This window comes from Diospyros lotus, chromosome 14 (assembly GCF_014633365.1).
Source record: "Diospyros lotus cultivar Yz01 chromosome 14, ASM1463336v1, whole genome shotgun sequence".
NCBI lineage: Eukaryota > Viridiplantae > Streptophyta > Magnoliopsida > Ericales > Ebenaceae > Diospyros > Diospyros lotus.
Genome location: NC_068351.1, coordinates 25614682 through 25686770, shown reverse-complemented (window position 1 = coordinate 25686770; position 72089 = coordinate 25614682). Strand labels below are relative to the sequence as shown.

The 72089-nt window shown below is 42.6% G+C and overlaps 2 protein-coding genes across 3 annotated transcripts; both read left to right on the top strand.

Moving 5' to 3' along the window:
- The first annotated feature begins 33351 nt into the window (after window positions 1-33351).
- LOC127790728 (casein kinase 1-like protein HD16) lies at window positions 33352-42338 on the top strand. 2 transcript variants are annotated; one of them, XM_052320360.1, is made up of 17 exons: window positions 33352-33519; window positions 33661-34133; window positions 38023-38151; window positions 38242-38315; window positions 38408-38477; window positions 38638-38693; window positions 38815-38886; window positions 39417-39511; window positions 39647-39713; window positions 39821-39950; window positions 40078-40296; window positions 40425-40567; window positions 40884-41058; window positions 41220-41310; window positions 41400-41557; window positions 41645-41833; window positions 41943-42338. In XM_052320360.1, exons 2-17 carry the CDS (start codon window positions 33729-33731, stop codon window positions 42000-42002), a joined length of 2133 nt encoding a protein of 710 aa, XP_052176320.1. In that variant the 5' UTR covers window positions 33352-33519; window positions 33661-33728; the 3' UTR covers window positions 42003-42338. The 2 variants fall into 2 exon arrangements, with proteins under 2 accessions (XP_052176320.1, XP_052176321.1); XM_052320361.1 differs by having other exon boundaries at window positions 33352-33540.
- Window positions 42339-47759: 5421 nt separating this feature from the next.
- LOC127790965 (uncharacterized) lies at window positions 47760-48386 on the top strand. Its single transcript, XM_052320701.1, has one exon. The coding sequence runs from the start codon at window positions 47760-47762 to the stop codon at window positions 48384-48386; it is 627 nt and encodes a 208-aa protein (XP_052176661.1).
- The last annotated feature ends 23703 nt before the right edge of the window (window positions 48387-72089 follow it).

Here is a 72089-nt window from a genome sequence, read left to right as displayed (position 1 = left end):
GTAAAGAGATACATAAAAGTTTATGCAACCTACTTACAATGCAATGCAAGGCCACCTCCACATGGGGCCATCCCTTACCTTATTCTTGAACCTCCCTATCTTTATTTCAAGAGAGCTTCCAACACCATTTTCTCCCACCTAAAATGGCATTTTAACTTGTCACTCACTTTGCATACAAGAATACTAAATAGAGAAGAGAAGAATGGAACATACCTTGATTTGATCTTCATTTCTTCTCCATTCTTTCATTTTCTCCCTTTCTTCTTCTTGGAAGATAACTCTTCCTTCCTCTCATTTTCTTTCTCTCTTTGAAATGGCAAAACTTGAGACAAGGGCTTACTTTCCCTTTAAATACTACTCTTGTCTTGAAATCTCAATTTCAAGACTTGATCTTAGCCCTTGATTTCCATTTGCTTTTTGAAAGAAAATCCCAACCACACAAGAAAGCACAATCCATGTGCTTTGGTCTTGATTACTCTCATCCATTGGATTTTATTCACTTTTCAAGAGAAGATCTCAACCTTCAATTAAAAGCACAATCCAAGTGCTTTTGAAAGATTTAATCTCAACCACTCATCTCTTAATATTTGGCAACCCATGCCATTTCTTCTCTTTGAATCCCCACCTTTGGATTCATTCTATTTCTCAAGAATGCATCTAAGCCCTTAGATCACTTGCATTTTTCATTTATTTCTCATTTACTTAAATGAGACTATTTTCATAACCATCACACTTGAGAGACATAATTAATTTCTTTCTCATTTAATTTAATGGGACAATTTTCCACCATCACATGAGAGACCACTTCAAAGACATGAATCCCTCATTTTCCATTTAAATAAATCCCACCATTTTCCAAGCATTAATGGGTGACTATTTTCCCATTTTCCATTCCATTTATTTAATTCACCATAATTTCAAACATTAATGGTGACTATTTTCCCTTTTCATTTAGATTTTCTTTAATCCAACACCATAATGTCTCTCATTAAATGCTTGAAAGACCAATTATCTTTTCTTTTTGCATTTAATTAAATCTCCCATTTATACTTGAACCACAAAATGCGAAGTGTCACAACATGACACTAACCTTGGCTTCCAAGTTTAATCTCATCTCTCCAAGTGGCATTACCACATTAATTCACAACTTAGGGAAAATATAATTATTCTCCTCAAATAATTTATTATCCACCATTTTTCTTATTTTCAAAATTAAATTTCTTTTATGGAATTAAATTCCAAATTTCCCAAATACTCTTTGTTAATTTATTAATCCCATATATCTCACATAAATACCAAATTGGGATTTTTATTCACTTACACACCTAATTCCACATATGAATTATTTTTAATTTATCAAAATACCCTTTATTGGATTTCTCTATCCAAATTACCAAAATACCCCTCTCATAGGGCACCCTCAATCTCAAGGATCCAACACCTTCTCAAGGGTATTTTTTTGGAATTTTCTCACTTTCTTTCTCATTCTTTTAACACCTATAACACCGGGTGTTACATTCCTCCCCCCTTAAAAGAATTTCGTCCTCGAAATTCGCTTTACCATTATCTCCTACCCAAGACAATCATATTCTCAGGCTACTTGCCAATTCTTCTGCTCGAGAATCCCATAGCCTATCCATTCTTCACATTTACCTCGGGTTACACCTACCTCAAGGCTTCACTTTAGGCTTTCGATCTTCCAACTCTCGAGGACATTCAACAACCGAACACCGCTTTGGCCTCTTGCCAAATTGCACAACTGGTTGCTGATCACGCTTATCGCAACGCTATCCATTTCTTGATGGATTTTCGCTACCTCGAGCGTCACTTTGCAGTCCACTTCCATTTTTCCCATCAGTCAAAACCACATACGCTAACTTGCATCATCGATCAGTCTACCACGATTTTACGCCGATCACACACGGCAACGTTTCTCACTGCCAATCACACATGGCCACGATTTTATGCTGGTCCAACCAGCAACGTCTTAACACTGATCATTCACCGCAATGTCACATTCTAGTGCCCATTAGACACTCGGACACCCATTCCACCATGGCATACTGCCATTAATCACACGCCTGCATAGCTTGAATTAATCCTCATGGTAACCTCTCATTACCGATCAACTTACCATGCTAGCACTACCTGGGAAGCACCCATTTGGCCCACCTTGCCAACTTCGACCATTTCATACATGGTCTTCTACCTTGACCAGCCAACCCTCATTTATCGGTACGATTACGCAAAATTGACTTACCTAACACCGTGCCAGGCTATCACACATTTCAACCCTGTGTACTCCCCGAGTTCACATTGAGCTTGGCGACGTATACACCATTTCAATCTCACCTCGAGCCTAAGCATGCTGGGGCCACAACCTTCTCCCAACCAGGAGTTCTTAGCATTAAGCACACAACGATACTTACTAGCCGATATCACATGCTAGTAGGGTCTCATACCCATACCAGGGAACTCTTCATTGAGCAACCCCTCTTTAATTCTTCACCCCATTTCAACTTTTACAATCATGTTCCCATGCTAGGCCTTACCTTGGCTCTTTACCCTACCACGAGTCCAGGATCCTACCATTGCGCTTAGGGTTGTGGAACCTTTAATTAGCCCTCGTCATCACCCATGATGCGTGGCACAAGTGATTGGCTTATTACCATCTGCACAATCACTTATGCATCGCACCTGTAGGATGATTCATGCCTTTAGTCCACACCACAACAAGCCATCATGGTTACACCCCCACTCTTGTAGCGGTCTTTTGGCCAAATTTTCTCGCCCAGCTTCACTTTCATTGGGACCCTTTAAATCTCACCATTTCTCAATAAAGCCTCTTACTCTTGAGGCATGAACTTTCAGCCATCCTACATTGGGTTCATTCTCAACCGCAATAGACACCAGATTTAAACCATGCATAATGGTTCCTCTTGTCCTCCTCGGTAAGGACAACACCATGACAGCAACGAATTTCTCCCCCACGGTCGTTGCATCTCAAAATTCACAGATACCAGCCTTCATGGCCATTCACACTCGGCTTCAAGGTCTTACCATGCACAATGGTTACCTTTGACCTTCCTGACAACTTCTTTTCCCTAACCGCGACGATGACACCACCATGTCATCTCAAAAGACTTGCTGCTCTTTGAATCTCACTGGTCACCACAACCAGCACGACCCCACTCTTAGGTCGCCTTCCTCACATCACCTTTTATACATATAGCATCTAGCTAAATCCCTGAGAGACTCTGGCTTCTCCTGGATTTCTTATACACTTTGCTACAGCTAGCTCACACCTCTCAGTGAGCAACCACATGGCTCTAACACCACAACAGCTTCACTAGCCGATTTCTTTTCACAACCATTAACCTTAGACACGAGGTTAATTTTCATCAATTGCGCACACTCCAAGGCATCCTTTCAACTGCATCACTCACAGCCATTAGGTGATTTCATCACCTCAACACCACTACTGGAGACCAATCTCGTCCCATAAGCTCTTCCTTCGAGCTCTTTTTACCCATTGGCGATATTTTAAATTTGCCATCATCTTCCATCTAATCAACTCGCTTAGCTCTAGCCGGATCGCCCGGCTCATAACCAACACCACCCGACTCCAGGCACTACTCTTGCAATCATCGACTATCGCTTCGACTTAAACTCCATTCACTGGAAATCACCCCTGCCACTTATGTGGAATTCACACTTCCACTAGATGCCGTAGGACTCACCTTCCTACTCAGGCACTTGCCATTACGCTGGCTTTTCCTCGGGTGATCTTTCCTGATAGAGTTGTAGCGCCTTAGGAAGTTCATCTCGCACCGTTGCCTCATGCTCAACCTCACTTGGGAGAACATCTCTACTTCTACCCTGATCACATTTCAACACTACTATTGATAGCTCTCATTCCAAAGCCACACTCCTCTGAGTGGCACATTTCTGCCATGACCAATCATCTTTTATCACCTTGCATCTCTTTCTCACAATTTGCCTGGTCTAACCACCAGGACCCGCTGAACCTTTATACTAAAGGCATGCACGGTACCAACAAGGCTTTACCTCACTGCCCTCGACCCTCATGCTCCATTATTGCCATCAAGTGCTACCACCTGACAATTTCTTGTGTGTCATTAACTGGAAACCCTTCCAGTGCCACATGAGGACACTTCCTCATTTCGCATCGACACAACCAAGACTAACACCAGACTGTGCCATTGCGCACCTTCACGAATTTCAAACCGTGCCTTAGCCACATGTTTAGTCTACCACAACTCACATCACTGGATTAGAGATCGCTTTATTTGAAACCTCCACATACTTCAATTTCCCCATCACATGGTTGGCTTCCACCTCATAAGTCTTGCCCTCCACAGCACTTACGTATCATTCTCGAGCCGTTTACCGACTCCACCAATCAATCCCATCTTCATGCATTACTACAAGATCACACTGGGTCCATCATCCCGATTTACCAGATCACTTCGATCAAATTTAACCACAACTATTTTAGCATCCTTTAGCAAGGAGCATCGCCACACCTCTTGTTATCACACCACAAGATATCACTCCCTCGATTCACAAACTTTCTTGCTGCCTTGACACCAGCAGCACTACCACCATACCTCAACCCTTTCAGAATTTTAGGTCTGGCTCAAGCATAACCTACAGCATACCCCAGGTCTTCGGTGTCTAATCGTCTCCACCACAGACAGGTTACTCCACGTGGAGGGCTGCAGTCTCTCCTGTGGACTAACCGTCTGCATCCAGTGGTCCCTAGCATTAGACCCGTCACTGATAGGCGTCAACCGTAGCATTATTCCCACGCTAGACCCGTTTCTTTTCCCCGGGTTTCTTTCTCAAACATCTCATAGATCTTCAGTCCCTGACCATTTGCATAGTCACTGTGTTGCCCTGTGCTTTAGGCGCGCCAACACCTGGTCACCATCATCGTGTCACTCCTATACACTGGCCCAACACTGATTCCCCATCGTGTTGCCTTGTGCTTCAGAGAGTCAACACCCAATCACATGTCACTCCCATACATTGGCCCAACACTGGTTCCCTACCGTGTTGCCCTGTGCTTCAGAGAGTTAACACCAAATCATTTTTACTGTGTTGTCCCTTACACTGGCCCAACAACAGTTTCCTACAGCATGGTTCAGGTCCCACTCTGATCTGCTTTGCACCCTGTATCATGACTTTCACCTTCCAGTCACACCTCTGCTATCGAACTCGGCATGACTACCTCGCCACGCTCGCAGCCACTATTCCTACCAGGCGTCCTACTTGACAACAAATCTATAGGATCACTACCGCGTTCCACGATTCCTCCTTAGGACTACTCTAGGGTTCCTATCCCTAACAGGAGATTCTCGGTCTCACCTGACCAAATCTCCCTAGGTGCTGCTCCAGTTCTTCGGCATCTGACCATCACCTGTAGTTCACTATATTGCTCAGACTCATAAGCCACTTGCCCTTAACGCGAGCTAACTCATTAGTCCTCTGCCACACAGTCCATAGTGTCAGATCCGTCACATTGAGCCTTGCACCCATCACATCGAAGCTACTTAAAGCTCTCCGACCCCGATGGTTCCACCACCATCTTACCAAAGCCATCTTACTTGGTTATCCTTGCCTTGATAACCCCAAGCTCAAACCATAAACCTTGCTCCTCTGGACTCTACATCTCTTACCGCTTAAGAGACTCTCAAACCATTTCACCTCTTGAGGCCTCATGATCTTACCCCACAAGATCATACCTCACGGCTCTCACTCAACATTTGAAAGCTCCAACTTTTCACGACAATGGATCCCCATCCATCATGATTCATTCGCCACCCACCTCATCCTAAAGCTTGATTATCATAGATCTCGCAACCCACAATCAACATACTGAGCCCATCTCGGCTCTGGCACCCATAACCATGGAGCGCCAACCAGTACCTTCTAGGTAAATTGAGACCTCTCGTCTCTCCTTGCACACTCATGCACACATTCAGTCACTACGCCCGGCCTGGCCTTTCTGTACGCCTAGCTCGGCCTCCCATGACTGGAAACTCCAAAATTCAGGGCTTCCACATTACTCACCATGCCCCTACCCACTTGGCATCCAAAGTTGGCATCTCTTGTGCGCGCATAGCCTACGGATGTCCTGTTGCCATCATTCACTACTCTTGGCCCACACACCGCTCATACCCTTCATTGGATGACCTCCGCGTCTCCCTTTAAGGGTCTTGTGACCTTAGGCGTCATCTCGACCCCAGGCATCATAATGAGGGTCTATTCACCTCTCATCTCCCGACCTTAGGCGTCTCGCCTGACCCCAAGCGTCAATGAGAGTTTAAATTGGCCCCTCATCCATCATTCACAAGAACGGTCACTTGGCCTTTCTCAACCAGGACTTCCAATCCCATGGCTCTCACGCGCATATCTACACATGCCCAACTCCTTTATCCCAAATTTGGATCCCCTTGGATTCCAGCTCGACTCACTTGGGATTTCCATCTCACACAAGTACCTGCCAGGGTCCATTTGCCACATACCTATCCTTTCTTAGGATATATCCCATTTCATCATGAAATCAACTAGGCTCCATTCATGCCTTAGGCACGTCCCCTCCAGGATCGTCATAGCGATATAATCATATGGCACCGTATGCATCCCTCATGCATGACTCACACCCGACTCCCCTTGGAGTCTTTCAATGAACTACCAACGTCATACTTACCCTGGCCATGACTGGCATATGCTTCACATGCTCGCTCCACCTAGAGCGTCTCTACAAGCAACTTTAGCTTGCTCCATTCCCGGAGCTCGTCATGCAACTTGTTGACGACTTCTTTCTTTGGGTTTCGAGCTAATTTCATCCTTAGCTCACCCTAGTTTAAGCACGCAACCCTTAGCACGTCACCTCTATGGGAACCACTCCATTCCCTCATACGGGCTTGTACATCTCCCCAACATAGGTTGGTCTACTAATCCCTTCTTGGATTAGCTATACCTCGGGCTCTCCTTGTCCCATCATGATCCTTATCATAACTCGGCTTTGTGTCCCCACACAAGCCTCAACACTTCAATCGCAAGGAACTCTTATCCTTAGAATGCCTCATGAATCTCCAAATTTCCACATTTGGGTTCTTGATACCAATACCCACACTTGGGCATTTGACTCTTCATTGCTCGACCTGTATATCTCTTACGGTATATCATCTCAAACATGATATTTTCCCTTTCCTATAGCAGGAATATCCGAGAACTCCACTTCCATTGCCACAAGCCTCAGTGCACCGACCCAACTCCTAGGGTCCTCGGTCACTTGTGGTTCTACTTCCAAGGCCTTCATATCAACCTTTGACCACATTTCCCCCAAGCATCTTCCACTTGATGCTCCAACCACGCTCTGATACCAATCTGTAACGCCTCGCTCCTACTTACGGGTGTTACTCGTGAACAATTACCCGAATTGTCCACCTGCCTGGTCTTTGATGAAGGGCGGACTATGTTTCAAGAAGAAATGCCCTAGGTGGGAACTAGGCTCATCCTTCCCTTCCCTCATCCCCAGGATTTATTAGCGAAATTGGGCTTTAACCACACGCATTTGATTAAAAGAAACTCATGAACATGCCCAACCGCCATTTCTTATTTATATTTAATTCCTTTCCGTACAAGAATTTTATCGGGCTCCATAAATCACCATTTAAACCAATCCACTAATTGATTACCAATTTTGGAGGAAAAACTCAAATTTTTAATTTTCCAAAATTTCGGCATTTTCTCCAAAAATGCCTGAAAATCTCTTTATTTTGAAAATTCCTCTGGGACCCAAATTCAATTAAGAAATGCCCCAAAATTCCCCAATTTTTCCAATTTTTTAAAAAAATTGGCCGGCGGGGTCTGCTGGCGCGCCCGGGGCCCGCGCGGGGCCTCGCTGGGCGCTGACCATGCATGCCCTACGCGCCTGGCCGTGCGCGCGCGGCCTCCCGCGGGCTCCCGCCTGCGCGCGCGCCTGGCTGCCTTGCGGCCTGCTGCTGCTACCAGCAGCCACTTCCACTTTTTTTTCCTTTTTTTTTTTCTTTGGGCTTTTAAAACCCAAATTTTCCAGAAAAATAAATTAACAAAATACTTCACTTTCATCCAAATTTTGCCTTTATTTCTCCAAAATTAAGGCTTGAACCAATCTCTTGATGCTTCCACAACATACTCATACCAAAGTGAGATTTTTGCCTAGGCTTCAACATGCCATAAGCCTCAATCTCATTCACTTAAAAAAATCAACACTTCAAAGGAATGTACACTCATAATCTTAGGCTTTAACAAGCCATTACCAACCCAATAAAATTTACATCTCATAAATCAAACACAACAACATAGGCTTCCATAAGCCATACATTTACAACAAAAATAAATAAACACCATGAGCTTCCACCCACAAGCTTGCCACTTTTTCTTCTCTCTTTTGACATAAGAACAACCTACAAGGGGAGGATAAAACCTCATGAGCTCAAAAGCTCAGTAAGGGTGCATATGCAAAGTAAATACAAGCATAACAAGTCTATGTAATGCAAATGCATGCAAGCATGGTTAGGTCATTCCATCCTCACAACCCAACATGGTTTGAGGCATCAACCTACCATTTCTTTCCCACCCCCATAGCCATAGGTCTCATGAACAAATAAAGCATGCAAAGAGATACATAAAAGTTTATGCAACCTACTTACAATGCAATGCAAGGCCACCTCCACATGGGGCCGTCCCTTATCTTATTCTTGAACCTCCCTATCTTTATTTCAAGAGAGCTTCCAACACCATTTTCTCCCACCTAAAATGGCATTTCAACTTGTCACTCACTTTGCATACAAGAATACTAAATAGAGAAGAGAAGAATGGAACATACCTTGATTTGATCTTCATTTCTTCTCCATTCTTTCATTTTATCCCTTTCTTCTTCTTGGAAGACAACTCTTCCTTCCTCTCATTTTCTTTCTCTCTTTGAAATGGCAAAACTTGAGACAAGGGCTTACTTTCCCTTTAAATACTACTATTGTCTTGAAATCTCAATTTCAAGACTTGATCTTAGCCCTTGATTTCCATTTGCTTTTTGAAAGAAAATCCCAACCACACAAGAAAGCACAATCCATGTGCTTTGGTCTTGATTACTCTCATCCATTGGATTTTATTCACTTTTCAAGAGAAGATCTCAACCTTCAATTAAAAGCACAATCCAAGTGCTTTTGAAAGATTTAATCTCAACCACTCATCTCTTAATATTTGGCAATCCATGCCATTTCTTCTCTTTGAATCCCCACCTTTGGATTCATTCTATTTCTCAAGAATGCATCTAAGCCCTTAGATCACTTGCATTTTTCATTTATTTCTCATTTACTTAAATGAGACTATTTTCATAACCATCACACTTGAGAGACATAATTAATTTCTTTCCCATTTAATTTAATGGGACAATTTTCCACCATCACATGAGAGACCACTTTAAAGACATAAATCCCTCATTTTCCATTTAAATAAATCCCACCATTTTCCAAGCATTAATGGGTGACCATTTTCCCATTTTCCATTCCATTTATTTAATTCACCATAATTTCAAACATTAATGGTGACTATTTTCCCTTTTCATTTGGATTTTCTTTAATCCAACACCATAATGTCTCTCATTAAATGCTTGAAAGACCAATTATCCTTTCTTTTTGCATTTAATTAAATCTCCCATTTATACTTGAACCACAAAATACCAAGTGTCACAACATGACACTAACCTTGGCTTCCAAGTTTAATCTCATCTCTCCAAGTGGCATTACAACATTAATTCACAACTTAGGGAAAATATAATTATTCTCCTCAAATAATTTAATATCCACCATTTTCTCTATTTTCAAAATTAAATTTCCTTTATGGAATTAAATTCCAAATTTCCCAAATACTCTTTGTGAATTTATTAATCCCATATATCTCACATAAATACCAAATTGGGATTTTTATTCACTTACACACCTAATTCCACATAGGAATTATTTTTAATTTATCAAAATACCCTTTATTGGATTTCTCTATCCAAATTACCAAAATACCCCTCTCATAGGGCACCCTCAATCTCAAGGATCCAACACCTTCTCAAGGGCATTTTTTTTTGGAATTTTCTCACTTTCTTTCTCATTGTTTTAACACCTATAACACCGAGTGTTACATTCGCGCACGTACTTCTCACGAGATTTGTGGGAAGTTCCCGCGAGGTGAGGTCCGCCATGAATCGTGTAGATAGTTCGTATAGCCGGTGAGCGCTCATCATCAGAGGGAGGCGGTTGTTGTGCCGGTGGTTGGCTCAGTTGATTGGTTGGTCGTACCACGTAATCCTTCAACCGACCTCTTTTAATCAGGTCCTCGATGACATCCCTTGGGGCCCAGCATTTAGAGGTGTTGCGGCCCGCCTCGTTGTGTTATGCACAGAATTTTTCCTTATTTCTAAATTTGTTGGGAGTTCTCAGAGGGTTAGGCTTCTCGAACTCTTCTTTGTTTCTTTCCACGACGAAGATCCTTTCTTAGGGGTCAGATAGGACACAGTAGCTGTCAAAGCGCCGCGACCGCATAGGTCGCTCATCTCTCTCTGCCTTGTGAGCTTGCTTGAAGACTTCATTACTTGAGCGCTGCCCCCGAGCTTCCCTCCCGGCGTCCCTATTATGCCTTTTCTTATTCTGATTGGAGCCCCTAGCTTCTTCTTTTGGCCCTATAGGTTTCTTTGACCCAAAGGCGTCTTCCCATCGGACCTCTTTGGAAGCTCGTTCGTAGAATTCTCTCAGGTCTTTGACTGGGGTCCTGTAGATGCTCTCATAGAGCTTCCCATCTCTGCGGAGGCCAGCGAAGATCGCCATCAAGATACTTTCATCAGAGGGATCTTTGACATTACTCACCTCGTGCCTGAATCTAGCAATATAGTCCTTTAAGGGCTCATTTGCTTTCTAGAACACTATGGCGAGGTGACATGTGTAATACCCAGTATTACATGGTATTGTAAAATAAATAATTTTTGATTAATTTGAAAGGACCTCAGGTGGTCCGGGAAGCCCAAGGGTCAATCTCGAGAAATTAATTAATAAAATTGTCGAATCGACGGCAGGGAGTGCCCCGGGACTTGGATGTCCAGGGAAGAGGGCCAGAGATTGGTGAGCATCGCGAGATGAGGATAATGACGCTAGAAACAGTCCGATCGGGAATAATTTCTAGAATAAATTCTGTATAAGCCTGTAAGGGTGCCAGTACCGATTGGTCATAAGGGACCTCCGGGAAGCTGAGGGGACCCTAGGAATGGTCTAGTTTTGCGAATAAGGCAACCCATAGGCATCTTCAGATGGAATAAATGTCTCGTGCAGGCGCAGGGACAAAATCGACATTTGCGAGTAAATACCGATCATTAATTTTTAGAAAATTAAGGAATTGTGAAGCTTGATGGTTTAAATTAAAACATGGAGGGTTATAGTGCAATTATAAAGTCCCTAAGTGCAATTAATGAATTTTTAAGTGGAATTAATGAGTTACAGGGGGCTAAACATCTAATATAAGTATTATATATATATGTTATGCGAAAATGGGGAGGAAGCTTCCTCCCCCAGATATTTGAATCAAAGAGAGCTTGTAGGAGGTCGCAACCAAAACAGAGAGGGAGGGAGAGGAGCTAGGCCGAGGCATCGCGAGATCGAGATTGAGAGATGAAGGGACTGGTGGCTGGCTGGTGTGAGGTGGCCATGGCTAATGCTGCTAAAGGGGTTATGTATGTATACCCTTGTGAGTAAATGTATGTGTTGTTGAGCATTAAATATATTTAATTGTTGTAATCATCATAGTGTGATAAATGGTTGTGAGATTGTTCGTTGTATATGGCTTAGTTGGAGAAATCGAGTTTCGGACCGAGTAAAGATCAGCAAGGTATGTTATCATAAATCCCAATACTCAACGAAGTGTTTGTTATGCTAGCTTTGTACTTGGGTCACCTCTGGCTTGGTATAAGGCAAGCTGAAGAAAGGTGAAGCTCACTCGGGTTTCGGGTCTCGGTCCGTTGAGTTTTTCTTGTTTGAGATGGGATCGATTCCTAAGTGGAGCGAAGGGAAGGACGAAGCCTAGTTCCCACCTAGGGCGTTTCCTGTTGAAACATAATCCAACCCTTCAGTTGTGGTTTGTCGGATGAGTAATCCGGTCGATTATTTACCGGTGGCGCCCGTAAGTGGGAGCGGATAGTTACAACATGGTGGCGCAAGCTGCCTTCTCAGAGCCCTGTATTGATTGAGGAATTTCTGTTAGCATTGCTCCCAGCTGCTGATGCTGCGAGGTGGAAGGCTCCTGAACCAAGCTCGAGGAATATCACCCAAGATCGCCGAGAAGGCGCGACATTTAGCCAGCGAGCTGGTCATCTGCAAATCTATTTGAACGTTGTACGCATCCAAGTAATCGTAGGGGTCGCCGTCCCCGTTGTATTGTGGCATACTCTGGACTTTAAATCTTCGGGGGAGGGGTTCGAGTTCAATTTCTCTAGTGAATGGCGTCCTGTCCCCACGGCTATTATTCTGGCTGCGAACCCCTTGTTATGCTTCCAGCTGCTGAACTCTTTGATATAATTCCTCCACAATTGAGTCTGGGCTTGCTGATTACTGGGCTTGCGATCGCTTACTTCTTTCTCGATCCAAAGAGTAGTGATTTGGGGATGGATAGTTATCCCCGATATCCTCTTCTGCAGGCGGAGGCCTCTCTTCTCGTGGTTAGCGGATCATTCGAGGCGAAGCCGGTGGATCATGGACGGCTCGTGCTTGAGCTTGGGTCAGAATTCTGATCGCGTCAGCGAAGTGCATTAATGTATTCTCTAATACCTCCTAGCGTTGTTGCTAGTCCCGGTTCACTCCCATCCCGGCAGTTTGGGTGGTGGGTTGGACAGGAAAACGCGGTGGTATGCCGGTAGCGTCTCCGGTTGGTGGCAAAGGGATATCTGTTGTCGAAGCAATGGACCCTCCGATCGGTGGACTCTCGCAGTCGATCGCGGTGATTTTCCAGTGGGTTGACCCCCACCTCAGAACTTCGAGTATTCCTTCCTCTTGCCATGGCTATTGATCAGAGTGGTCCCTTCCTCTAACGCCAAAATGTCGACGTGCGATTTCAGCCGACCGTAATTCGTTTTTGGGCTGCGGTGAGCGAGTTCAAAAAAATGCCAAGAAGAAGAAAACAAAGATCCCAGATATGAGTGAACACAAGCAATTTTCACGTGGTTTGGGCAGAACGGTGCCTACTCCATGACCGCACTCTGATTATTCTTTCAGGATGGCGGTATCTGATTATTCTCCTTGCCCCCTTACGGTATCTCTAACTCTTATTTATATTGAGGGGCCTTTACAAATTAGATAACATATAGAAATATAAAGATGATATAATGGGGGATAAACAGTCCTTATCATCTATACAAAACTGGGAGTGGGATCCTCATTACGAGGAGCATGGGCCGTTGTAGATAAAGTAAATGGACCCTACCTCTGACTGTTCAGCAGCTTTGCCATTTATGCAAGCTGGAGGTTTTAGGCCAGCAATCTGGATGGTCCAGCGAATTGAGGTTTTACTGAGAGCTCATTAGTCGATCGTTGAGAGCTCGCTAGGAGCTTCATCGGAAGCTCGCTAGGAGCTCGTTTTATTAGCTTTGGATTTTGATGGTGTATGGGATTTCTTTGACGAGGTCACCTGGACCTTCTAGACTCCAGGCGATTGGCCCAGCCCATCGGACTAAGTCCGGCCCATAATGAGTGGTGCAAGAAATACATACAACACAAATAAAATAAGATCATTTATTATTAGTAATTTTATTATTTAGAACATTAATGTTGATAATTTTAATAAGATAATATTATGGGTTATTAACATTTTCAAAAATATATTAATATTAAGAATAATGATATCCAATTTGAATGCGTGAACAAATTAATAATTTGACTGAGCATATCACTACATTAATTTTAATATATCGAATCAAACGCCTTTTTTAATCAAACTACTATTTCGTACTAGCAAGTGTTGAGCCAAGTTGTTCCAATCAATTTATTGTGTATTTTGATATTTAACAAAATATAATTTTAGTAAAACTATTTTTGGTATATTTAAATCTCCTAATGGATTTTTGATATGTCTTATGGTGGAGAACATATTTTAAGTATTATAGTATTTTGTGTATTAAAATGAACCAAGAAATACAATTTGTTCTAAGTAGAATATTAGCGCATTATAAGAGGACATAAAAAAAATATTTTTATTATGAAAAACTATCTCTTGGTATTTTAATAGTTAATATTTATTGTTATTAAAATAATTTTTAATGAATTTTTTAAGAAATAAAAGGTATATATTTTGGAAGTGGTAAAATCATCAAATCCCAAATTTGTTTTAAAACTAAAATTCTACTTTCTTATTGTTTTAGATTTTAATTTTTTAAATATTTTTATTGAATTCAAATGGGGAGTACTTTCTTATCTACATTTATGTATTAAAGTAAATGTCCACATTTACTTAAACTAAAAAAATGTAAATATGTTGTAATGTATTTATGCTATTGATTGTATCATCAAACAAATCTTTATTTTTATGAAAATCTAAACTGGGAGTTGACTCCCGGTGAAGGACAGTCGACTGTGTGTTATGCAGAGTCGAGGTAGCCGAGAGCAGGTTTTGGTCAGTCAACTAAGAGTTGACTGTAGGCCAATGAGATTCGACTATGGGTGCTGTGAAGTCAATTGTCGATTAGAACAATCGACTGCCAGACTCGAACGATCGAATTTTTCTAGCCGTTGCAGGTCGTTTGGGAGCTCCATTATAAATATCAAAAAGGGATTTTTGGAGAAGGCTAATGCTCTATCAAGTCCTACATTTTTAAAGCATACCCAAGCTCTCAAGCATCCATTTCAAGTAATCCAAGGTTCAAGCTTAAAGTAAAATCTTTGGAGTCCAAGGCAAATGAGATATTCTCTCCAAGTGTGGTAAAAATTGTATCATTATATTTGTTCATTTGTCTTGTATATTTTCATTGTATTCATATCCATATTTGTCCAAGATTGTTGGACTTAAGATTGCATTGTAATCACTTTAATTATGGATTGTGAGTGGTCTCCTAGAGCCCAAGTAATCTAGGTGTGTATTATTGTAATAGTTTTTGAGGTGAGCTAAGGGAAAAACCTCGGTGTTGTGTAAAAGTTCCATAGGTGAGCTTGTTGGAAAACTTAGGTGTGGTTTTAGTGGAACCTCAAGTGTTGGGTTGACCTTGAGAGAGTAGAGTAGTTGTTAAAGACACTGAACTACTATATATTCTTGTGTTGTTATTGTTATTTGCATATTTATATTGTTATTACTTCCAAACAACATATATATTTATAACAACTGTATTTTGTGTATAAAAAAAGTTCAAGAGTTTTAAAAATGGAAGAATTCAATTTAATAAGTTTTTAATACTCAATTCACTCTCTTCTTGAGTGACCATTATGTGTTAAGAGACCAACAACAAGTAGAATTCAATATGTATTGTTCTAATATAATTAAATTTATTTTATTTAAAAATACAAAAAAGGCATATTTTTGTATTTTAAAATATTTTATATTAACATAGTAAGTTTTTAATAAAGCATTGTGTTACGGGTATTTCCCACTCTACTCTTTATGGGCTGGGCTCGACCCTGCAAGCTAGCCCAATCGCATAAAGCCCAGTAGACCCCAAAGTGAGTTTGTCGAAGTAAGCTCGCACATCGCTGGTGTAACACCCCACTTTCTCAGGCGTTTTATAAATTTGGACAATTTTGGGATAATAAATTTTTTCCTTTCAAACTAATACTAAATCACATCATTCCTCATATCAATCCCAAAATTTTCATACATCTATCTCAAAAGAGAATCATTATATACATTAAATGCGAAAGTTAGAATCAAACCCGAACTTTAACATTACTCATAAATCAGTTCTTACATGACTGCTTGTCAAACTTAATCCCCAATACAAGGCTTGTTCATCAATGGAACATACGTTTCTCAGCGTGACTTAAAACATATCATAAGTTCTCAACTAACATTAACTCTAAATAGGTTCTACATCATTATTCCTCAAAACATTCAAAATTCAAAGTAGCAGAACTTAAATACATGGGCTACATAATGTACATTCAATTCAATTCAATTCATCATGCACTTAGAAAGTGCCATTTCATGCATCATTCATCCTCGTTTCTGTTATAATCTCCATCTGGAACGTTTGAATATTCTAAGGACAAATCCCAAGTTAGATGATGAATCATCTAAGTAAGGGTACAAAATCATTTTTGTGCATGTATGCAAAATGTCCTTTTCCTTTTCATTTCTCTTTGAGCCGACCATACCTTAATGATACTCTCCATTTTTACAGCCTCCTTCCCAGACCAAGGTGTATGGGTGCACCCTTGGAAGAGCAGTGGTCCCGGCCCGTACTCTCAAACCCTTATGCGAATGCATGATTAATAATATCATCGTGAATATATGCACATTTCATCATCAATACATATAAATGTAATCTACATAACATATTCACATCAAAACATGACAACATGATAAACCATTTACATAAAATTGGGTTTTGGGTAGACCACTTGCAAACAAAACCTTTTTATAAAACTAAATCCAGTTGGGAAGTATCACTTACCTCATATGCATCTCATAACATCTTGATTTTCGTGCCAGGCTTCTAACGTACTCAAATCGGATCCTCAACATGCCCTGGCCATCATATTTATTCAATAATATCAATATTCCATTTCTCATAATTTCCTCGTAACTTCCCTCTATTTCTTCCTATTTTCCTCAATAAATCCACACTAAGCATTTCTCAAGCATTTTCTCAAAAATTTCTCTATAAAAATTAATAAAATAATTTTCCTAATTTACTAAAATTTTGTAGGGAATTTTACTTACCTTAACTTAGCCTCTCAGGTTGCTTTGGTATGCGCGACATGCCTTGATTTTCTAGCACAACCTTGATCCCTGAGCCTTGTCTCGATTCTCGTGCACTACCTCGATTCTCGTACCCTACCTCGATTCTCGCACACCACATCAATTTTTGTGTATCACCTCAAAATGTGTGTCTAAACCATTTTTCTTATCAAAATCTTCAGAATAATCATAAATCTCCCTTACCCATTTTCTTAGAATTTTTCCCACATTTCCCTTATTTTTTTTCTATTTTCTTTCTTTTTATTTTTCCTTTTTCTTTCTTTTTTTTTCTATTTTCTTTTTCTTTTTCTTTTTCTTATCTTCATTTTCTTCCTTGCTACCTGCAACGCCCAACACCTCCCATGCACCTTCTTCTTCACCGAGCACATGCGCACATGGCTGCCTCGTAGCCATCGCCGCTTGCCAGCCTCGCCGCCGCACGTCTCCAGCCGTCTATTGCCTTCCTTCGCCTACTCGTACGCATGCTGTTGTTGTTGCTTCGCTCGGCTACCATGGCTAAGCTTGCTAGAAGCTTAGGCTTGCGGCTTTGACAGCCATAGCCACCTCTAACTCGATGCAGCCCATTTCAGACTTCACTCACTCGAGCAAGCTCTCTCTCTCCCTCTATCTCAGCTTCTCTCCCTCTCGGGATCTCTCTCTTTCGGCCCCCTCTCTCTCGAGCTCACTACCATGGCCGATTCAGCCATCACTCCTTGCTCTCATTCTCTCAGTCAAACCCTTGGCCATTCTCCCTACAACTCATTCCATTTCTTCTTCATTTCCCATTCCATTCTTACTTTCATTTTATAGCCAAAGAAGCTTGGGCGCTACTTTTCCCTCTCTCGACATTCTTCTGCCCAACACCCTCAATTGAAGAAACATGCTGCAAACTGCTCCCCACGCCTCCATCATGCGCACAGACAACCATCTTGGGAGAAGCCTCACGCGTGCATATGCATTGCACATAATATATCTCACATTAAATCCCCATAATTTCACCTTATTACACATTAAACCCCACCACTTCTCTTTAATTACACTTAGGGTTTTGATAATAGCACTTAAGCCTTCTAGTGCTTTCATTTAATACCATCAAGCTACCCAATCTCCAAAATTAATAGCTGACGATTACTCAATAAAATTGATTTCGCCCCAGTGTCCTCACCAGGCCATTGATTCGTCCCGAAACCACTAAAGGGTTATTCTTCACGCAAAATCAGAGACCTCTCAAGGTTCCGTTGACTTCCTGAAAGTCCCCTATGATAATTCGGTATTTCAACCCCAATCACAACTATATTTTAGTTGTACTGAAAACCATCTCAATTCTGATTTCTTTTAATTCCATAAATCCTATCTCAGAACACTTATCGAGACCATATCATTTTCCATAGCCAAATACACTCTGGGGCATTCCCTATAGTCGATTCGACGATTTATTTTGCTAACGAGCCAATTTTTCAATATCCAAACCTTGCTTAAATTACATGGCAGCCTCACAAGAAAATGGGATCTTATAGCTGGAGCCCGAGCTCAGATCGCAGGACCAAGCGAGCTCCCAACTACACTTCGAGCGAGCTCCCAACAACTCTTATAATTCACCAGCTTAACCGATCAGCTTGCATAATGAGAAGGTCGCATGCCAGAGAATATTAGTAGGCTAGGAGCAGTCCTAGCTAGGCCATTCAGGCCCAACCTGGCCCTGTCTTCTCGGCCCATTTGATCTGCCCATGTCGGTCTCATCCTGGCCCCTTACAACAACATCATTACAGCCACTTCTGGATTTTCGCACGCCCACCTTAGATCCCATCCTCATTAGTGACGGATCTCATCCACATTAATGAGGGTCCCGTCGGCACCTTATCGCTGCATGGGCATCTCCGCCGATGTCGAATATTCTGTCCCATCACCAGCAGACGTACAGCACATGCAAAAGGACATCTCCTCCTCCTTTTATATATCAGTCAGCTCTCCCCAGAGCCATGGTATGCTTTTCCTTGCCAACTTGTTGATTCTTTGCATTTCCTTACTTGCTTATTTACTTAAGCATCAGAGTATTTTGCAGGGGGCCAACCAGCCGACGGATCAACAAACCAAACCAGATAACACCTTCCTCCTTCTCGGATTCAGTACACCAGTGCGGACTAACGAATCACAGTCGACCAATTCTGAACGTCGACATTTTGGCACTAGAATGAGGGCCCACTCTGGTCAATATCAATGCTGAAAACAAGAAATACAAAAGGTTCCGAAGTGATGACCAACCATGCTAACCAGTTGCCAGAAATTCAACAAGGTGGGGGCACGGTTGGATCCACTTCTATGCCCCCTCCGACTAGATCCATCCTTGGTGTCCCTGCCCACCTATGGCCCCTACCTCTGGGATAGAGGCGACGCAGGCATAGCAGTAGCGTCAAGAAGCATTGAAGAATACTGTTATGCAGCTCGCTGATGCGGTTAAAGCGTTGGTCCAAACGCAAGTACAGGCAGCACAAATGCAAGCGGAGGTCATGCCACCTGTGGGAGCCCCTCGAGCTCCAGGTGGAAGGACTTCTCCATACGAAAGAGAAGCCAAAAGAGATCTGCGGCGAGCTAGATCCGTCTACTCCTCAAACCTATACTTTCAAAGGATGGAAGAACGGCGGCGCTATGATGATGAACCGGAGGTGCATCCCACTAAACGAAGGGTAGGTGTGAGTCCTTGCATAGATCACCGTGAAGACGTTTATGAAGGAAGTCGGCGATGTGGGGAGCCACGCAGGGGGGATAACTCATTCGGAGTCAACCCAAGTTGTGTTGCCCACCGCAACTCTCCTAGTCGTGAGATGAGGAGGCGACCTCTTCCACGGGATCGCCATTCCCTAGAGCAAGACGCTGCATGGGAGAAATAATCCCTCACGGGGGGATCTGAGAATCAGTACCCCGTAATGGGGGAATTACTATAAAGGATCCAGCACCTAGAGGCGAGACATAGGGCATATAATCGAAGAGAAGGCCGCGAAGAGAGGACCCCATTCTCCAGGGAAATTGAGCTGGAGCCTCTCCCCTACAGATTCTAGGTCCTCAGTATCTCTCAGTATAAAGGGGATAGCGACTCATATGACCACCTAGATGCTTTCAACATCCAAATGGACCTGCAGACTTCCAGCCCATTAGCAAAATGCCGAGCTTTTCCCGCAACCTTGGGAGACATATCTCGGGCATGGCTAAGAAGGCTCCATCCTCACAGTATCTGCAATTGAGAGGAGTGCCAGAAGAGATTTATGAACCAGTACAGGTCATTCCGAAAGCAGCTCGCCCCGATATGTCACCTCGCTATGGTGTTCCAACGGTCTGGTGAATCTTTGAAAAGTTATATAGAGAGGTTCAGGCGCGAGGTGAATAATGTGGAAAGCCCCTCAAACGAGAGTATCTTGACCGTGATCTTCGCCGGACTTCGAAAGGAGGGGAAGCTCTACGAAAGCATCTACAAGTCCCTTGTGAGGGACCTAGGTGAATTCTATGAGCGAGCTGCAAAGGAGGTCCGATGAGAGGAAGCTTTTGGTTTGAAAAAATCAAGTGATCAGAAGAAAGGGGCAGAAGGCGCCAGCCAAAACAAGAGGAGAGGCAATGGCGACACTCAAAAAGAAAACTAAGGGCGAAATACCAATGATCAGACTGCTGAAAAGGCAAGGTATGAGCAAGGAGTAGAGCGACCTCCATGCCAAGGTCGATATGAAATCTAACTCTCGGGATAGGATCTTTGCCACTGAATGGAACAAGGAAGACTTTAGGAGGCCTAGCCCCATAAGGACTCCCGAAAAATTTAGAAACAAGAACAAGTTATGTGCATATCACAATGAGACAGGACACATCACCTCCAAATGTTGGGCGCTAAAGAATGCGATTGAAGAGTTAATCAGGAGAGATCGCCTGGGTGATTATGTGGTGCGCCCAGTAGATCAGCAGCCCCAGTAGCCAGCCCAATCAAATCCTCGTCAAGCTCCCAAACTAGACCAAACACCTGTGGTAAGAACCATTTTTACCATTCATGGAAGGCCTCATATTGCGGGGACTTCTAACAGATCCCACAAATGGTATGTTCGGGAAACCGGTCACCTTTTGCTCATTGGGAATAGTGGCCAAGAAAGACCATCCAAGAGAGCCAGAGTGGCATCAGATGATATTGCTTTCACCAAGGATGATTCTAGAGATGTGCACTGGCCACACAATGATTCCCTTATGGTTTGAGCCCGGATTGACAACATGGAAGTGCGAAGGATTATGGTGAATACAGGCAGTTCGGTAAACGACATGTATAGGGGATGCTTTGACTGGATGGGACTGGGTCAGACCAGCTAATAGCATCCCCAGAATTGTTGTATGGTTTCATCGGTGACGCAGTAATTTTGAAAGGACGCATAAGACTCCCATTCACGATTGGGGAATCAGATCTTTAAGCCACAGCAATGACGAATTTCCTTGTCATCGATAGCCTTTCTACGTACAACGTCATCATGGGGAGGCCTTCCATGAATGACCTGAATCTAGTTGTCTCAACCAAAGCCCTGATAATCAAGTTCCCGACTCCAAATTAATGGGACTGGGTGCGTAAGAGGCGAGTAGTATTCGACAAGATATTGCTATGAGGAAGCACTGAAAATAGGGCTCAAAGGAAAAAAAGATCAATATGGTCTTTGGAGGGGAAGCGCAAGTCATCAGTAGCAAAGGAGTCAGTCACGATCTGGACCCGTGCGAGGTGGATTGCAATCTAGCTGCCAGCCCAGCAGACGAACTGGAAGACATTGTAGTTAGTGACATTGATGATGAAAGGTGCCTCAAGCTGGGCAAAGGCCTCTCCCTCGAGGTAAAGTCCCAACTGACTGATTTTCTTAAAGCAAATTTGGATGTATTCGCATGGAACTATGAAGATATGGTAGGAATAAACCCGAACGTAACGCTGCATCGACTCAATATTGATCCCAACCATAAGCCAGTTCGCCAGAAGAGGAAACCATGATGGCTGAGCGTTACGCGGCCTTGAAAGAAGAGGTAGACAAACTCTTAGCCAACAAATTTATCAGGGAGGCCCATTACCTGACCTGGGTGGCGAACCAGGTCCTAGTGAAGAAAAAGAATGGAAAGTGGAGGACCAGTGTCGACTTCACGGATTTGAACAAAGCCTGCTAGAAAGACAGTTTCTCTCTATCCAGAATTGACCAGCTCATGGATGTAACAGCTGGCCACCAGCTTCTTAGCTTCATGAATGTCTATTCAGGATACAACTAGATTTCTATGAACCCCGATGAGGAGGAGCATACATCATTTGTCACGAATCGGGGGTTATACTGCTACAAGGTAATGCCCTTTGGACTAAGGAATGTAGGAGCAACATACCAGCGGCTGGTTAATATGATGTTCGAAGATCTGATCGAACAAACCATGGAGGTATACATAGATGATATGCTGGTAAAATCCAGATAGGTCGCCAACCACATCAGCGACCTAAAAAAGGCATTCCAGGTTCTGAAAAAGTACCAGATGAAATTGAATCCGCTCAAATGCTCATTCAGTGTGGCTTATGGAAAATTTTTAGGATTCATGGTGAATGAAAGAGGGATCGAGGCCAACCCCAAGAAAATTCGAGCTTTGCTTGACATGCGATCACCTACTAAGATGAAGGAAGTGCAAAACCTTAATGGCCAGATCGCTGCCCTCAGCAAGTTTGTCTCCAAAGCATCTGATAAGTCCATTCCATTCTTTAATGTCTTGAAGCAGGCAAAGAGCTTCCTGTGGATGGAGGAAAGTGAAAACGCTTTCCAGCAACTGAAGGAATATATGGGACAGACTCCCCTCATGTCAAAACCAAAGGAAGGAGATGAGTTGATCGTCTACCTGGGAGTGTCTAAGTATGCTATCAGCACAACATTAGTGCGAGAAGAAGACCAGGTGCAGTACCCGATGTATTATGTGAGCCACAGACTATTTGATGCTGAAAAAAGATACACCCCCATGGAGAAGCTTGCCTATTCCTCAGTGGTCGCGTTAAGGAAGCTACACCCCTATTTCCAAACCCATCAGATTGGTGTGTTGACCAAACACCCACTGAAGCAAATCTTACAGAAGCCTGACTCATCCGACCGTTTACTCAAGTGGGCTATTGAGCTCGCTTAATTCAACATAGAGCACAAACCAAGGTTAGCCGTCAAAGGGAAGGTGCTGGCAGATTTCGTCACAGAATTCACAGGCTTGGTGGAGGAGCATGTCTCTTCAGTATTTCCAGTCTGGGAGTTATTTGTGGATGGTTCTTCCAACGAGCATGGATTTGGAGCTGGTGTGCTCTTGATATGCCCGGAGGGACACAAGATTCCTTATGCGTTGAGGTTTGGGTTCAAAGCAACCAACAATGAAGTCGAGTACGAAGCGCTATCAACAGGTCTACACTTGGCAAGAGAAGTTAAGGTAGAGCGGTTAGCAATTTTCAGTGACTCCCAACTCGTAATCTGTCAAATACAAGGAGAATATCAAGCAAAAGGCCGAAAGATGGTAGCCTACCTTTAAAAAGTTCAGGATCTGATTCACCTCTTCGAGGAGTGCAAGTTGAATCAAGTGCCAAGGAGCCAAAATTGTCACACCGATGCCCTCACTCGCTTAGCGTCAGTAAGAGATGCAGACTCCTTGGGGGCCATTCTCGTGGAGTTCCTAGCTACACCAAGCACAAAAGGACAAAATGAGACATTAGCTATGGAGTTGAGGCTGAATTCATGGATGAGGCCCATCGTTGAATATTTGCAAAGAAGAAAAGTTGCCAGGTGACAAGTTAAAAGCATGACGTACGCGAGCTCGAGCAGCCAGATACTATATTCACAACGATATGCTATACAAAAGGGGGGTTTCAGCCCCATTACTGAGATGCATCAATGAGTCTGATTGCCAGGTAGTTCTCATAGAAATCCATGTCGGTCACTGCGGTAATCATACTAAGGAAGTATCCTTGGCCCAAAAGGCACTTCACCAGGGGTTTTACTGGCCTACCATGAAGCAAGATGTTATAAATCTGGTGAAGAGGTGTGACACATGCCAAAGATTTGCAAAGATATCGCGAGTTCCCCCCACCTATTTGCAATAGATGGGCAACCCATGGCCCTTCGCTACATGGGGTATCGACCTGATCATGCCACTTCCAACAGCTCGCAGCAGATACAAGCATGTTATAGTGGCTGTTGATTACTTCACCAAGTGGGTAGAAGCAAACATTTCTCTTTCACATGATATTAGTTATCAATTAACATCTCATTTTCGCCAATATTGCTTTGTTAAATTGAGCATTCGGTTTATGCGATATTAATGTGTCTTTTTTTCTATCGAATCTTATTACATCCACATTTTGGTTGTTAAAAATAAGAATTAGAAGATAGTCTGGGATATGGGGGCTATAGTCTGCGAGCTGGGTCCCATTCAAATTGGCTTATACGCCATGGTTTGAGGATCACCTGAGCATTCACCATAGTTCTCACCTTAGACCAGGCTTCAAAAAATAAATAAATAAATAGAATCCATTCATCTTGACTTAATGTCATGGTTTGGAATCTACCAAGCATCCACTTCCATTAAATAATTTCAAGTCTAAAGTTCATTAGCTGGGGTCCGTTCATCTTGACGCAAGTCATGGTCTACAACCTACCTGAGTGTTCCCTCTCGACTACATTATTTTTATTGATATTCGATTGAATATCTTTAAAGTTACGAGCTGAGACCCATTCCTCTTAACTTAATGTCAAGGTTTGGCACCTACTGAGCAACCACTCCCATTGTTTAAGCTAAAGGTTCATTAGCTGTAGTCCTTTCATCTTGACTCAAGTCACGATCTGCGACTTTCCTAGGTGTTCCATCTTAACTTATTAAAAATTGTAATAAACCATGGTTTGTCGGCTGAGATTAGCCTATGATCCACCTAGACATATATCTTGACAAGCTTCTCATTGTGACTTATATGATATTTCGATGGGACGTGTTAGCTGAGGTTTGCCTTAATTTGCCTAAGAATGGCTAATTGCAACCTACCAGACACGCATCTTGGTTGTCAATTATTATGTTCATCAATCACAAGTTGTTCAACCATGGCATATTAGCTGAGATCGCAAGACGATCTACCAGATGTACATCTCAACAGGGTTTTCAATATGATCTTGTTAAAGAAATGCTAATCTAAAAGGTTACCCCAATTGGCCTAAAGTATGGAAAATACCTTACTGGACATGAATTTGTAGTTATTATGCTTATAGATTAATGACCTATCTTTAAGCTCGCTAATCTACGAGTTGGGAATTCTTTGGATCTATCTGAACTTATCATTTTCAAGTAATATTCTTGAAGACTTCCTCCAAAGTGAAATTTTTGAGCTTATTCTGATATACAGAAGCTTTCGAAGACTTGTTTCAAGTTATATTGCGGAGACAAGTTCAAAGATCATTTATTGAGACTTTGGCAAATTTTAAGTTTGATTGGCTTGAATTCGTGAGAGAAAATTCAAAACAAGAGGTAAAAAGTCCAGAAAAAGCTTCCTTTCATTAAGTCAATGCTTGTATTACAAAATAAAATGAAGCAAGAAAAGGAAGCTTAGCTAGGAGGAATGGCAGCTTTAATGGGCTGGACCTCGATAGGCTGGATCTAGTCGGCTTCGACGGCTTGCACCTTGGTAACTTCGACCGATTGAGCTTCAGCGAAAATAGCTGGCGGGGCGGCCTTAGATGAATCTAACAAAGTGGCAGCTTCGGCGTTCTTAGCAGCCTCAACCGTCTACCATTTCACCTCCTCGATGGCTTGTTCCCCAAAGAAGGCGAAATCCATCACAGGATGGTTCAGCCAGAGGGTGTAAAGAAACACTGAACAGGTGTCAGACTTGGTTTCCTTGCATGCAAAGTCTATCCGAGCCTCCACTTCCGCTTTGATGTCATCGATGGCCCTATTCAGAATCTACTCGCACCAGTTAGCTCGATCATTGGCCTCTTGCAGCCCCGCCTCGGCCAATTTCAACTTGTCTTGGGCCTTCTGCAGATTCTCCTTAGCTTTATTTAGCTCGCCGGTGAGCTTCTCATCGAGGTCTTTATTCCTTTTATATGCTTCCCTTAGCCGCATCTCGGAACCCCCGGCCTCCTTTTGTGCAGCAAGAAGCTCTGCATGTTGAGTCTTTTTCTCCTCTCCGAGCTTTTTTATTTCTTCTTCATAGGCGACCTTCGCTGCTCGGAGCCGTTCTTCAAAATCCTGCCGTTATTTTTTACCCTTCATGGCGGCAAGAGAGGTCTGAAAGAACACGAAGGTTTAGCTCGAAGATTAAAAAAAAAAAAAATCGAATATTACTAGGAAGCTGTGGTGAGCTATGTAGTCGTCGAGCACCACCCCACTCACCTCGTCCTTATCCAGGGACTTGGCAGATGTGCCTACTATTTGGGACATCTCGTCCATGAAGGCGTGAAAGTAGGTCGACCCAGGCATCGACTCTTGAGAAGACTCTTGGTTTCCCCTTTCCTAGGGGACTCTGGCCTTTTTCCTCTATCACTCTCCTGTTGCTGGTCCGGTCCTCTTTTTGACCCAACAGTAGGAGCGTTGGAAATCTCCTTCACAACCTCTTTCCCGCGAGCTCCGCTAGGACCCTGGTCGTGGGGAACAAGAGCTCTTTGCTCTTGTCTCGGTTGGTGATACTTCTTCTGTTGGGGCTTCTGTTGTTGTTGTTGTTGCTATTGGGGATGAGACCGTGGCTGTGGCTGCTTCGACCTCCCACCCCGCGGAGGCAACAACACCTGACCTGGCCCTGGACCTCTTCAGCGCAACAAGGTTGAGTTCCACCATATCTTCGGCCTGACTGTCTTCCCCCCTGTTGCTGCTTGACTCAGGGACTTGGAAGGCGGACGAGACTTTCGCACCTAGGACCTCGATGTGATTTCCCTTCATAATCTTGATGTTAAGACGGGGCGCGAGCTCGTTTTCTCTAAGCAGCTCGTCTGTAAGCTCAAGATCTTCTGAACCTGACCCTACGGCGACAAGCTGGTCGAGGATGTTGATCTTGTCGGCTGACAAAATTGGCCTCCCATTCCCAAAATCTGCATCACATGATAAGGACGTCAAGGCATATATATGAAAAGTAAAAGAGTCCCGTGTGAGCTGATACGCTCTTACTTGGGGTCAATGCGAAGCTGAAGCTTCTGAGTGACGATAGCGAAGGGCAAGAAGCAAAGAACCAGTTGGAATTATAGTCGCCCATGTTGGATTTCCCCTTCGCTCTGTCCTATGGAATGATGACCTTGTATTGAGAAGGACGAGCTGCTAGATAGTACAGCCTGTCCTTGGCATTTTTAAAAGAAAAGAGAAATTTTACTAGTTTTGGTAATAGGGGAGGAAGTTTGTTCCTAAGAAATAAGATGGTTAGGGAAGTAAGTTGGGTATACGAATTTGGTGTTAATTGAAAAGGTACGAGCTTGACCTTGTTCAAAAGGTCAAGAAGGTATGGAGCTATAGGGAACCTAAACCCAAACTCGAGGTGCTGGGGGCTAATGGCTATGAAGCTAGGAGTAGGATAGGCTACGTGAAAGCTCGAGGCTGGGATATACACTCTGCAGTTCTTCGGGAAACGAAACTCCCGAGTACAAGTCCCTATCTCAGGGAACTTGGCTTTGGAGGGAAATCTTTTAAAAATCTCGCGCCTTATCCTTTCTTCAGCAACCTGCTCATGGACCTCTAGGTCGACATCGGAAGATGTCACAACAACGACCTCCTTATCTCGCGAGCTCGTCCCCTTAGAGTTATGAATTTCTATCGCAAGGCAATCTTCGGAGTTCAAGGTATCGTCTTCTCATATGATATGGTTGCAGCGCTTTTGACCTGAGTTCCTTAGAACACAATCGGATATCTACAAACAAAGAGAAAGAACAGTCAGGTCACAGGTCGTGAACTAGACCACTGGAAAAGCCCTAAAAATATTCCCTATTTCATAGGCCATGCGCTTTGCAATAGGGTGTCGCCCAAGGTGGAGGGGCTGCAACTACGAGCCCGGTATTCTAGGGAGACTAATCCTAAGGTCATTAAGCCCAAAAGCTCGGTGAACATCTGAACTAACCAACTCAAATCGGTTTCCCTAGAAAGCAGAGGTAACACCGATAGAATCGAAAAAAAGTCGATTAACCATCGATGGCTAACCGACTATGGACGACCTTACAAAAGAAAGGGATGGAGGTTACTGAAAGTAAAGCAAGATCGCTACAAGGTAAACAGCGTAGTTCAAAATTTTTGAACTTACCCCGATCTTGGCGATTGAATCAACGTCGAAATTAAATCATTCACAAACAAACAAATAAATCTAACCTTTAGATTATCGAGTCGTTCGTGGATTCGAGCCGTCCAAGCGTCCGGCCTCTAACTCGTGATACGCGGCACGCGTCCGTTGGCAAGGAGAGTGGAATAGGAGTGTTAGCTCCTTCTCCTTTGCGCGGCTTGTGTATGGACAGTAAAAGAACGCTCTCGTTTCGTATTGATGCCAAAAGAAACGGGAAGAGTGAACGGCAATACGTTTTTCAACTCATGAAAAACGACACCAAAAATCACTACCCTTTGGGTAACCCATAAAGGGATATTTATAGTGAAATATCCTAGGGTTTCTAAAACCCTAATGGATTGGGCTAGCCCATTAATTCTAATTTAATTAGAATATTAAGTGGGCTTATTCTAGTCCAACTAGAAATATAATTAAATGGCTCAAATCCTTTTATGGGTTTAAATAAAATATTTTGGCCTAAATCTAATTCAAGCCCAAATATAATATTTATTTTAATATTTGGCCCAAATCCAATTTAGTCCAAATATAATATTTAATTTAATATTTGGCCCAAATCTAATTTAGTCCAAATATTAACTTAAGCCTAAAAAATATTTTATTTCCTATTTGCCACTCCAACAAATAGAAAATTATTAAATTAGAAACTCCTTCCTAATTTAATCAATTGCCATTTTTAGGAAACTCTTTCCATTATGACGACTCCTCGTCATATCGACGTCATTACGTCTATTTGTTCTTTTCTGTGAGAACCTATGACGGCACAACTTCTTGCCGAAGTGTCCCACTTAACCATACGTCCACTCTCTTGGTTTAAACCAGGGACCGTGCCTATTGCGTATGACTTATTAGGCTTCCGAATATGTTGGCAATGTGTCAGTACAAACACATAAGACAAGATTGGCCTCTAGCAAGGCATCATGCCTACCCAATTATTCAGAAGGATTCATAATCCGCAAATAACCTTTCACGAGCATGGTTACCGTGTAATTCGATCCTCTCGTCAATGTATCTTATGTGATCTCAAGTATGGCGATGTGTTGCTTGATAACGATCACATGAGTTTTCTTCGGTCTTCCGGATATCTTCACTTAATTAGAAAGTAAATCAATAACTCCTTATTGATCTCTTTCACCATGACTATAGATTTAAAGTGAATATCCACCGAAGGCGCCTTAGATACATCATCCTCTATCAAGGGATAGACGAGTCCCATCTTGGCTATGCACCCATCTCCATAAGCCTCACGATATACCCAACGATCGCCCACGTGCAGCCTTTGTCTAGGCTCATCGAAACGATGTCAAAGCATACCGGTCTTCTTATGAGATGACCGTGATAACGTCAGGTCCAAGGATTAGTTACACCATCTCGTATGAGAATACCATCAACATATAACCAAAATGGATTCTCATGGCGAGTCATGTCCAGTGACACGTTCTCCAACATTGGTCACGTATGTACTTGTCTAGGCATTCCCATGCCTATGGGTGTGAGACCCCCGTTGCTATCACATAGCAAAAACATAGCACATACAAGTCTTACCACAATTGTCAATGTCCATTCTTGACATTGCTACAACTTGGGACGTTTAATGATGTCTAGAAACTGTGATGCATCATCTCACATCTTTACAAATTAATCACAATATACATCATATGGACTTCTATCTAGTTTCATTCGGTTATTACAATAATAACAAGAAACTAATAGAATGACTTCTTGTGAATTTGAACAACTCTTTATTCAAATAATAAACATGATTACAATTGTCAGTGTACAACATGCCCAATCTGATTGGGTCTAGAGCACCTACACTAACAGATACAGTAAACTTACTAAAGCATTGAGTCTCTCGCCAATGTGAGAACTTAAAGCAAGCCTCAGGCAGGAATGGTCGGCTCTTGAACGATTGCAGATAGAAGATCTGGTCGCTATGAATATCTCGAGAGTAGAAGGAAGGCGAAGAAAGCGAAAGCAAAAGCAAAAGTAAGAAAATTCGAAATGGCGTGAAGAGGGAAATAGTAAGGGCTTCCCTGCCATTTATACCTTTTAGCTCAATCAACCTCAGCCATCAGATCATTGCGACTTATGGAATGCTTTGCATCTGTCGGCTGCACGATAGCCTATGGGTCCCATAGGCATAATCATGCGCAACAATAGGGAAACATACGTCGCAGACAAGACGTGCTACATGAAACGACGTGATTTGAACCTATTGAGCAGAAAGCTAAAAGGTGGATTAACAGTTGGAATAGCTGGCACGCATCAACTCCTAGTCCGAAGATTGTACTGCGAGCTGGGGGGCTTAATGTTACGGGTATTTTCCACTCTACTCCTTATGGGCTGCACTCAACCCAGCAGGCCGGCCCAATCGCATAAAGCCCAGTAGACCCCAAACTGAGTTCGTCGAAGCAAGCTTGCACATCGATAAAGCCCAAGCTCAGATTGCAGGACCAAGCGAGTTTTATATTAGTGAGCTCCCAACTACACTTCGAGCGAGCTCCCAACGACTCTTACAGTTCTCCAGCCTAACCGATCAGCTCACATAACAAGAATGTCACATGCCAGAGAATGTTAGTAGGCTAGGGGTCGTCCCAGCTGGGCTATTCAGGCCCAACCTGGCCCGTCCTCTCGGCCTATTTGATCGGCTCATGTCGGTCCCATCCTGTCCCCTTGTAACAACGTCATTACAACCATTTCTAGATTTTCGCGCTCCCACCTTAGATCCCATCCTCATTAATGACGGATTCCATCCACATTAATGAGGGTCCCGTTGGCACCTTGCAGCTACATAGGCGTCTTCGCCAGGGCTGGATATTCTATCCCATCACCTGCAGACGTACAGCACATGTAGGAGGACATCTCCTCCTATATATCAGCCAGCTCTCCCCAGAGCCATGGTATGCTTTTCCCTGCGAACTTACTGATACTCTGCATTTCCTTACTCGCTTATTTACTTTAGCATCGTAGTATTTTGTAGGGGCCAATTGGCCGACGGATCAACAAACCAAATCAGATAACACATTTCTCCCTCTCGGATTCAGTACACCAGTGCAGACCAACGAATCACGATTGACCAATTCCAAACGTCGACATTCTAGAGCCAAACCCTAAACCCTCATTCTAGCACTAAAATGTCGACGTTTGGAATTGGTCGATCGTGATTCGTTGGTCTGCACTAGTGTACTGAATCCGAGAGGGAGAAAGGTGTTATCTGATTTGGTTTGTTGATCCGCCGGCGGGTTGGCCCCTGCAAAATACTCCGATGCTCAAGTAAATAAGCGAGTAAGAAAATGCAGAGTATCAGCAAGTTGGTAGGGAAAAGCATACCATGGCTCTAGGGAAAGCTAATTAATATATAGGAGGAGGAGATGTCCTCATGCATATGCTGTACGTCTGCAAGTGATGGGACAAAATATCCAGCGTCGGCGGAGGTGCCCATACAGCAACAAGGTGCCGACGAGACCCTCATTAATGTGGATGAGATCTGTCATTAATGAGAATGGAATCTAAGGTGGGAGCGCCAAAATCTAGAAATGGTTGTAATGATGTTGTTACAAGGGGACAGGATGGGACTGACATGAGCCGATCAAATGGGCCGAGAGGACGGGCCAGGTTGGGCCTGAATGGTCCAGTTGGGACGACCCCTAGCCTACTAACATTCTCTGGCATATGACCTTCTCGTTATGCGAGCTGGTCGGTTAGGCTGACGAACTGCAAGAGTCATTAGGAGCTCGCTCGAAGTGTAGTTGGGAGCTCACTCGTATAAAGCTCGTTTGGTCTTGTGATCTGAGCTCGGGCTCCAATGTTGTGCGAGCTTGCTTCGACGAATTCAATTTGGGGTCTACTGGGCTTTATGCGATTATGCCAGTCTGCTGGGTCAAGTCCAGCCCATAAGAAATAGAGTGGGAAATACTCGTAACACACTGAGAAACAAAACATTCTCAAATAAGAAATCATTTAGAAATGGTTTCTTTATGATTTTCTATTTTTGTTAAAAAGATATTGGAGAAATGAACACCACTTTCCTAATGCATTTGCATATGCAAGCAGTCACAGCCCACAGTTTTGGGCCTTCCCCGGAGGGATTTTCGGGGCATTGATTCCGGCCGTTAATCCAAATAAGGCTTTATGAGAGAGAAAGAACACATTTTGGTATGACCTAACGTGAAAAAGAATCATGCTAGATGTACATTATTTTTGTACATCTTGGGCTACATAAAGGGGTATTATAACCAAAATATCCCTCACCTCCATGCGTCTCATGTGCCTCTATGTGCCTTATGAGGGATATTTTTGTCATTGATACACATTTATGTAGCTCAAAGTATACACAAAGATATATCAATAGCATTTTCTCGTGAAAAATGCACTTGATTTGTCTCAATTCCCAATCTCATTGCTTCGTCTAACTTATTATTAAAAACATTTTTTAATATTATTTCTTTTAGAGTTTTTATTTAATAAATTATTTTAATTTTATTATTATTTCATCTTTATCGTCATAACTTGCATTGCTTACTTCTTGTTGATTACGTAACAGAACTTTGTTTTTATTTTAATAGACACCAATTGTAAGTAGAAAAATATGCTCACACTAAAATTTTTAATTTTATTTAGTCATACTTAATGTTCCTTTTTAGGGAAAAAAAAAAAAACAACTCTTTACTTTTTTATTATAATTTTAGGAATAAGTGAAATATTTTTTATTTTTAGGAAAAAAAGAAAAAAAATCAGAAATTAAATTCACTAAAATGAGATTTTATTGTTTTTGCATTTTTTATATTATATTCATGAAAATTAAAATTATTAGTCAATTTACATTTTTGAGAAAAAAGAAAACTGCTATTTCCCTCATTTTATTCCTTGGGCAAAATAAAAATAATATTATTTCAAGAAGGGCAGTAATGGCAAGTTTTAAATCCGACCGTCCATTGAATCTGCATCAACGGCGCTGGTACTCTCACAACCTGTTTTCCGCACGATACTACACGTAGGCATATAGACATACATATAATACACACACACACACATATATATACTGTGTAAATCCACGTATTATACCTCATTTCTGCAAGTACTCGATCTCCTCTCTCTTCTGGTTCGAATTCGATTCTCTCTCTAGTCCTAGGAGGCCCCAAATTGAATCAGTTTTTCGAAACCCTAAGATCGCTTAGCTTCCTCCGAATTCGTTCGCCGTCGTGCATTCTCCGGCGCAAATTTTTCGGGTACAGTTCAGATTCTTGTTGGTACGATTTTCTGTAATATGTCGGCGTTATTAACCTTGTTCTTCTCTTGTTCGTGTTCTTGTCGGCATGATTGTTATTTGTAGTTGTGATTTTTGTTTGGTGGATGCTGTGAATTTGCAGAGAAAGCGAGGTGGATTTTGGAAAAGAATTGTGAGATTTATGAAAGGATGAGATTTGAAGGATGAACGATGCCAGTACTGCGTAACGGAGTCCGCAGGGGCCGGGCAGCGCAGCAGCAGCAACAGCAGCAGCAGCCGCCGCCGCCTAATCCGAATCCGGTTCGAGAAGGCGAAGCGGCTATTGCTACGAGAACTCGGCGGCGGAGAGCGGCGGCGGCGGCGGCAGCAGCGGAAGTGCCCCGCAACGATCATCCGGTAAATGCTAACGTAATTGCCCCGGCAGCGGCGGCGGTGGCAGAAGAGAACAGGCTTTTGGAGGAGCCGTTACTGCGTCTCGGCGGCGGTGCTGGTGATATTTGTGGTGGCGCTGGGAGAGAGGAGGTAGGTGTGAAGCCCATGGCTGATTATGATAGCGGTGGTAAGAGCGGTGACAAGGGTCACCCCGGCGACGATGAAAGTCCGCTTCCTGAAAGAGTGAGACCTCTGAATCTGATATTCCCTTTGCATTTTCATTATAGATTCACAATTCAGTTGCTATTGTCGTATCGCTTTGATATTCTCGTTGGATTGATTGTGATGGTAGTAGATTAATAAGCTTGTGCAGGTACTGTGAAAAGAAAGAAAGAAACAATTGATTTTCCATTTTCATGGGCTTCAGTTTCTATTTTAACCCATATCGAACATGCATTTTTGGGATATTTTTGAGTGACCCTATTAAATTTGTGAGACAGTACATCTGTGTGTGATCGGAGTTGGGTTTGTATTGTGGCGTTGTTAGGTGATCATATAATTATTTCTGTGGCATGTGTTGCAGCAAACAATGCCTATTTTGCATGAATATCTCTACTTTCAGGGTTCTGTCTCTATCATATGGATGCTTTTATGGTTTTCATACAAGATATTTAGTTCTGGTTTTCAACTATTAAGCAGTTTTTTTTTATTACATGGGGTCTAGTACTTATATGGCTTACTCTTTATAATAACAAGGTCTAGTGAGATTGAGCTTTGCTTCAATGTATATATACATAATTATATATGTGTGTGTGTGCGAGTGCTAGAGGACCTTCTCATTTTTGGATTGGATAATATCTTGCTTAGATATATATGTTTAGGTATGCATTCGAGTCCCTTGTCATTTTAGGGTTGTATAGCAATTTTGTGTGCATCTTCGCAATCTTTGGGAGCAGTTTGGCCTTCTGTTGAAACGTTATATAACTAATTCATGTGATGTCAGGTTTGCTGACGGATGTAATAACTTTAATGTCCTAGATTTCGACATTGTTGTTATAATGACGGACAGACCATACACGTGAATGGCTGTATTTTCTGTGATGTGGTTTGAGATTTGTCGTTTTTCGTTGCTTTTATTTGCATGCCAATATCTTACTAGATGAGACCTAATTATTGACATCATGACAAAAAATCAAACAGTTTTATTGCCAAAAGTGAAAAGCATTTTGTGCAGCTTTAACTTCTTGTGAGCCATTGTCATATACTAGGGAGATTTAAGCTTTTATCCTGGGTTTTGAATTGTTGAACGTGATGGATAGTTTGTTATCATTTTTGTTAATGTTTAACTGTTTTAACATTCTGCCAAAATTATACATGTAGAGTGCATGTTTTAAAAGATTTGGAGGATGAAGCTCTGTAGTATGAAATTACAAGCATATGCCATATACATGCTCATTGATTTATGAGTTTTGGTTGTCTACAATCTGTCATCTTTACATGTGGTTGCATATACAGGTAGTCAGGGATCTGCCTACTCTTTCTTTTTCTTTCCATTAAGTGGTGAACCTTTTCCTTGGCCAACTCTCACTCAATGAATGTTACAACAACATAACAATATCAAGCCTTAATCCCACTTTCTAAGGTTGGTCACATAATTTCTAACTCGCCAATTATTTTATTTATCTATGGCCTTATTCTTGTGAGGCCTTTATACCCAAGAGTCTCACAACTCCTACCAAAATTTTCTTGGTCTTTTTCTCCCTATTTAGCTAAAGACTTTTTCCATTTTATCCACTATTCTCACAAGATCCTCTATTGCACTTCTTATCTCTTGACCAAACAATCTTAATTGTGGGTTACATACCTTATCCTCCCTGCCAGTAAGTCACGCATTTGATAGAAGACCTTATTATGAATGACTTCATTTTTACTTTCATCTTTTATTTTTTTTTTTATAATGATTTTATCGAAAAGAGGAAAAAACAAAATGGCAGTTCTAAATTTAGAAACCATAATTATCAACCTGATTTTCTTTAATTCCATTTTCATCTTCACTTGCATATATCGATGTACAATTTACATTTACGGAATAAAATGGGAGCATTCCAGTCTAGCTCTTATCTCTTAACTATAAAAGTATTCAAAAAGTAAAATTTTCTCTCTTTCCCTATTCCTCTTTGTTTTCTATCCTCTCTCCCCTCTCCCCTAAAAGGGGAAAGGCTAAAAATCCCCACTCTAAAATCTCTCTTCCTTTCTATAAAAAAAAATATACATCCATTCTTCATTTCCTCTCTCGAGTGTAAATGGAAACTCAACAAGAAACCTTATTTCCATACTCAGGTATTCCCCATGTTTATTTTGGAGACTTCTTAACTTTGTTATTTCGTCATATTGAACATGTAAAATCAAGCCCTCGTTGAAAAAATTCAAATTGTTTAAAAAATGACTTTAAATCCAATGTTATATTTATTTAAAATTTTTGAACAATTTATATTCAACGCTTGGGTCTCCTTGCTTTGCAAGGGTCAGGGAGGGTCATATTTGTACCCAGCTCTCACCTTCCTCTTTCTTTTTTGTGCAAAGAGACTGTTTCCACAAATCAAACCCTTAACTTTCCAGTTACAAAGCAGTAACCTTACCATTCTGATATAGGCTCACCCTCTAAACTGAGTAAGCTATAATTATTGTTTATCATATATTTGTTGTTTGAACATTTTCCTCATTGTAAGGCAAGATTTATAAACATAATTAGGTTAGCATGCATCCTTGTGTGAGAGCAGAACTGAAGTTATGACCCACCATTAACCACACTCCTTTAACATTAGAGAAAGGTCAGCTGATACCATCCAGGCCCAATATCCCTTTCCCCATGGAGACTCTTCAAATCATCCTGAGATCTTCAATGCTTGTTTCTCCAATCTGACAAGGACCTGCCTATGCTACAAATTATTATCTAACATGACAATACCTTTCTATATGTCATACTCCCTTGCCACCTCTACCAGCCATTACTATTTTTCCGTTTGTGTTAGGTCTTGTATGATGGAAACATCAACTCAACATTCAAATGGTTAGGCTACTTAGTCTTATCATTAATATATCTCGCAGTGATGGGAGGTTTGTTTACTAGGGTTGTGTTGGCTTTTCATTTATCTTTGTTAAGGGGTCCAAAGTTTTTGGGCACTACGGAGACACACAGTCCATCATGAAGGATGTCTCAAAAATTGATTGCATTTGTATGAAACCCATAGTAAGCTTAGAGTAGGTAGGTGGAATTTTGATTTTTTCTTTTACCATTATTATATGTATAAATGAAGAATATTTTACATTTTCATGTATACATTTGCAATAAATAAAATTTATGCTATGCCTCTATTGTAATAGGTTTAGAATTTTCTTGTAATTGCAAAATTGTCATGTTCATATGTCTGTCTGTTGTGTCTGCCTTCTGGCATTTCTTAGCTGGAGGACTTGTGTTGTTTTCTTCTCTTCCGTTCCCCATTTTGATATGGGTGAGGATATTTGACATTTTTATGTATTTTTACTTTATATATTATATAATTTTTTTAATTCCCATGCCCTGTGGTGTTAGGTCTAGACTTTTCTCATAAATTACTAAATTCTAGTCTCCATGTGTGTCATGCCTGTGTCCCATCTCCATCATTAGCTTGAGGACTTTTTTTTTTTTTTATTCTCCAGCATCTTTTTCTTGGTATGAGATAAGAAGGCTGTTGGTATGAGTGTTGCAATATTGGGACTGGCTTTGAAATTCCTGCGAACCAACCTGCTGTAATGGAAATTAGTTCTCAATTTAGTACTGTTGACTGAATCCCTTTTCGGAGTTGGATGGCCAATGAATGTCTTGGTTCCTATGTGTGTTATCCATTAGGCAAGTAGTATTTTCATTGTAGCATGAACAAGCATCTGATGGTGCAGTTGGTTTGTTTTAACTAAGAGGCCCCCTTTACTAGTTTCTGGAAATTGCTTTTTCAGCAAAAATTTGAAAAAATGTTTTGATCCCATTGGATGAGAGCATCATCTTAGCTAACAATGGTGAGCTGTCTGCATATTGTGCTAAAAGTATATTTTGCTTTGATGTCCAATGTATTAATCCTTTTTCTCTTCACTGTAGGTTACAGTTGGTGGTTCTCCTTTATACAAAATAGAAAGAAAGCTGGGAAAGGGAGGTTTTGGACAAGTTTATGTTGGTCGCCGTGTTTCTGGTGGTACAATTGATAGAAATGGACCTGGAGCTGCTGAGGCATGTTGCTTACCTATTTTTTGTTTTCATTTTGGCTTGTCCATATGTTTCTTTAATGATGTGCCAATTATTGTTGTCTGTGCATTTTAGGTGGCACTAAAGTTTGAGCATCGAAGTAGCAAAGGATGTAATTATGGACCACCCTATGAATGGCAAGTTTACAAGTGCGTATCGTCATATATATGTGTTCAAGTCTCTTATAATTTTTGAAGTCCATAATGTGCATTAAATTTTACTCCTTGTTTTATTTGAACAGTACTCTTGGTGGCAGTCATGGTGTTCCTCGAGTACATTATAAAGGTCGACAAGGTGACTATTATGTCATGGTATGATACTGTTACTTATGTTCCTGGTTGTAAATTTTATTTTACGATTTTTATCTTACCATTTTTTATTTATAGAGTATGTCATGCTGATTGTTCGGTCTCTCTAAATGGTTTAGATTTGACCCATGATACATTTAACAGATGCCTCCTTCTTATGCAGGTTATGGATATGCTGGGACCTAGCCTGTGGGATGTTTGGAATAATAACACTCATATGTGTGTATAGTGAAGTTTAAATGATTTGTCCTTTATGTTGTTGATTATAATACTGCTCATTTATTCATTGCTCGATTAACTATCACCCAATTTGTTCCTTCATCTTGCTTCAATGTTGCAGGATGTCCACACAAATGGTGGCATGCATTGCTGTTGAAGCAATATCCATATTGGAGAAGATGCATTACAGGGGGTGAGTTTTTTTTCTTTCTTTATACAGCATTTTTGTTATAAATTTTTCCTGCATTTGTTTTGTGCTCATTTTGTTTATTTAAATAGTATTTATTTTTTCTGAAAGTTTCAGATTGTTTTCCTTTTCAGCTTGTCAATTTTAGTGGGTGAATAATAGTGTTTATCATTTTTCTAACATTTCAAGCTTTCACATGACATTTTTCTCATTAGCCCATATTATAGTAGCTGAGCTACAAATGGTGGAGAGGATGAAGGATCATAATATTCATTTTACCATTAAGTACTCTGTGTTAGAGTGCATATATTTTTAGATAAAAATAAAGGTGTCTCAGGAGGATGGTGGAAACTCTGGAATTTGCTTATGCCATCTCCATATATAAATTTTGTCACCAGAAGATGCTTCTATTCCTTTCGTTATTGTCATACAGTACAAAAATTTTAATACAAATTCGTCTGGGCTACCAGTTGTTTAGGAAGTTAAGAAGTGTAAATTGCATGATACTTTGAACTAATTGTCAATAATTTTTGCAGTTATGTGCATGGGGATGTAAAACCTGAGAACTTTCTGCTCGGTCCTACAGGAACACCTGATGAGAAAAAATTATTCTTGGTTGATCTTGGATTAGGTACTTATGAAATCACATCAATTTTGTAGATTGGTTTACTAACCACATTATCTTAGTGTTAAGCAGTACTTTGTGAACGGTTAACTTATGCTAACATTTAAGTATTTGATCAATCGTTTATTTTTGGCCTATTAGCTACTAGATGGCAAGATGGTTCATCTGGTCTGCATGTAGCTTATGACCAAAGGCCAGATGTTTTCAGGTAATATGTTTTTTTATTAGGATTGTAGGAGATGTATGTCAAGTTTTTCCTAATATTCCTTTAAAAAAGTTGCTGCTCTATAAATGATAAATGTTTTATTCTGCCAGGGGAACAGTGCGCTATGCTAGCGTGCATGCTCATTTAGGCAGAACTGGCAGCAGGAGAGATGATTTGGAGTCTCTTGCTTACACACTTATTTTCCTTCTCCGTGGTCGTCTGCCTTGGCAAGGGTTCCAGGTATGGAACTTTAACTAGTTCCCAAAATGTGGTGAAAATTATCCTGAGTCAATATCTGTAGACCAAAACTTCCATGGGTTCGGCTACAGTTTAAAATTACAGTTATCTGATGCAATTTCCTTTGTAGGGTGAGAACAAAGGTTTCCTTGTTTGCAAGAAGAAAATGGCGACTTCTCCAGAGAGTTTGTGCTCCCTTTGTCCGCTGCCTTTTAGACAGTTTGTTGAATATGTGGTGAACTTGAAATTTGATGAGGAGCCTAATTATGCAAAATATATATCTCTCTTTAATGGGATAGTAGGTCAAAATCCAGATGCTAGGCCAATTAATACAGATGGTGCACAAAAGGTACAGATGGTGCTTATGTCCTCTACTGGGCCTAGTTTTTCTACCTGGAGTTACTGTCTTTTTTTTTGCTTTTCAACATAGTAGCAGAATGTCCCTAACTTGGTCTTCTCCTCCTTCTCCCTTTGAAGCTTATGTACCAAGTTGGTCATAAGAGAGGTCGGCTAACCTTGGATGATGAGGGAGATGAACAACCCAAGAAAAGGGTTCGTATGGGAGTGCCTGCAACACAATGGATTAGTGTTTACAATGCTCGTCGACCTATGAAACAAAGGCAAGTTTTTTCTTCTACAATTATGTTGCATGTTGTCTGGTTAGTAAAGTTTGATGCCATGCAACAGAAAAAATTCTATCAAATTATTGTTGTGAAATTCCCACCCATCTAAACATACAAACCCCAAATCTTCATCTTTTTGAATTTTCTTTTCCCCCACTCTATTTAATGCCTTTCAGCAGCTTTTGTGTCTTGCTCTCTTTTGTCTGTCAAAAATTTTTCCTGGTGCCATCTCCAACAGTCTTAGTCTATATGAAGATTGGGGCAAACAAAAGTAAGTGTAAATGTGAGATTACTTTTATGGACATGCTATCAGGTACCATTACAATGTGGCAGATGCAAGGCTAGCTCAGCACATCGAGAAAGGAAATGAAGATGGTTTATTTATTAGTAGCGTAGCTTCTTGGCAGAATCTATGGGCGTTAATCATGGATGCTGGCACTGGTTTCACACCTCAAGTTTATGAACTGTCACCCTGCTTTTTTCACAAGGTACACCTTGTATTTAATTAACCTTTAAATTGCTGCTTTTCTTCTGCTTAAGATAGTGCTTTTCATTCCCTTATATTTGATTTTGTAGTTAACTTTTAAATTACTGCTTTTCATCACCTGGATTGACAAAAAGGTTTGTTTGTGTTTGGCTGCTTATGCAGGAATGGATCATGGAACAGTGGGAGAAGAACTACTACATCACTGCAGCAGCGGGAGCTGCAAACGGGAGTTCATTGGTAGTAATGTCAAAAGGTTTGTCTAATTTGTATTGAGTAATAGGAATTTCAATATATAGTTTTACAGGAAATTTGGCTGACTTGTTTTGAATAATTAAAATTCAGGCACGCAGTATTTACAACAGTCTTACAAAGTTGGCGATTCCTTTCCGTTCAAGTGGATAAACAAAAAGTGGAAAGAGGGTTTCTATGTTACTTCCATGGCCACTTCAGGAAGTCGGTGGGGAGTTGTCATGTCTCGGGGAGCAGCATTTTCAGATCAGGTTCTCTTTGGACATTGAATCTGCAGAGCTGCTGTCTTCCTTTATCAAGCTATTCAGCCTGGACTGATTTTTTTCTGGTGATTTTAGGTTGTTGAACTTGATTTTCTTTACCCTAGTGAGGGTATACATCGACGTTGGGATGGTGGATATCGCATCACTGCAACTGCGGCAACTTGGGACCAGGCTGCTTTTATTCTTAGCATCCCAAGAAGAAAGCCACTTGATGAAACACAGGAGACATTGAGGACTTCTGTTTTTCCTAGCACACATGTCAAGGTAGATTACATACATTAATTCACCATTGGAATTTGGTTTTTTCCTTCTCTACCGGATTCTTCAAACAATCCTTGGGCTTTTAATTATTTCTTTTGGTTATTCTTTGCAGGAGAAGTGGGGGAAGAATCTGTACATTGCACATGTCTGTTATGGTCGTACAGTCTCGTAAAGATGCTAAGCGTCTTCTCTCACCAGCGAACCATCTGTGTAGCAAGCTGTCAATGCTGGTTTTGGATAGTCAGTAAGCAAACTTACCTGCTATCCTCGTCTCTTCTTTTCTGAAGAGTCTGGAGAAGCTCTGACAAACCCAGACTTATGTTAATTGTAGCTATAGTATGGGAGCCATCGGCCTTCTTGTTGTGTCTATAATGTGGATATTCTGTTTTATGTCCTGTAGCAGTTAGAGCCCAAAAGGATGGCGGCTGTCTTATTGCTACCATCAAGTTTGTACAGCTCTTATAACAATTGAGTACCTTGGTTTTGGTCTTATGTTTTGCCTTTTCAACCTCTTGTTTATTTTGCTTGCTTCTTGTTTGTTAGGGTTTAGGACTACAAACTTTCTCGTCTATGCTTCAGCCTATTACGTAGGGCTTTTTTTTTTAACGGGGGGATTAGTAATTTTGCCTACCATATAGGCCATTGTTTAGTACCCACGGATATTGACGTGAATGTGATAAGCCTGGTGCTTTCCGGGCTGCTTGCTGACTCATCTTGGTACCGCATGATTATTGTAGGTATGGGGAAATGCAGAAGCAATAATGGTTAAAATGTGATAGCTTAGAATTTTGTTGAACCTTTGTGAGCATCGTGCTCTCTGTCCTCTCACCTCAACCCCCCCGCCCCCGGGCCCTTCCCTTCTTCTTTGGTTACCCTGCAATTGGAATGCTTATGCCCTGGCTTATTTGATTAATTTACACTTGATGTAATAATAGATTTGAATGGACTTTTTTGTGCTTAAAACATGAGTCATCCTATACATTTGATTCATATTTGGATTCAGATTAAATAGGGCTGCTCGTGGGGAGTGGCTGCAGAACCGATCCATCCAAACAAATCTAGTTGGATTTTGGGTTGTTCTAAGATTGGTTTCATTCTAGTTCTTTTTGTTTTTTGGTGGAAGGGTGTGTGTGTGTGGGGGGGGGGGGGGGGGGGGGGGGGGGTGATCTAGTTAACATTGAAATCAGATCATCGAGTTCATGGATTAGAACCAACTTTTACTTGTTTGTTCTAATTTGGTTTATTGGTAAATGTGTTAAGCCAAAAACAAATTGTTGCTTCAGCAAACAGCAATAGTGGTGGCAGTTTTTTTTCCTTATTTCTTTCATTGTATCTGTAGAACGTATGGTGAATTGAACTAAGTTTTGTCTAGATGGTTGCCTCATATTTTAGTGTATCTTTTGGGTTGGCTTGTAAAATTTTGATATGATTATATAGATTTTGGAATTGACACTCAAATGAAAATGCAAGTGGATTTGATGGGATTGTTTGAATTTGCTTTGTGATTGGAAGGGGGGGTTGTTGATGATACTTTGTTATATGTGGTGCAGTGGATTGTGATGGATGGGAGGGGTGAGGCGATTATTCATTGCAGTTGGCTCTCTGTAGTTCCGTCTCTTCCCTTGTCTTCTCTTGGCTTCTCTTTGATTTGGATACGAGAGAATCTTAAAATATTTTTCCTTTCCCAATCCAATAGAAGTTTCTATTCTGCCATTTGATTCAAATATATAAATGGCTTGTGGGTTGTGTGTTGTGGGCTCGTGTTGTGGGCTTAGGTTGGGGTGCCATCTTGGGGGGGGTTAATTCTGATTGTGGGGGGAATTGTCCTTTGTCCATTTTAATATAATATATAATCTTCATTATCTAACATTGTGTGTCTAGATATGAAAGAAGAGTTACCTAACAATGTGATTCATAAATATTAAAAAGACTGCGACTTATGTGTAGTTATAGTCATCGTTTCGTTTGTATAAAATATAGGACCCCCCCAACCAAAAAAAAAAAAAAAAAGGACGTAAAATATAATGGTTTGCATTTGTGAGAATAAAACTGGAAAATGCATTTATTTTTTTAGCCAAGTAGAAAAATTAAGAAGTTAGTTAGTAGGAGATCAAATGTTAGAAGAACATGGGATATAAATGATAAGGTAACATATGATGATGATCTTTAATATTAAAATAATAATAATAACATTAACATGTAAGAGGTGTAAAAGGTAAAGAGTAGTTAACCGAAGAAATTTATGGGTGAAGAAGAGGAGGAGGAGGTTTGAGGTGGGGTTGTGTGGAGAGAGAGAGAGAGAAGGTGGTAGGTACTGGTCGGTATGCTGTTCTTTTCCATTTCTTCTTCTTCATTATATTTATTTATTTATTTATACCATTGCCACCAACTTCTTCTCCAACTAAAGCTATATACATTTACAACCCCCGCCCCCCCCCCCCCCCCCCCAAAAAAAAAAAAAAAAAACAAAACTAAACTCCTTCCTCCACCTCCACCTCCACCTCCACCTCCGGTTAGAGATTGAAGTGAGACGAAGATAATGGATGGATGAGGAACCAAATGTCATAAACAGTAATAATTGCATTTGTAAGACTTCGTATTCAATCAAATTAATTATTTTTAATCAAATTAGGAGCGACAGAGTGGACCTTTAATCCAACCACCACCCATCCATTCCCCCCGCCCTAGCTAATTTGTTTCATCCAAATGCAGTCCCCCTCCAAACACCTTGCTTTCAATTGGCTTAATTTTGGTGTCTCATTAACCAATTCCTCACCTACCTTTGGAAATGCAAGAGCGAGCAACGACCCTTCCTTTTTCCATCCAGACTGTACGTGGGGGCCGGCAGGGGTTGGTGCCTCAACCAGTATCTCTTCTTCCTCTCTCTCTCTCTCTCTCTCTCTCTCTCTCACTTACTTTTTTTTTAAGTGAGGCAGGCAAATCAAATGTTAAACCAGACTCTCTCCCCACACGATGGGACTCATTTATTATTAACACTAATTTAAGCCTTTTTATCCAATAAAATAAAAATATAAATAAATAAAAGAGCTAGGTTAGCAGACCCTCCCCTTTCCTGGTACGTAGCTACCAAATTCTTAACGAAGGAAGGAGACACCATTAAGTTTATATATAAAATGTTTTATCTGTACTGTATGTATATCACAACTCATTGTTATGAAAGAAATCAATGTAGAAAAAGAGGAGATTGGAGGGATTCCCACGTCGTCCATTCATTACAAAACAAGTTTACATATACATACGACGACATTGTTAGGTATTCGAAAAGAAAAGAAAAGAAAATGGTTACTTAATTATTGACCAGAAATGGCATGGCACAACCGCCACCTTTGATCCATTCCTTTTGGCTGAGATTAATGAATTAACCAATTAAGTCTTTATTTAGGGTTTACTACTGAGCAGCCAAAGCTTCAAGTGGTGACTTTCCATTGGGTTGGTTGGTGGATGTTGGACTATTTTTGAATGAAGAAGACTCAGGTGTCTGGCTTCCTATAACTACTATACTTCAATTTCTTCCTCACAAACTTACTCTTTCTATTTTTTTTTTTTTTTTTTTTTTGTGGGGGGAGGGGAGAACAACTTACTTTTCTAATTAAGTGCATGTTTAATGTTTAATCTGCAATCAAAAGTTTAATCCAATTAGGATCACCAAAGAACCGACATGACTTTGTCAATTTGAGCTCCAATTTTTCATAAGATGAAAGTAATTTTTGAGATAAAAGTAGTGTCTGATAAGAGAATAGAAAATTATTAATTTACTTAGATATACAAATCTTATGAATCAATATGAGATTTAACTATGAAAAGATTGACATGTCATTTATGCGTCACCTTTCCAAGATTTAACCTTGGCCAAATATATATCTAGTTAAGTTATTGGTTTGGAAATAATTTACAAAAAAAAAAAGAAAGTGTTAATTAATAGTCACCATATTCATCTTTAGATTAATTTTTAATAAGGTATATGTAGAAAATTTGAACAAAGACTTCAAATTAATGGAAGAAATAATTTTGGACTTCTAGAGGTCAGAGTTATCACATGGACCCATCAAACCTCAAGAAAAAATAAAATGAAAGATGCTTTAAATAATAAATAAAAAGTACCAAGTGAGAACCTCCAAGATCCTTGCAATGGTAAAGTTTCCACAATTTCTCTTTTTAATATTGTAAACCATCCCTAATTAAACAAGAAAGAAGTCTCACTTATAAAGTTTATAAAATTAACATCTTCAATATTTGTCATGTACTAAAATATTAAGATTTATAAAACTTATTTAAGATAAGTTTATACAAACCTAAGTAAAGTGCCACTTACACACAAATATTAGATAAAAAGAATACCTGAAGGCCCAATTTTTTTTATTTGGAAACCTCTTCTTATACACAAAAGCCAAATTATATGTGGATCAAATTAGAATCGATAAAATGATCGCAACTTATGGGAATTCATCTCACCCTATTTCAATTGGAGTAAGATTAAAGGTTATATGATTAGTGTTGCGATAAATTTGAGAAATTTCTTATTGATTTTCAATTTGTCTTACTTTCTCCGATACTCTCTCTCTCTCTCTCTATATGATATATTGTATCAATTAAATAAATAAGTGATTTCGAGATTATAAAACTGTTATATGTATTTCCCGTATCACCCCGCATGGGCCAGACTTGGTCGGATGGACCGGCCCAATCACCTGAAGCCAAGAAGACCCAGACAACCTTATCAAGGAAAGTCTAGCCACCATCGAAATCTGGAACTCGTAAAGCGAGCATCTGGCGAGCTCCCAACAATCGACTAACAAGCTCCCGAAATATCCTTCAGATCGCTGGCCTAAAACCATCAGCTCGCATAAGTGGTAAACCTATTGAGAAGTCAGAGGTAAGATTTATTCACTTTACCTGTAACAGTCCATGCCTCTCGTAATGAGGATCCCACTCCCGGTTTTGTGTAGACGATAAGGGCTATTTGTCCCCCGTTATACACTCATTGTATTTCTTTATGTTATCTAAATTGTAAAAGCCCCTCAGTATAAATAAGAATGATAGATATCATGAGGGACAAGGGGAATAGTCAGATACCGCCATTCTGAAGGAATAATCAGAGTGCGGTCGTGGAGTAGGTACCGTTCTGGTCGAACCACGTAAAAATTCTGGTGTTGACACACGTTAGAAATTTTGGTTCCTTTCTTCTTCTTGGCATTTTGGATCTACTCACCGCGGCCCAAAACAAATCACGGTCAGCTGAAATCGAACGTTGACGTTTTGGCGCTAGAGGAATGGGCTGCTCTGATCAATAGCCATGGCCAGAGGAAGGAATACTCGAAGTTCCGAGGCGGCGATCGACCCACCTGAAAATCACCACAATCGACCGCAAGACTTTCCACCAAATGAAGGACCCGTTGCCTCGACAGCTGATATCCCTTTACCACCGCCAACCGAAGATGCCACCGGCATACCACCACGATTCCCTGTCCAACCTACTGTTCAAATCGCTAGAACAGGGACGATCCGAGACTGGCAGCAGTGCCAGGAAGCATTAGAGAATACAGTAATGTAGCTCGCTGATGCGATCAGAATTCTGGCCCAAGCACAGGCGCGAGCTACCCACGATCCACTAGCTTCGCCTCATAGGGTCCGTCAACCGCGAGAAGAGAGACCCCCGCCCGCAGAAGAGGATATCGGGGATAACTATCCATTTCCAAATCACCACTCCCCGGTTCGGGAAAGAAGTAGGCGATCGTAGGCCTAGTAATCAGCAGGCTCGGACTCAACCGTGGAGGAGCTATATCAAAGGGTATGACAGCTGGAAAAACGGCAAGGAGTCCGCAGCCAAAATAACGGTCGTGGAGACAGAACACCGTTCACCAGAGAGATTGAGCTCGAACCCCTCCCCTGGAGATTTAAAGTCCCAAGCATGCCGCAATACAATGGGGACAACGACCCCTACGATTACCTGGATGCGTACAACGTGCAAATGGATTTGCAGGCAACCATCTCGCTGGTTAAATGTCGCATCTTCTCGGCAATCTTGGGTGGCATTCCCTGGGCTTGGTTCAAGAGTCTCCCTCCACGCAGCATCAACAGTTGGGAAGGGTGCCAGCAAAGGTTCCTCAACCAATACAGGGCTTTGAGGAGGCAGCTCGCACCGCCTTGTCACCTTGCCACGGTATTCCAGAAAGCAAACGAGCCGCTAAGGGATTACATCGCTAGGTTCAGACGCGAGATGAGCAATGTCGAGGATCCCTCCGATGAAAGTATCCTGACGACGATCTCCGCCGGCCTCCGAAAAGACGGAAAGCTCTATGAGAGAATCTACAGGACCCCGATTAAAGACCTGGGGGAATTCTATGAACGAGCTTCCAATGAGATCCGATGGGAAGATGCCTTCGGGTCAAAGAAACCCGTTGGGTCGAGAGAAGAAGCTGGGGGCTCCAACCAGAATAAGAGAAGGCATAACGGAGACGCTGGAAGGGAAGCTTGGGGGGAGCACTCAAAGAATGAAGTGTTCAAGCGAGCTCAAAAGGCGGAAGGAGATGAGTGACCTCGTAGGTCGCAGCGCTTTGACAGCTACTGTGTCCTGTCCGACCCCCAAGAGAGGATCTTCACCATGGAAAGAAACAAAGAGGAGTTCGGGAAGCCCAACCCGTTGAGAACTCCCAACAAATTCTGAAATAAAGAGAAATTTTGTGCATACCACAACGAGGCGGGTCACAACACCTCCGAATGTTGGGCCCTAAGGGACACCATTGAAGATCTGATAAAAAGAGGTCACTTGAAAGACTACGTGGTACGACCGACCAATCAACCAAGCCAGCCACCGGCACAGCAGCCGCCCCCCTTCGATGATAAGCGCTTACTGGTTGTGCGAACTATCTACACGATTCATGGTGGACCTCACCTCGCGGAATCCTCCCACAAATCCTGCGACAAGTACGTACGTGAAGCTAACCATGTCTTACTAGCGAGGTCGGGTGAACAGTTGGTTCCCGTGAAGCGATCTAGGGGTGGCCCAGCTTCAGAGAACATGGTTTTCTCGGAAGAAGAGGCCAGAGACGTTCATTGGCCGCATAACGATGCACTCATTATACGGGCCCAGATCAGAAACTCTGAATTGTGAAGGATAATGGTGGACATGGGCAGCTCGGTAAATGTAATGTACAGAGCGTGCTTCGATCAGATGGGTTTGGGGCCAGAACAGTTGAGCTCGTCCCTAGAGCCGCTCTATGGATTCAGGGGGGACGCAGTGATCCCTGTTGGTCGGATCAGCCTTCCCTTCACCATCGGGGATGCAAATCGCCAGGCCACTACTTTGGCGGAGCTCCTAATCATTGACTACCCCTCAGCATATAACGTCGTACTCGGAAGGCCGGCAATGAACAACCTGGATCTAGTCACTTCGACCAGGACGCTTACAGTAAAATTCCTAACCCCTAATGGAGTAGGATGTGTAAGGGGGGAACAGCACCTCGCAAGACGTTGTTATGAAGACGCCCTGAAAATGGGAGCAAAAGGAAAGAAAGTGAATATCATCGTAAAAGATGACCCGCAATCGACCAGCCAATGGGAGGCTAATCACGACCTGGATCCCCGCGAGGTCAACTGCGACAAACCCACCGGTCCCATGGAAGAGCTCGAAGATATCTCAGTTAACGAGGCGGACGAAGAAAGGCACCTCAAGCTAGGAAAGAATCTAGCCCCTGAGGTAAAAACCCAACTTACAAATTTCCTTAAAGCTAACCTTGATGTATTTGCATGGAACCACGAGGATATGGTGGGAATCGCCCCAGAAGTCATGTCGTACAGGCTTAACGTAGATCCAAGCTACAGGTCAATGCGCCAGAAGAGGAGGCCAATGACCCCGGAGCGTTATGCCACTCTTAAAGAAGAAGTGGACAAACTCTTGGCAAACAATTTCATCAAGGAGGCCCATTATCCGGTCTGGGTGGCCAACCCGGTCCTGGCAAAAAAGAAAAATGGGAAGTGGAGGACCTGTATCGACTTCACCGACCTGAACAAGGCCTGTTCTAAGGACAGCTTCCCTCTCCCCAGAATCGATCAGCTCGTGGATGCAACAGTTGGTCACCGGCTCCTTAGTTTCATGGATGCCTATTCAGGCTACAACCAGATCCCCATGAACCCCACTGACCAAGAGCATACCTCGTTCATTACCGATCGGGGGTTTTATTGTTATAAGGTTATGCCTTTTGGATTGAAGAATGTTGGCGCGACCTACCAAAGGCTGGTCAATATGATGTTCGAGACACTGATCGGAAGAACCATGGAAGTATACGTTGACGACATGATGATAAAATTTGAGCAAGTAACGGACCACGTTTTCGATCTGGGAGAAATGTTTAGAGTCCTCAAGAGATATCAGATGAAGCTCAACCCGCTCAAGTGCGCCTTTGGGGTAGCCTCCGAAAAATTTCTTGGGTTCATAGTGAACAATAGAGGCATTGAAGCCAACTCGGACAAAATAAAGACTTTTCTCGACATGAGATCGCCCATAAGGAAGAAGGAGGTACAAAGCCTCAATGGGCAGGTCGCGGCTTTGAGTCATTTCATTTCAAAAGCGACTGATAAGTGTGCCCTATTCTTCGAGCTTCTAAAAAAGGAGAAAGACTTCAGATGGACAGAAGAATGCGAGTTCGTATTCCAGCAACTGAAAAAGTACATGGGATGGGCCCCACTACTCACCAAACCTAAGGAAGGAGAGAAGTTGACCTTGTACTTGGGAGTATCCCAACAGGCTTTCAGTGCGGCCCTCGTCCAGGGGGAAGAGGGGGTGCAGCACCCCATTTATTACGTCTCCAAAAGCTTGATTGACGCAGAAACAAGGTATGCACCAATCAAAAAATTGGCTTATTGTCTAATAATGGCATCAAGAAAGTTGCGACCTTATTTTCAAGCTCATGAGATCGAAGTCATGACCAAATACCCGCTGAAGCAAATCTTACAAAAGCCAGATACCTTGGGTCGCCTACTAAAATGGTTTATCGAGCTCGCTCAGTTTGACATAAAGTACAAACTAAGGACGGCGATAAAGGGTCAAGCGTTGGCAGACTTCATTGCCGAGTTCACTAGGCCAATTGACGAGGAAATGGAGAACTTGAAAGGACTGTCCTGGGAACTATACGTCGATGGATCATCAAGTGAAAAAGGAGTGGGAGTCGGGGTTATGCTAATAAGCCCCGAAGGTCACAAAATCCTCTGCGCCCTAAGGTTCGATTTTTCGGCCACCAATAATGAATTCGAGTATGAAGCCTTATTAGTAGGACTCCGCCTGGAAAAGGAAATACGAGATGAATCCTTGGAGATCTTTAGTGACTTCTAGCTGGTTGTCAACCAAGTACGGGGAGAATATTAGGCCAGAGATACAAAAATGCTTGCATACTTACAAAAGGTACGCGAGCTCCTAGCCACTTTTGAAAAATATGAAATACACCAAATCCCCCGCTCCCAAAACTCCCATGCGAACGTGTTAGCTCGCCTAGCAACTGCCCAGGATTTGAAATTCTTAGGGGACATACCCGTGGACTTTTTAACTACCCCGAGTACAGAACAACAAGCTTAAACGATGGTGATCATCGTGTCCCAAAACTCATGGATGACTCCTATCTTGGAGTACCTACAAGACGAGCTCAAGTAGCTCGATATTGCATCTACGATGATAGACTGTACAAGAGAGGGTTCTCAGCCCCACTCCTGAGGTGCATCGACGACGCCGACTGCTAGATTGTGCTAGAAGAAATTCATGCAGGTCACTGCGGTAATCATGCAGGGGCATTTTCGCTGGCACAAAAGGCCCTCTGACAAGGGTTTTATTGGCCCACCATAAAGCAAGATGCCGTGGAGACAGTTAAAAGATGCGAAAAGTGCCAAAGGTTCGCCAAGGTTCCGCGAGCTCTGCCAACTTACCTGCAGCAGATGAGTAGCCCGTGGCCCTTTTCCATTTGGGGCATGGATTTAATCGGGCCACTCCCAACGGCTCGCGGAGGGTGCAAACACGCCATAGTGGCAGTTGACTACTTCACCAAATGGGCAGAGGCCAAAGAGCTCGCTCATATCACCAGTGCGAAGGCACAAGTGTTTACATGGGATAACATAATCTGCAGGTTCGGAGTGCCGCAGCAAATAATAACGGACAACGGAACCCAATTCACTAGCGAGCAATTCATCCAATTCTGCGAGTCAATGGGGATTCGAAAAAGTTTTACCACCGTTGATCACTCCCGGGCCAATGGGCAGGTTGAAGTTGTCAACAAAATAATCAAGCAGACCCTGAAAACAAAGCTTGAAGCTAGAAATGGGGCTTGGGTGGATGAACTGCAAACAGTGCTATGGGCCTATCGAACAACAGCTCAAAGCAGCACTGGAGAAACCCCATTCTCAATGGCGTATGGGTCGGAGGCTATGATCCCCACTGAGAATGAAGTGGCCAGCCACCAAAGGGCCACCTTCAGCTCAAATCGCAATGACGAGCTGCTAGCGGCTAATCTGGACCTGCTCGAGGAATCGAGAGATGTAGCTCGCGTAAGGGTCGCCATCTATCAACAAAGGGTGGTACGATACTCCAACAGGAAGGTCCGAATCTGACGTTACAACGTCGGAGACCCGGTACTACGTCTAGTACTCCTAGGATGGCACCCTAGGCCCTAACTGGGAAGGTCCATTTATCATCAAGGAGAATCTGAGTAACGAAGCATATCATCTGGAAAACATGGATGGTTTTCCTCTCCCACGAGCTTGGAATGCGGAACACCTTCATCCTTACTTAAAATAAATGTAATTGTTCTTGCCTATGCTTCGTCTTTTTATTACGGATAACCTTTATGATTCTGGTTAGAATTTATGAACTTTCATTGCACTTTATTCTTATTGGTATTTGATTGAATACCCCCGAAATGAGGGGTTGAGAAGCCATGGTTTGCGAGCTGGGGCCTAAGTAACCTAGCCACTATATTATGGTTTACAGCTTAACTGAGCATTCACCTTGGTCCCTTCCTCAAGTCGTGGTCTGCGAGCTGAGAACCATTCATCTTGACTTAATGTCATGGTTTGGAACCTACTGAGCAACCACTTGCACAAGTAACTCTGAGCTTGGGTTCACTAGCCGAGGTCCTTTTATCTTGGCCTAAGCCATGGTCTACGACCTACTTGGGTGTTCCCTCTCGGTTCGATTAAAACTTGTAGAAGCCACTGGGTGTTAGCTGAGGCCGTAACGCGACCTACCTGGACACATATCTCGTCCATGCAAGTCAACGAAATCACAAGCCATGATTTGTTAGCTGGGGTCGCCCTATGACCCGCTTGAACATATAACTTGGCGGTACAAGTTGAGTTTTCACTAACTGGGGTCCTTTTATCTTGGCTTAAAGCCATGGTCAGCGACCTACCTAAGTGTTCACTCCCAATTTGTTAAAACTTGTCAAAAGCCTCAATATACTAATCGAGGTCGCGACACAATCTCATATCCTAGCAAATTTTGCATATTCAACTGTGTTAGCTGAGGTCCGTCTCAATTTGCCTAAATAAGACTATTCACGACCTACCGGACACGCGTCCTGATCATCTATCACAAGCTGCTCAGCCACTATATGTTAGCCGAGATTCCAAGGCAATCTGCCTTTACATACACCTCGGTCAGGTTCTTGTTATTTTGTCAAGACATGCTGGATGGGGGTTTCTTGGAAATTGCCTAAGTATAAGTGTTTGCGTTGGTTATTGCAACTATCATCAATGAACTACTTCGAGCATGTTAGCCTACGAACCAGGAATACTCTGGATTTATCTAGACCTATGGTCGAACGATTCATTCTCAAGTTATATTCATGAAGACTTCCTCTGAGACGATCTTTTAAGCTAAGGTATTCGGAAGTTTGTTGAAGTTGTTTTCAAGATATATCATGAAGATTGGTTCAAAAATTATTATACCAGTACTTCGTTAGAATTTAAGTTTAATTAGCTTGAGCTCACGAAGAAATCTGAGGCAACATGCACAAAGTATAGAAAATGCCCATTTTTATTGGATGAAGCTCGTATTACAAAAAAGAAAAAGAAAAAAAAAGAGAGGAAAATACACATGTTCGAGTCCTAGATAACAGGGGCGTTTGCTTCAATGGGTTCGACCTCGGCGGGTTGGACGACGGTAGATGGAGTTGGATGAGGTTCGGGGGCCCCAAACTGACAGACCTCGGCAACTTCCGTAGAATGCGCCTCGACAGTCTCACCAATCTGAACCTCAGCGGTCCCAGATGGCTCGACCTCGACCTGGGCAGCCTGGGTCGCGACCTCAGACGAATCAAGCGGAGTGGCATCTTCAGGGTCCTCTGCAGCCTCGGCAGCTTACCATTTCACCTCTTCGACGACCTGTGCACCAAAAAAGGAGAAATCTATCTCGGGATGGTTCACCCAAAGGGTGTACAAGAACACCGAACAGGTGTCGGATCTAACTTCCCGGCGCAGAGAGTCCATCCACGCTCCCACCTCCGCCTTGATATCGTGATGGTCCTCTTCGTAAGCTGCTCACATCGGGCAGCCCGATTATCCGCCTGACTCCGCTCCTCCCTTACCGCCTTCAACTCCGCCTCAACCGATTTTAGTTGGTCCTAAGCCTTTCGCAGCTCCTCCTTCTCTTTATTCAGCTCGCTAGTAAGCCTGGAGTTGGCGAGCTCCCACATGTTCTTCGATCTGCGAAGCTCCTCGTCAAGATCTTTATTTTTCTGAACTTCCATCCTCAAGTGCGTCAGGGAGCCCTCCACCTCCTTTTGGGTAGCAAGGAGCTCGACCTGGAGAGCTTTCTTCTCGTCCGAGAGCTTCGTTATTTCATCTTTTTGAGCATTCTTCTCATCCACAAGCGTCGTTATTTCAACCTGAAGCGACGTGCTCACGGTTTGAAGCTGCTCCTCAAAATCCTTGTATTGAGTTCAGAGCTTCATGGCAATAAGGGAAGCCTGCGAAAGGAGAAAGGTTAACGCATTAAAAAACAGACTAAGGAACCAAGGTACAAAAAATTCTCACTTACCACCAGGCTATGACGGGCCATGAATTCGCAGAGGGGGATCCCCTTTAGCTTTGAGTCATCGAGGGGCTTCGAGGTCGCGCCTAAGAGGTCGGGTATGGAGTCCAAGAGGGAGCTAACGAAGACCCCTCCTGGCAGGGCCTCTAGGGCCAGCTCCTTCCCAAGGACCCTAGCCTGTTTGGCCCTGATGTCCTCCATCTGTTGCGGCTGGTCAGGCCTTCTCTTTGAACCTGTAGTAGGAGCATCCCGAACCTCCGTTGCGACCTCCTTCCCACAGGCCCCACTCGAACCATGGTCACGGGAGGCAGGGGCCCAATGCCCTGGCTGTTGATGGATTTGCTTTTGTTGTTACGGTTGATGGGGCGGAGCTCTTTGCCGCTGCTCCTGCTAATCAACCCGCGACTGCTGAGTCTGCTGTTGCTGTTGCTGGGGACGCAGTTGCAGCTGCGACTATTCCGACCTACCACCCCGCAAGCTAGAGCTAGGGGCTGAGGACGAGGTAGTTCCCGGTCTCGCCTTAGATCGCTTCGGCTGAAGGAGGTCGAGGTCAACCATACTTTCGTCTTGGTAGGCTTCTCCTCTTGAACTACTTGACCCTGTGACTTGGAAAGCTGACGGGGGGATCTCCGCGCCCAAATCCCTGATATGGTCCCCCTAGACGGTCTCGACGCTGAGAGGAGGGGCGAGCTCGTTTTCTCGGAGAACCTCATTTGAAAGCTCAAGAATCTCTGAACTCGACCCCGCAGCCACAAGCTTGTTAAGGACGTCGGTCTCCTTAGTCGATAAAGTCGATTTCTTCCCCCCAAAATCTGCATCAAAGGATGAGCAATTTAAAACAAGTACTCAAGAAAGAAAAGAAAGATCCATGCGAGTTGATATTCTCTTACCAGGGGTTAGTGCGAAGCTATAATTCCTAAGTAGGGAAAGTGAAGGGCAAGACACGAAGAACCAACTAGACTTGTAATCGCCCACGTTGGACTTCCCCTTCACTTTACCCTGAGGAAGGGTGGCCTTATACGGGGAAGGACGAGCCACCAGGTAGTACAGCCCGTCCATAACATTTTTGAAGGAAAATAAAAATTTTATCAATTTCGGCGAAGGGAGATGAAGTTTATTTGTAAGGAATAAGATGGCTAAAGAAGTGAGTTGGGCATACGAGTTTGGTGTTAATTGAAAGGGGGCGAGCTTGACGTCATTCAAAAGGGCAATAAGGTACGGAGCTACTGGGAACCTAAAGCCAGACTCAAGGTGCTGAGGGCTAACGGCTACGAAATTGGATGGCGGGTAGGCTGCGTGGGAGCTCGAAGTAGGGATGTACAGCTCCTGGGGAGACAAAACTCCCAAGCACAAGCCATCACCTCGTGAGGTTTGGCTTTAGATGGGAATCTCTTGAAGACCACACATCCAGTACTCCCTTCAGGGACCTGATCTTGGACCTCCAGCTCAGTTTCCGAAGAGGTCAGGACAATGACCTCCCTAGACCGCGAGCTCGCACCCTCAAAGTCTTGACCCTCCATGATAAGACAATCTTCAGAGTTCGAAGTGTCGTTTTCTCCTACGATATAGTTGTAGTGCTTTTGACCTGAATTTTTGCGGTATTGGTCGGACAGCTACATAGGAAAAGAAAGAACAGTCAGGTCGCAAATCGCTAACCAGACCTCAAGAATCTAGAAAAACCCTAAAAACATCCCCTAAATCTTTCAGGCTGAGCGCTTTGCAACAGGGGTGCCGCCTAAGGTGGAAGGGCTGCAGTCGCAAGCCCGGTATTCCATGGGGGACTAATCCTAAAGTCCTTATGCCCGAAAGTCCAGTGAATACCGAACCAACCGGCTCGTGTCTTTTCCCCAAAAGAGGAGGGCGACACCGACGGGATCGACAAGGCCAGAGAAACCGTCGATGGCCAATCGGCAATGGAAGGGCCCTACAAAGAAGGAAAAGAAGAAAAAGAAGTCACAACAGACTTACCAAACGTTGGAGCCGGACGAGAACAGTCGGCGTCTGAGAGCACGACAGCAATGGAAGTCTTGAGAGAAGAAGGTGAAAGCGAGAAAGCAAAGGCTGGAGAGGATTTCAAATATGGCATGAAAGAGGGAAATGGTGGACACCCCCTACCATTTATACCAATAGCCTGGTCGACCCAACCGTCGGATCAAAAGATGACTTACCACATGCTCTGCATCCAACGGCCGTACGACAGCTTGTGGGTCCCACAGGCACCATCATACGCCATAATAGGGGAACATGCACACTAAATATGCTATAGACAAGGCGTGCTGCATGGAACGATGAGACTTAAAGTAATTGGGCAGAAGTCAGAGGGATGGAAGAACAGCTAGCACACGTCAGTTCCCAGCACGAAGATCGCACCGCGAACTGGGGGGCTTATGTTATATATATTTCCTGTATCACCCCGCATGGGCCAGACTCGGTCCGATGGACCGGCCCAATCACCCGAAGCCAAGAAGGCCCAGACGACCTCGCCAAAGAAAGTCCAGCCACCACCGAAATCTGGAACTCGTAAAGCAAGCATTTGGCGAGCTCCCGATAAACCCCCAACGAGCTCCCAGCAATCGACTAACGAGCTCCCGAAAATATCCTTCAGATCGCTGGACCACCCAAGTCACTGGCCTAAAACCATCAGCTCGCATAAGTGGTAAAGCTGCTGAGAAGTCAAAGGTAGGGACTATTCACTTTACCTGTAACAGCCCATGCCCCTCGTAATGAGGATCCTACTCCCGATTTTGTGTAGACAATAAGGGCTGTTTGTCCCCCATTATACACTCATTGTATTTCTTTATGTTATCTAAATTATAAAAGGCTCAGTATAAATAAGAATGATAGATATCATAAGGGACAAGGGGAATAATCAGATACCGCCATTCTGAAGGAATAATCAGAGTGCGGTCGTGGAGTAGGTACCGTTCTGACCGAAACACGTAAAAATTCCGGTGTTGACTTAAGTTAAAAATTTTGGTTCCTTTCTTCTTCTTGGCATTTTGGATTTACTCACTGCGGCCCAAAACGAATCACAGTCTGCTGAAATCGAACGTCGAGAAAAACATTGTCAATAAGATGAATTTTCAAAATATACATTTTTTATTTTACTTAAAAGTAAAAACGTATGCAAATATAATTTACACATACATCTTTCTATTTACACATACATGCGTGAAATATACTCTTAAACTCTAAATAATTAATTTTAAAAGCTATTTACATATGGATAATATGATATTTTGAAATTTTTTAATAAAAGGGATTGAGTTTGGGGCATCTCATGCCCCTACTAGAGCAGGATTTAAGGTGAAAACTGCTACCCTAACAGGATGAGATATGCAACAAGAAATGCTGGAGTTTGGGATAAAAACACAGGAAAAGCTTGCCTCGCCCTGCCCCATTGCCAACAACACTAAACCAATCCCATGGACCATAAGTAAGTGTCACGCACGCGTAATCGTTTTGCAAAGGGGGCGTAGGGGGGTGGGTGGGTTAATCATCACCCTAGTGCTAGGATTTTTGTTTCTTTTTTTTATCAAAATCATTTAATTATAATGATAGTCAATTTCCAGGCCTGGATGTCACTTCATCCCCCACTCATCACTTTTAATCAGTTTCTTCCCACATCAACTCCAAGTGGCCATCACTCACTCGCAATTTCTTAATTGCATTGACCCATTAAGTACTACTACTACTACTGCTGTATTTGGTCAATCTCACTTTCTCGTAATGCTTCCAGACATGATTACATATTTTACCATGGTTCCATCGTGGTTTACACTGCACGCTCTCCTTCTTTGGGTCAGATGACTAAATAGGGCAGCCAACTGTTGATGAAATCCCTCCACTAATAAAATAGTAAATAATATATTATTATTCTAATTATATATTAACTATCAAAATTGGCTAATCTTATTATTATTTAAACTATTAAGAAAAGTTATAATTAAACTAAATTTAAATAAAATAGAACCAATTAATTTAATTTTAACCGATTAGAGAATAACAAGGAAAATCAATATTAGGGATATTTTGAATTTACTTAAATCAATTCTATTTAATTTATTGGAATCATAATCTAATTTTAATTATCTTTGCAATGGTTGAACAAATCTAAAATTATTGATATTATCTCCTGAGTCATACCAATTAATATTTATTATTTATTTTTTAATAACAATAATAAATATCAACTGATTGATTAAGATCAAATGTTATTTAATTTAACAAGAACTTGATGCAGAAGAAGAAGAAGAAGAAGGGTGCATGGTCTTCTTTGCTCAGACCAAATGCTTTTCAATGGAGAATCAAAAGATAAGATAATATTGTAGAATATATAGTCGAAACCTTTCAACCTTCATGTTTGATTTTGCGGTTGCAATAATCAAAATGGGAGACATTGATCCACTTATCAGGAAAAATGAAGGAGGATTTGCAATGCTCTGAACTAACTCCACATCTATTAACCATCAAAATTTTAATTTCTTTATTCCCTTTCATGTACTGCTCAATATGTTTCATTTTCCAGTCCTGTGTTTGGTGTTCCACTAAGCGTAGTTGATTGCTCTAATCTTGGTATCTATCTACTTATTTGATCGGTTATTCTTTAACATCAGTCAGTACACTCACACCGACTTCGGAGACATCACTCATAATGCCAGTCAATACAAAGAAGAAAATAGTGGAGACATCACTCATAATCAAAAGAAGATAATAGTGGAGAGCCATTGTTATATTCTTTAACATCAGTCAGTTTGGTGTTTCATTTTCCATCCTTGTTTTTTTTCCTTAGTATTGTCTTACACATGTGTCAGACAATACTAAAGCGATACTGTTAACCACATTCTGATTATGATAACTGTAAACTTTTCATTTCCGGACGACTCATATCTTGAATGACCAATTGGTGCGAATGTTGTCAACATACCTCAACATATGCAAAATCTGAGCCATGACAAATACTGAATTTCAGTTATAGTTTACAGAGAAATCAGTTCAATGAAAAAAGAATTTATGATAATATACAAAAGTGTATTCAATAAATTGAATTGTTGATTAACGAAAAGATAGTCAAAAGAAAGGTTTTAATGACAGAGTTTGGTTGGTGTAAATGTGAAACAAGAAAAGAATGTAAGCAAAGTAATAACTCGAGAAAAAAAAAAACATATAAGCATAATTTAGGCCGAAAATTGTGAGTCAACTTTGTGCAATTATTATTTTACTTATATATATATATGTATAAAGATTTCACACAAGTAGAGTCTTTACTCTCGTTCCAACTATTTTCTTATAAAATTTCTTACCTATGTCAAATCATGAAACTTTCTTTTAGGTCTATTCTATGATAAAAAATTAATTAAATATTTAATAGATTTAGGAATAATAAAAAATTCTTTACATAAATAAAAAAATCAATTCAAATAAATATAAATAATTAATAATTCAAGTTTTATTAAAAATCTTAATAAATAAAATTAATTCATGAAAAATTTAATAGAATCTATAAAAAATAAATAAATAACAGATTAATGGTCCCTGGAACGGATCTGGGTGGTCGCTGCTCAACGGATCGACCTTCAGCCACGTCTGTCGCACGCCCAAAAGCCTCGCCAACCGCACAGCCTCTGCCTTACGTTAGCCTGCTTCAGCCGCACCCCCAATTCTCTCCTCTCCAATTGCCGATTATTCTATTATGTATATATATATATATATGTCGCCTCCTCTGTTCTCCAATTTCTCCTCCAATTTGCTTGAATTTGATTTCTTCCTTTTAATTTTGCTTTATCTTCAATTCCAAAAGGTTAACGCCTCATGCATCCTGCTGAGTTCATTCAACCGATTATCACAATGAAATGGGTTATATATGTATATATGTCGTGTTGCCTTAACCAAACTTCTTACCGCATTCATTACACACCCACAACCACAAAATGATTCAAAATGTCATGAATAAGTAAGTGTACATCTGAACACGTTCAAATAGATGTGTCATTAGAAGAAATATGAGAACCAAATAATAAACCTGTGTTGAATTGTTGGAATGATCTGGTTGATGTATAATATATTTATTGAATAGTATACATTGCCTTGCTCGCCTTGCCCTTTTTCATTTTATTATTATTATTATTATTATTATTATTATTATTATTAATAATAATAATTTTGGTTTTTTTCCATAGCTCCGGAAGAGGTACTCTAGAAAATGCTTGTCCGGCCATAGGCACGCTTCTCGAGGATCTTCTGGGGGGAATTATCTCAGGGGCTAGACTATAACAATGGCTCTCCACTATTACCTTTTAACTGAAAGCCAAAGGGAAAAGTATGTGTTTGATGATGCGGTGGCCGATCACCTTCTTCTACCTTTGCTAGAATACCTGCAATGGAGACGGGGACTCGTTCCCCCAGTTCACCTCCGACGATCAAGTCAGATTATCAGATCAAGAATCTCAAAATTATTCTTAATGTTTCAGAATCAGAAGTCCATCCCTTACCTCCTTTTGCTCCTTTTCATTTATCCTCGTGCTGAGATTAGGATCCTAGAGAGACCCTCGGGATCTTTATCCCGCTCTTCTCGGAATCTTATTGATAAGGATTCCATAATCGTAACCGCCTTCGAATAGTTCGGGATAGCTCCTGTCTCCATGATCCTCGGCGGGATGGTTGATCCAGAAAAACTCAGAAAATCCTTGCCAAGTAGCAGGCCAACTAGCATGGTGATACATATCTGCCACGTGTCCCCCTAGACCCAAGCAAGATAACGTCGGTGAAATGCCTCTTTAGCAGACACGTGGCACTATTGTCAATGGTTGCATCCCTAGGGCATTGGAGTAATTATGGACCCGAGGGTATTCCCCTCATCACTTGTCCCCTCACTCCTTGAGCGCTTCGGCTCAAATGGCTCTAAGAGTGCTGAAATCTCCAAAGCTCAGCTCCCTTTCATCCCGAGGGTCGATGTCTACAGGGCCCGAAGAGTTGAGGTGCCTTTTTCTCTCACGCGTGTCTGGAGGGCACATGTATCGATTTGCTCTGATGGTAATACCTCTTCCCAAGGCGTTGTCCAAACCTTTTCGTTTTTCGAACCGTGCCAATTTTGGGTAGTTAATGCCCATCATTACTTGTGTTGGAAATGTATGCCCTAAAGACACGTTTTGTTTAATTTATGGTAATGATGTTTCTTTTAGTCAGTTTATGGCACATATATTGTTTGCATTTAATTGTTGGAAAAGTGTCCATGCTATTAAGTAAGTGATTCATGTGATGGGTCGTTCTTCACAGTTAGGCATGAATCATAGGTACTTAATAAGTAAGAAAATATTACTCTTGATCTTTTGATAGAACTGGGCATTCTATCATGATAAGATCATTGTGCAATAGATCCTAATGGAGGATGGCTTGCCTTAGCCAGTAAACAGTCCGTTTACTCTAATTGTACAAGCGCATTTGGAATGCGTAAAGTGGACCTGTGATAGAAGCTAATGACAAATTACTAATTATAATGGAGCTAGTCTATCACTGCTACTACGTGGACGAGTACTCTAATACTTGAGTATTAGTTGGTGGTCTAGTGAACCTAGAGCTATATTCTTAGATTCATTGTAGGTGAGGTCTATCAAAGATCAATAACCTTTTGAGTTGGGAGTATGGTTTCTAATTAGCTAAGACAGACTAATACAAGATAGTTTTTGTGATTCACCCCCTTGTGATTGTCCAAGAATAATCAAATAATCGGCCCTGGGAACTTGACTTAAGAGTGTGTGCTTCTGGGTAGCTCCCAGTGATAAGCAAGTACATTCGAGTAGTCACGGATTATTGGACTAGTGATCTAAGGATGGTAGAAATCATTTAGAGAGGTGTTAGTACATTATTCCTTTTAAATGATGGGTGTTACGCAGAGGGGTATTTTCGTTATTACACTAGTAGGTCAAAGACATGGCATATGCAAAATTATTCGTGGGGTCAGTGTTACCATATGGTGATAGTTGGAACACTTAGAATGACAAAATATAGCTACTAGGTAGCAGAGATATTTTGGTCATTTTAGTAGCCGTGAATAATTTGTCTTTTGGTCCCCAAGGGTAGCTCGATATAACTCATGTATTATTTAATACATTTGGCTTGTTGGGTGAATTACATTGAGAGAGAATTATTTTATTCAGAATGGTCCATAATTAATTGGGTTAGAATAAAATAATAGTTCATTAGTTTTTTAATTAATTAATTGGGCTAACCCAATTAGAAGATTAATTAAATGGACTTGGCCCACTAGGGTTTTAACCCTAGGGTTCTCCCTATATATTCTCTCCTTGGTTATTTTTCACCTAGGTTTTTTCTTTACTCTTCTTCACCGAAAGAGAGGTCACGAGTTTTGAGTCATACCTTGGAAGATCGAAAGAGAGCCTTCAAGTTCTGATGCGAAGGAGCCGAAGGATTGCAGGACAGCCGTCGTCTCCACCACGAGAAGAAGCTCCTGCCCATCCTCTGCCTGTCGCTTCATTCCGTCCGGTAATCCGAAGGAAAAGTAAGTTTCCTAGATTCTAATCAATACGAGGAAAGTTTTTTTTTTTAAAAAACGCTTCCGTTGCATGCTATGTATCCTCGTAATGATCCTTCAACTTGCCCTTTGGCTTTCTACCTCTATAGTTTAAATAGGAGTTTCTTACTTTTCTGTTCGTTTCTTCTTCCGACTCTCCTCAACTTTAGTCTATTGTTGCGCTATCGAGCGTTCTTTTTCTCTTCGCATCTTCTTCATTCTCCTTCTCCAATCTTTCGGTGATGGCGATTACCAGCTCTAGACGTTTTAACTCGGCTGGTGTTGAGCTCGTTGAGTGGGAAAAACACCCTGCTGCCTTCATTCCCTGCCAATGGATGAGTGAAACGGAGTGTCAACAATTTCGGGAGAAATACGTGATTCTGGATGAGTAAGAGGTGGAGTTTAACACCCATCTCTGAGCATGCCATCCCGTCGTCGGTCGACTTTGTGTCTACATCATTGCGAGAGGGTCATGTCGCTTCTCCAACATCTTACCATCATCCCTGCCCAACTATCTGCCTTCGGGTGGAGATACCTAATGGGCTTCATCGTTATTTTCCATACTACCAAGGTGGAACCCACAAGAGATATCTTTTATTATTTTTTCACCACTAACCGTGACCCTGGTGGTTAGATTTCGATTTCACCCCGAGTTGTGAAAGAAGGCTGTCTTCTTAGGGCTAAAGAGCACCCTGATCCGGATATCCCTGCTACCTCGCTCATGTTCTTTGGGGGGTCCAAGGATTCGGATGACTGGAAGGAGCGCTTCGTCTTCGTTTTCCCCAAAGCGTCCAACTCCGCGCAAGAGGTTTGGTCGGTGTGCAACAGGTGGACCTTAGACACCAAACATAAACGCCCAAACGTTGAAGCTATCAAAGAACCAGCTACCTGGATCAAGGGCCCTAGCCGGGACTGGAAAGAAATGGCTCTCCAACCCAATGCTTAGCCAAGCGGGCTTGGATGGTGACAACTGTAAGTGCTAACCTTTTCCTTTTTTCCCTTTGTTCTTCCATCCCCTTCGTTTTCCTCTTCGATATTGACCTTCTTTATTTTTCTCTACACAGTTGAAAATCTTTGGGAGATGACTTACTCTCCTATTTCCAAGGGGATGGTCTTGGACTTCCTCGAGAGTAAGGCTCCAGAAGTAGGAAAACATCTAAGAAGGCTCCTAAACCTTCTCAAGGCCAAGGGCTTTCCGCACCGCTGAGCAGGCTTCGAAGAATACTAGGGGTAAGAAGTCCTCAGCCTCTTCGCGATCAAGAAAAATAGCGGAGGGAGACCCTTATAACTTCCGAGAGGATCTGAAGAATAACGCCAAGGGGTACTTGAAGGGCTCCTCCATGGGGTCCCCGACCTTTGAAAGCAAGGACCTCCTTCATTCACAACCACCAGCCACAACAGCTTCGGCCCCTACGCTAAACCCTTCCGAAGGCAATTCGGAGACCATCGCCCAAGCACTTGAAGTAGCTCGCATGGAGGCATAGGGAAACCTACCTCTAGCAGGTATGGAGCCTATCATAATGCCTCCTAGTATTCCTATCCCCTCTGTCTTTAAGAGGATATTAACATCTCTGGCACCAGAGGAGCGTCCAGGAATGGTTGGGGAGGCTTCTTTGGAGGAGGCTTTCGCAATGTCTGCGAGGGAAATATTAGCGTGCCAGACAAAGCGCTGAAGGGTAGATGCTATCCCTTTTGCCTCTACGATCCCCACAACTCCAAGCCTCGGAGCAACCAAGGCCCCTGCTCAGACCTTGGCCCTTACCCGCATTCCGTTAACCGCGGGCGAGCCCGATTACTATGCCAAAATTCTAAGGGTATGATCATATTGTCTCTTCCCTTTGAATTCTTTTATGCCAATAGGCCTCGATCCTCACTTTGCTTTTGTTCCTCAGAACCTTACGGGCTTCCAAGATTCAGTCTCTCGCGCGAGAATTCGACCTCCACGCCTGGATTGCTTCTCTGGAGTCCGAGGTCGAGAAGCTTCGAGAGCTTGAATCCCTTCCTTCGAAACTGGAAAATCTTGAGCATAGCATGCATATTCTTACCAAGTCGGTCGAGATGACGCAAGAAGAGGCAAAACTAGCCAATGAAGCCGAAGCCTAAGCTCTCGAGGATTTGGAGTTGGCTCAGAGAAATATGCTAGAAGCTCACCAAGCTAACTCCAGGCTCGGAGAGGAACTAGATGCTGTGAAGGGCACGAACGACCTGCTCTGAGAAAATATCAAAAAACTCACATTAGAGTTGAAGGAAGCCAAGAAGGGGCAGGTTGAGGCATTGGAGTCCTACTCTCGGTGTAAGGAAGATCTTCGCACAGCTCATGCCCAGCTTCAATCCGCCCTTAAGGATGCCCGCGTGGCTTTTCAAAATGGTCGTGAGGATTTTGAGGCTCTGAAATTTATGCTGCGGAATTAGAGGGAGTCTTTCGGGGTGGGTTTGAGCATATGAAGAAGCTTACAAATGAGTGCTTCCCGAACTTGGATGTGGACTCCATCCTCTTTGATGTTACTGCCACTTTATCTTCCTTAGAGTAGATATCTTTGTATTCAAACTTGCTATTATAATAAAATTTTAGCCTTCTTTTGCCTGGCTCTTGGAAATTTTCTTTAAATGTTAAATGTTACCTTGCTTAGTTGATTTCCCCTGCTTTTCATCGAGGACTAAAAATAAAAATCCCTTGGGGATTAGGTTTGATCCTTTCATTTTTGTCAAGGGTTCGAGCCCCCTAAGGATCGCATATGATCCCTTTGCTTTTGTTGAGGGTTCGACCCCCCCGAGGATCACATCTGATCCCTTTATTTTTGTCGAGGGTTCGGGCCCTCCGAGGATCATATCTGATCCTTTTATTTTCGTTGAGGGTTCAGGCCCCCCAAGGATCACATCTGATCCCTTTGATTTTGTCGAGGGTTCGGGCCCCTCGAGGATCACATTTGATCCCTTTATTTTTGTCAATGGTTTGGGCCCCCCGAGGATCATATCTGATCCTTTAATTTATTTTTGTCGAGCGTTTGGGCCCCCCGAGGATTGTATCTGATCCTTTTATTTTTGTCGAGGGTTCGGGCCCCTCCGAGGATCATATCTAATCCTTTTAATTTTGTCGATGGTTCGGGCCCCCCGAGGATCACATCTGATCCTGTCATTTTTGGTGGGTTCGAGATCCCCCAAAGTTAGGCTTATTTTTAGTTAGGGGTGCCTCTCCTGGGTCTCTTGAGATGAAGAGCCTTTACCAATAGGAAAGAGAAAGAATAGGTTTATTTTAGAGTAACATATGAAAATCATAATAAAGAAAACATTACTGATAGAATTTCCTTAAATTCTGCACGTTCCGGGCATTTTTAACTAGTGTACCCTCGGGGGTCTAGAGTTTGTAAGCACCAGGGCTGAGAGCTTCCACTACCTTGAAAGGACCTTCCCAATTTGGTGTTAGCTTATTCGCTTCTCGAGCCCCCCCGAACATCTGCTCGTCGCAATACCCAATCTCCAGGAAGAAAATTTCGTGCTCTTACTCTTCAATTGTAGTATCTTTCTATACGTCAATTGTAGGCAGCTTTCCGAATCTTTACTTGATCACGAAATTCATCAATGAGGTCTAAGTTATCCCTTAGATTTTGCTCGTTGGATTCTGGGATAAAGAGCTCTACCCTTAGCGTAGGCATCCCTATTTCAACTGGGATTAATGCTTCCGAGTCGTAACACAAGCTGAAAGGGGTTTCACTCGTGGATACCTTCACAGTGGTCCGATAAGATCATAGGATCTTCGGCAATTCTTCCATCAAGTTGTCGTTTGCCTTATCCACTCGCGCTTTTAAATCATGTAGCAGAGTTTTGTTAATGAGTTCAATTTGTCCATTAGCCTGTGGATGGGCTATCGAAGTGAACTGCTGCCTTATTCCTAACTCCGGGCACCATTCTTGGACAGATCGATCAGTAAACTGAGTGCCGTTATCAGATATTAGTACCCGAGGAATCCCAAAGCGACATACCACATTCCTCCACATAAATTGTTTTACACGCCGAGCGGTGATGGAAACCACTAGTTCAGGTTCGACCCACTTTGTGAAATAATCAATGGCAGATATGATATACTTAACCTGCCCAGCCGCTGGGGGAAAAGGCCCCAAGATGTCGATACCCCATTGAGCAAAGGGGCAAGGCGTAGCCAAATGAGCTAGGGTGACCGCCGACACATGAACCAAGTTGGAGGTTCGCTGGCATCTGTCGCAGGTCCTGACCAATTGGTTTGAGTCCTTCACCATCGTCGGCCAATAGTACCCCTACTGAAGGGCTTTTTGGCTGAGGGTTCGCGCTCCGATATGGCTTCCGCATATGCCTTCATAAATTTCCCTCAGATATAGTCTGCTTCACGAGACCTGATACACTTGAGCAACAGTTGCGAAAATGATCTCCTATAAAGCTCCCCCTTAACTAACACGAAGCTTCGTGCTTTCCTTCTAACCTCTCGAGCCTCCGAACTATCCTCGGGGAGTTTTTCCTCTCTTAAGTATAACAACAGAGGATCCATCTAGCTAGGCTCGTCTTTCACACATAGTTGATCAACGACTTCTTCGATACTCTTTTGTGGCAGGGACTCGATCCGAATTTCTCGGGAGCTTGTAGGAAAAGAGGAAGAGGCAATTCGAGACAATAGATCTGCCTCCGTATTCATGGCCCGAGGGACATACTCCACATTTACATACTAGAAACGCTCGATTAATTCTCTGACCATGGCTAGGTATCTTGCCATGTGGCCTTCCCGAGCCTCATATTCTCCATTCACTTGTTGCACTATCAGGTTAGAGTCTGAACTCACCTCGACTCGCTGGGCTCCCAACTATTCGGCTAATCTGAATCCTGCCAACAAAGCCTCATATTCAGCCTCATTGTTGGATTCAAAATGCAAAGCATAAGTCCATGTCTTCCCATCGGGACTTTTGATTATTAGCCTTGCTCCACCGCCACCCGAGGTTAAGCTCCCATCTACAGCCAATATCCATGGCTTTTGATCCTTTTCCAAAGCTTCTGAGGACCTTATCCCTTCAATGATGAAGTCTGCTAATGCTTGAGCCTTTATAGCCGTCCGAGGCCTGTACTCAATATGAAAAGCTATAAGCTCCATTGCCCATTTCAACATTCTCAACAAGAGTTCTGGTTTGCTAAGAACCTGCCTCAAAGGTTGGTTAGTAAGCACAATGATCGTATGGGCTTGAAAATAAGGCCAAAGCTTCCTTACCGAGACTATTAAGGCAAAGGCTAGCTTCTCCATGGGAGGATACTGAACCTCTGCTCCTGTTAATCGCTTACTGGCATAATAAACGGGCCTCTGCCTCTTATCTTCTTCTTGAACCAGCACTAAACTCATAGCTTCCTGGGCTATCGCCAAATAGATCTACAACAGCTCTCCTGGCTGTGGCTTAGTGAGGATCAGAGACGTGGCGAGATGCTCCTTCAGTTTTTCGGAAGCTTCCTAACATTCAGCATCCCATATAAAATTCTTTGCCTTTGATAGGACCTTATAGAAGGGAAGGCCCTTTTCTGCCAAACGAGAGAGGAATCTCCCTAAGGCTGTCATTCTTCCCGTGCGGCTCTGTACTTCCTTGACATTCTTTGGAGCCGACATATCCATAATGGCTTTAACCTTCACTGGGTTTACCTCGATCCCTCAGTAGTGCACTATATAACCCAAGAACTTTCCTGCCGAGATGCCAAAAGCACATTTAACAGGATTAAGTTTTACATGAAACTTACAAAGGGTTTTGAAACACTCCTCCAAATATTCTGGATGATACTCAGCAGCAAGGCTTTTCACTAACATGTCATCTACGTAAGCCTCCATATTCTGCCCGAGCTGGTGTTGAAAAAGCTTATTCACCAGGCGCTGGTAAGTGGCTCCGACATTCTTCAAACCAAAGGGCATCATTGTGTAATAGTAGATTGCCTTATTAGTGATGAATGTCGTCTTCTGCTGATCTTTCGGGTGTAATGGAATCTGGTGATACCCATGAAAGGCATCTAGAAAATTCATAAGCAAATAATCGGCAGTCCCGTCAATCAGGGCATCAATTCTCGGAAGAGGGTAGCTGTCCTTTAGGCAGGCTTTGTTAAGATCAGTGAAATCAATGTAAATCCTCCACTTGCTCTCTCATTTAGGCACCAACACGACATTCGCTAACCATTATGGATAATCAACCTCTCGAATATATTGCGCCTTCGTTAACTTCGCCACTTCTGCCTCAATTGCTCAAGCTCTGTCAAGGGCGAAGCTCCGCTTCTTCTGTTTAACAGGTCAAAAACCCGATCATACTCCCAACTTGTGCGTCATAACTTCCGGATCTACTCCCGGCATGTCTTGAGCAGTCCATGCGAAAATGTCAGCATACTACCGAAGAAGTGCCAATATCCGACTCCTCAATGGGTCTTTTAACTCCGCACTCATCCTTATACAATGATCTGGGCAATCTTCCTTCAGGGGTACTTCTTCCAATTGGTCCACCGGCTCTGCTGTTTTTGGATCCTCCGACCCTTCCAGCAAAAAACTGACCTCCTTCGGGGGATTCTCCCCCTTCTTTCCCCGGGAGTCCCTTTGGAGACCAAGAGCTTCTTCTCATGAGGCTGTTTCTTTTACCCCTGCATCCTTTGCTATGCCTATGGAGGCCATATAACATTCGCGGGCTAAGCATAAATCTCCTCGCACCTCGCCTATCCTGTTGACCGTAGGAAACTTTATCATCATATGATATGTGTTAAGAATAGCTTGAAGGGCGTTGAGGCCCGATCTTCCAAGGATCATGTTATAAGCTGCAGGTACATCTGCTACCAGGATATCCAGCATAACCTGGGAGGTTTGAGAGCCTTTCCCCACAGTTAGCGAAAGTTGAATGATCCCTTCCGAATATACAACCTCCCCGTCAAATCCCACAAAAGGGACCCTCGTTGGCCTCAGCTGTTCCCTTTCGTACCCCATGCCTAGGAAGGCTTGGCGATACAAAATTTCCTAAGAACTACCCGGATCCACGAGGATCCGCCGAAGCTCCCACCTTCCGAGCCCGACCGTTATTACCAGTGGATCATTTCGATTCGGGTACCCAGGGAGGTCGCTATCTGAAAAAGAAATCGGCTCAACACACCTTGACCTTTTCAGCCCCCCGGCTTGACTGCTTGTGCCTTCTTCACCCTTTGCTACTAAGATTTCCCCTGCGGCAAGCGTATGGAATACTAGAGGCTGGGGATGATCACCTTCCACCCACTGCGATCTCTCCCTCCGAGGAGAATGCCGAACATGATCTCGATCATCTGCTCGGTCCCTCCTAAGGGGGCTCTGTGATCGCAACCGTCGGTCTTTCTTTCTTCAGGAATCAACTTCCTTGGCTGCCTAATTCCTCAGGAAACCTCGATTGATTAACTTTTGGATCTCTTCTTTTAATTGGTGACATTCCTCCATATTGTGACCATGATCCCGATGGAAGCGACAATACTTATTCTGGTTCCTTTTATTAGACGGTGCCTTCATCGGTCGAGGCTTCTTCAGATAGTCCTTGCCCTCAATAGTGGCAAGGATCTCTACTCTTGGGGCATTCAGAGGGGTAAAACCACTCGAGTCCAACCGAGGATGATGCTTTTCCTTCTGGTCCTCATTCTTCCTCTCTTCGGGGTGTTTCTTTTTCTCCTTCTTCTCTGCGTGCTCTGCCCTCTTTGCCTGCATAACCTCTTCGGCATTTATGTACTTCGTAGCATGGCCTAAGATGTCCGTGAATGTGATCTGGGGCGTTTTGGCTAGCGACTGGGTAAAAGGACTGGGCCTTAGGGCATTCTGGAATGCCATCATAGCCACACTATGATCAAAGTTCTCAATGCTCAAAGCCTCCATATTGAAACGCGAAACGAAGTCTTTCAAAGGTTCTCCCTAGTTCTGCTTCAGACTAAAGAGGGCCATTGTGGACCTTCAATGCCTTTGAAGAGGTGCAAAGTGCGCCAGAAAACTACCCTAAAGCTGTGCAAAACTTGCTATGGAGTGGTGGGCCAAGTTTGAATACCAGGCACGCGTGTGCCCTTCCAAGGTTGCCAAGAAGACTCTACACCACATTGCGCCAGAGGCATCTTGCACCATCATATGAGAGGTAAAAAGATCGAGGTGGTCCATCGGGTCGGTGGTCCTTGCATAGGGCTTGATGGCCGGAATGCGAAGACGCTCCGGCAGTATGGTAGCCATGATCTCCGGACTTAGGGGCTGATTCACCATTGTCCCCTGAGTCTCACCCAACTTCGGCTTCAGGGCTGCAATATCCTCTTCCAACTGACGCAGTCTCCTCTCTTGCTTCTACTGTGCATACAACATGTCATAAGATTCGGCGACCTCGCCGTGTCCATCATCTTGTCTATACCTTCGAGGATCCGTCTCCCGCGGGTAGGATTCTTCCTCCCTCGGGGGTTCTTGCCTCTCCTCCGCCTGGGAATGCTGAGCTTGTTGGTGCTGGCGATCCAAGAAGCTAGTGAGCAACTCCGTCAATTGTTGAACCTGATTTTCTAAGAGCGCGATCCGATCCAACGGGGGAGGAGGACCCTCCGAACTACAGTCTCTCCAAGATGGACTCCTTAGAGGGTTTTGCTGGCTCGGCTCTAGGGCAGGGTTACCCCCAGTAGCTCGAGACTGTTACCTCCTCGTTGCCTTTAAAACAAAGAAGATTGCTAGAAGCGTCATGACA

Excerpts from the sequence above, each read along its gene's own strand:
- LOC127790728 (XM_052320360.1), top strand. The coding sequence starts at position 33,729 with ATGCCAGTACTGCGTAACGGAGTCCGCAGGGGCCGGGCAGCGCAGCAG. Across the intron at positions 39,714-39,820 it reads CAAAGGCCAGATGTTTTCAG|GGGAACAGTGCGCTATGCTA; the intron begins GTAATATGTTTT and ends TTATTCTGCCAG. Across the intron at positions 41,311-41,399 it reads ATTGGTAGTAATGTCAAAAG|GCACGCAGTATTTACAACAG; the intron begins GTTTGTCTAATT and ends ATTAAAATTCAG.
- LOC127790965 (XM_052320701.1), top strand. The coding sequence starts at position 47,760 with ATGCCGCAATACAATGGGGACAACGACCCCTACGATTACCTGGATGCG.